The sequence below is a fragment of the Coptis chinensis genome, chromosome 8 (assembly GCF_015680905.1).
Source record: "Coptis chinensis isolate HL-2020 chromosome 8, ASM1568090v1, whole genome shotgun sequence".
Classification (NCBI taxonomy): Eukaryota; Viridiplantae; Streptophyta; class Magnoliopsida; order Ranunculales; family Ranunculaceae; genus Coptis; species Coptis chinensis.
In genome coordinates, this window is record NC_141463.1 from 70,382,827 (window position 1) to 70,454,915 (window position 72,089).

Sequence of the window (72,089 nt, forward strand, 5' to 3'; positions counted from 1 at the left end):
GCCCTTTGAAATCTCCATGGAACGGTCTAAGCATGGAGTTTGAGTGTACACTCAAACGGTACAACCATATCGTTTGAGTGTACACCTAAGCGGCTTGACCACATCGTTTGAGTGTGCATTTAAACGGCTAGGCAATGCCATTTGGTATCACATGCAAGCAGTATAGCTGGGTCATTTGGGGCTTCTATGGGGCGATATGGTGAAGCCATTTGGACTAAAATAATTGAGAAGTTCTAAACCAAGGAAATTCCTTATTAACCAATGATTAGCCCAATTAACCAATAAAAATTGATTATATAAACACCAATTACACTTTTCTTATACATAAACAACAAACACTTTTCTGGTAATACAAATCATTAATCAATCATAATTGTACAATAATTTATTTAAACAATTATCTGCAAAATTGAATTAGTAATGATCAATTATCAACACATCTCAATTGAATTAGAAAAATTGAAATCCGATTTAAAAAATGGGGTTAAGAACAACACAATTAGTTACACCAACACAATTACATGCACTCTGTACTCTTTATCTATTATGACATATTATATATATAACCAAGTTAAAACATGTAATCAAACATGCCAAAATCTAAAATAATGTAATCAAACATGTCAAAATCTAAAATAATAATTTGTTTTATATCTAAACTTGTTATTTTTCATATTTTTTTTCAATTGTGAATCATAAACTAGTTTGGGGTTTGGGGTTCAGGATTCAAGATTTACAAATTTCATACCAACATATTTTACTTAATTATTTAAAATAATAATTTGTTTTATATCTAAACTTGTTATTTTTTATTTTATTTTTCAAATTGTGAATCATAAACTAGTTTGGGGGTTTGGGGTTTAGGGTTTAGGGTTTACAAATTTCGTACCAACATATTTCATTTAATTATTCGAAATAATAATTTGTTTTATATCTAAATTTGTTATTTTTTTTATTTTCTTTTTCAAATTGTGAATCATAAACTAGTTTGGGGGTTTGGGGTTTATGGTTTACAAATTTCGTACCAACATATTTCACTTAATTATTCGAAATAATAATTTGTTTTATATCTAAACCTGTTATTTTTTTATTTCCTTTTTCAAATTGTGAATCATAAACTAGTTTGGGGGTTTGGGGTTTGGGGTTTAGGGTTCAGGGTTTACAAATTTCATACCAACATAAAAAAAAAATTTAATTTCAAATATATTTCACTCAATTATCCAAATCTAAAATAATAATTTGTTTTATATCTAAACTTGTTATTTTCCATTTTTTTTTAATTGTGAATAATAAACTAGTTTGGGGTTTAAGGTTTAGGGTTTACAAATATATTTAAATCAATTATTCAAAATATATCCAAATTTTAAATATCTCTACATAGAATACTCAAGTTTCTCATTTACTCCTCTTTACTCCTTTTTTCATCAAAATTCTTACTCCTTATATAGAATACTCAAGTTTCTCTACATAGAATACCCAATCAAAATTCTAAATGGAACATGAAGATGAAGAAGAAGCATTTGAGGTAATGCTTGAGGTGCATGTAAGACCCCAATTATTTTTCCATTATTTCATAATAATATTTAGCATTTCGGAATTTGATATTTATTTCTTGGTCAACGGGCAAGTAAATGTGGGCTTGACTTTTTGATAAAAAGAGAAAGGAGGGAAAATTAGTATTTTCAATTTTCAATTTTTATGTAGAGATTTTTAATATTTGGAAAGTTTTCAAAAGATATATTAATATAAGGTATATAATAAATATAGTACTTATAATAGAGAAAAATATTATATAGTTAGAAATAGAGATATTTGGTAAAATAGGAAGTTTCTAAAATGTTAAGCATAATATAAATTATTTAGAATGGAAGGATTTATCATAAATTAAGGGTTTTCAGAAAAATAAGTTTTTAGAACTAAACAGCTAAAACAAAGAAGAACGGAGACAGGGCGGATTGTGCGTCTCCTAACTAGCTTGGGATCGGTTTTCTTTCATATGCTAAATACTCTTTTTCACGATACTAGAGGTGAGTGGTTATATTTTTTAAAAATCTATTTCACCGAACCTACGGAAAAAGCTGTACTGTCAAAGTTTTTCCGGCTCAGTTTCTTTTGTGTTGCCTATTCTTCTTTCGATATTTTTCTTATCCTGCTGAATTGTTAAACTTGCCAAATTGCTAAACTAGTTAAAGGTTATATATTGTTTTCCTTAATTATTGAAATTATTGGACTATTGGAACTCTGAAGAAGTTAATGGCGGCGCAAGCCCAGAGAACAGAGAAATCGTCCCTCTGTATATTGTTTGAACTTTTATTATGTTTATTATGTTGTTGTGTTGGTTGGTTTATGATTGGTGGTAGTGGGGGTTGATTGGGTGGGTGCTGTTGAAGGTTGGAGGCGTTAATGGCGTCGAGACAGAGTTTTGTGAGGAGTATGTGAGGATATTGGGTTTTGATTATACCCAAAGGTTTGGTTTTTGATGGGGATCAAAACCGAACCATTTGGTGGTTGGGAGAGGTGATGTTGGGAACTTGAAGGAGGCGTTAATGGCGGTGCGATCAAGTTTTGGAGCAGCGAGGGTTTTGAATTTTGATGGTATCGAAAGATGAGGTTTTTCATGAGGGTTAAAACCGTTGGGATGAGGGTGGCGGACGAGTGGAGGTTTGTGGTGGCTGATCGGTGGAGGGGTGAGCTGTTGAGGAAGAAAAAGGAGGGGTGGCGATCCTGTTCCTATTTTAGTTGGGCCTTGAGCCGCAATATTAGTTTGTTTCTTTGGGCCGAAACAAAATTTGTTTGTTTCTTTGGGCCAGTTTTTATATTTGTTTGGGCTAGGTCCATAAGACTTAAAGTGGGTCAAGATGAGTCTTTAGTTGTTTAGACTTTTGGGCCTTGGTTTTGGGCTGGGTCCATAGGATTTGAAGTGGGTCAGTTGAGTCTTTAAGTTGTTTAGACTTTTGGGCCTTGGTTTTGAGCTTTGTTCTTTTAGTTGGATTAGGACCACGGGCTGAAGTGTTTTACATATGGGTTTGTGTCAAGACCTATTTGGATGAACACCGGTTTGGGACTGGTGACTGTTGGGCTTGACCTGTTGACCAGTCAACCCTTTGACTGTTGACCGTATTGACCGTTGACTATTGACTGTTTATTGTGTTACATTTTTTTTTATATATTAAATTTTATGGACTAATCAAATGGTAGAATGTTGTGGAAGCCTGTATAAACTGGTTTGTCATTATCTAAGAAAGATTTGACGTTGATATTGTGCAATTTTTGACATGTGACGAGATTGAAATTTTAAGAGACATGATATTCCTAAAACACTATAAAAATGTTGTGCGGTACGTTTGGAGCAATTGTGACATTATGTGGTATGTTGAAATTGTTGTTCTGTTAAATGATATGATATGTTAGGATATATATTAAATGTGATATTTTATGTCGAATAGTGGCAGTACCTACCTAATGACGTTCGTGTGGGGGTTACCTGGTATGCGATATCCCGCTTAGGATAACTATGCACAGAGTGGTTCATTATGTGAAGGGAGGCATGTGGATGTACATGTTCGGTGTTGGAAAGCGATTGTGGTAGCCAGGAAAACTAGGTAAAATATAGAGATAATGTGATTCTAGAGACACTTGAAGAAACTCTAAAGAATAATTGTGATGATATATCAAAGTGTACGTTAAATCTATAATAAATGATTTATTGTAATTTAATTAGGTTGCATTCACATTAGTTTTGCAGAAGGGTGGGTTGAATTGATTATTTATGCAGGTGTGACCCACTCTGTGATTAGGCCTACACCAGTGTAAGTATAGAGTAAGTTTTAGTTTTGTTATTTTATTATTAGATGCAGTTGATCTAGTACGGTTTGAAGCTAAGGCGCCTTAGTGGAGGAACTAAATGCTTTATTATTATTGAATGAGAAACTAAGGCGCCTCAGTGGAGGAACTACCTGCCTTAATTATTCATTGGATGTTAAGGTGCCTCGGTGGAGGAACTAACTACCTTATTGATTGTGTATGTATGTGTATAAGTATGATTTGTATTTTAGGGCTACTCATACCAGCATTGTTTATAATGTTGACCCGATTTGCATGTTTGCTTATCGGGTGTGCTCATAAAATAAACACAGTCAATAAGTCTTGACATGATTAGTGTTGAAGAAGGTTGATTGCTGCTTGTGGTTCGTGTTAGTGTCTCACTACATGATATATTTTGTTTTCCCTTGAGGTGCAATAGATTTTTAATTGAGACAATGTTTTTGTATTTTTAGTTGTAATTATAATTAAAGAGTTGTGGAAAGGAAATTTGTAACTTAATCATATTTGTGAATTTTTGTAATGAAGAGAACTTTTGTTTATTTTAAAAAATTTATTGGTTTCCAATTATTGGAATAGTTAAACGGATAATGGGTTTTTGGAAGTTGAGACTGCATCACACCTCAAAAATCGAAAAGTTGGGAACAAATATTGTTTTTCCGATTTTGTTGAAATTCGGGTTGTGATAGTGCAACAACAAATTAGAGAAGGAGAAAATAGAAGAAATGTTGAAAGTGAAGAAGTGGCACAAAATGTTGAAGGTGAAGGTGAAGAAGTTGAAGAAATAGAAGATGCGACTAGTCGAGCAAATAAGATGTCGAGAAATCATCGACGACAAAGACAAGCAAACCTAAATAATGAGGTAAACTTGATTAGAATGAATACAAAACACTTTATTGATTGAATTAATGAATGAATGAATCTACAAGAGAACATTGATTAGAATGGATGCAAATAACTTGATTGATTAAATGCAAAACACTTAAATGAATGCAAAACCTGAGCCCAAACGACATGGCTGGGTCGTTTAAGGTCACTATTACATGGCTAGGTCGTTTGGGGACACTATAGAACTACATGGCTGGGTCGTTTGGGGACACTATGAAACTACATGGCTGGGTCGTTTGGACCCTCTATGGAACTACATAGCTAGGTTGTTTGGACCCTCTGTGGAACTACATAGCTAGGTCGTTTGGACCCTCTGTGGAACTACATGACTAGGTCGTCTGGACTTAATTTAGTGAGAAGTTCATTTTTTTGAGTGACTTTGAAATCCCTCATTGCCTAAATGCAAATTGTTTGAGACTCTTGTTTTATTCTATATGTAGGATTCTTTGCTGCTATCCGGGAACCGATCCTCTGCAAACTCGAATGACGTGGATTGTCAACCAATTTTAAGTGATACAACAGAAATTTTTACTACGGAAGAGGTATGATGGAGTAGGCATTGATTTCATTTTTAAAAAAAAAAATCTAAATGTAATTTTATTAGTGTATTAATAATAGTTGTTGTTTTTTTATGTGTTTAGGTCTTTCATACATGTAGCGAGGCAATCGGTTGGGTAATCGGTAGAGGAAAACACATTAATGTTGTTATGGTCACTGAAAAGTCAGAGTGTGCCAAGGGAAACCGAGTAGCAAGATTGAATTTGGCTTGCGAATGCTCGGGTGTGTATCGGTCACACAAGAAGGAAGGCGAAGGGAAGGCTAATAAGAGAAGGTCGGGAACCAAGAAATCGGGATGTCCATTTAAGTTAAAAGTTGTTTTCCAACACGGCACTGTCGATAGTTGGAAAATAAAAGGTAGAAATGGTATTCACAACCATGTATTGGCGAAGACCCTTGAAAGACATACATTTGCTACTCGTCTGACCGTTCTAAAGTTTGAGTACTTGCTAGAGATGAGTAAGTGTGGAATAAAGCCTAAACAAATTTTGGATTCCATCAAAAATAGGTATCATGAAAACATATCTAGTATATCCCAAGTCTACACTGCAAGGCAGAAGGTGAGGAAATTGGATATGAACGGTCTCACACAATTGCAGAGATTGCGTAAGTTGTTAGCAAAAGAACATTATTTTGAGGAGTTGAGACAGGATAAGAATACCGAGGAGATAACGGGGTTGTTATGGGCCCATCCAGAAGGCGTTATGTTGGCTCAGACTTTTCCAACAATTTTTATGTTAGACGCTACCTACAAAACTAACAGGTATCGGTAGCCTTTCGTACAGTTTGTTGGGGTGAGTTCAACGTGGAAGTCTTTCACCGTGTGTCAAGTGCTGCTTCAGTCTGAAATAACAGTCGACTATGAGTGGGCCCTGCTTCAGTTTAGTGGCTTGCTTGGTGACATAAACACATCCGTGATCGTGTCTGACAGGGACTTGGCCCTGATGAGTGTCACTGACAAAGTTTTCCCTAACGCACACAAGCATCTATGTAGATGGCATATAGCTACGTGCGTCCTTTCAAAATGTTAGGATATTTTTCCAACTACAGAACTTGTAGAGAAGGCCCAGTTCTCGTGGAACACTGTAGTCAAATTGAAGACATAAGTTATTTTCCAGCGTAGATGGGATGCTTTGGAAAAATATACAAGGTTGAGTACTCCAATTTTGTTAGTTATTTGCGAGAGACTTGGTTTCCTCATAGGGATTGATTCGTATGTTGTTGGACTGACCAACACATTCACTTTGGGAGCACAATGACCAATAGAGTTGAAGGGTCTCATGCTCAGGTGAAGCGTGTACTAGGAAATGCAAACTGTCATGATTTTTTGAGTATGTTTAGCTTAAACCACCCGATTTTAGAGATCTAGATGTCCAATATTAGAGCTACCTTCGAGAGGAGTATGATTGTAACTTAGCACCACCACCAGATTCCTTTGTTTCGTGAACTCAGAGGCCTTGTCTCACGCAACTGTTTGGACTTGCTATTTGAAGAAATAGATACCCGCGTAAAGCGTGTTAAAGATGGAGAGATTAGGTGTTGGTGTTATTTGCGCACGAGCCATGGACTACCATGTGCTCGTGAATTAATTGAGTTTGAAGAGCAAGAGCGGTCCATCCCTTTGACTGCTATCGACCCCTTTTGGAAAACATTGTCTGCTTCTCCCAATGTGTCAGTGGGTGTTGGTCCCAATATGATGTTACACCTTCGATCAACTTGTTCATGAAAAAGTTTGCAATGGTTTCTGAAGAAGAGCAGAGGGTTATGATTAGGAAGCTTATGGAGATTGCAATACCAGAAAGTACATGGCTAGTACCACCTTGTGAGGAAGCAAAAACCAAAGGTCGGCCGAAAGGTAGCTACAGGAGAAAGCTTCTAACTGGAGATGAGAACTCTTCAAAGCGAGATCCATCTCATTTTGAACATTCTCAACGTGACCATGGGGAGTAGGTCTCGTCACAACCAAACACTACGCCCACCCAAAACACCCACACCACACCAAGAAAGAAGCATTCTCCAAAAATACCAACCTAAAACACCCACACCACACCAAGAAATAAGGCTTCTCCAAAAACACAAAAAACAACCACACCAAGAAAGAAGCCTTCACCAAAAACACTAAAAACAACCATACTAAGAAATAAGGCTTCTCCAAAAATAGCCACACCACGAAATATGAATGATGGGTTAGACTTTGGAAAGACGAGGGGTCCTAAGGATTACTGGTTGGATATTCCTGAAGAAATACATAAATACATTGTTAGAGTCGATGACCCTGTTGGCGATGGCAACTGCGGTTATAGAGCTTTCTGCATTGCATTAGGAAGAAGTCAAGAAGATTGGCCGCAGATGAGAAAGAACTTATACCAAGAGCTTATTGACAACCTCCCCCTTTATTATACTTTGTACTCTCAAAATAAGGTTGTTTATGCGATGAAGGATATCCTACATGAAAAAGGTTATGCACCCTTAAATAAGTGGATAAGCATGCCCTTTGCTGGATACCTATTTGCTTCAAGATTTAATGTTGTCCTCCTGCATTTAGGAGCTCATCAGTGCTTCCTTATCATGCCGCTGAGAACCCAAGCAAATCCTGAGAGAGTGAAAAAAGTGTTGGGTAGCGTACATGTTGGTGGAAATCATTTTGTCAATGTTGAACTTGTTGAAGATTGTCCGGTTCCTCTAGTAATGCGCTAATGGCTTAGAGCTCGATATGATATTGCTGAAAGTTGGAATTTGGCATTCACAGCAAGGCAATTGCAATTTATGGCATTGAACATTCCCAATCTAATATGGGAAAATGAGCCCGTTGAAGACCCAACAGTATATGTTATTGACTTAGTTGTTCGTATGTTGTCAATATGATATTTTGATGGAATTTGTAAATTCATTTTGACATGTTATTTTGGTGTAATTTGGAACAAGTGTAATTTGATTTGATTTTTATGTTATTTGAAAATAATGTTAGGGCTTTTATTTGATTTGATTTGGAAATCGAGTGATCGACTAAGTTGATTCGGACGGCAATCGAGTGATTTGAAAATAATGTTGTCAATATGATATTTTGATGTAATTTGGAATAAGTGTAATTTGATTTGATTTGATTTTACTTGAATTTACCCCAAACGGCATGATCAAGTCGTTTTACCTTTGAACCAAACGATGTGGTCTGGTCGTTTGACCTTTAAACCAAACGGACTGAGCTGGTCGTTTCAGACAGAGCTCTCTGCTTTTTCATGAAACGATCTGAGCTGGTCGTTTGGGCTTTATACCAAACGATCTGAACGTATTGGTCGTTTGACCTTTGAGACAAACGATCTGTGCTGGTCGTTTGAGACAGAGCTCTCTGTTTTTTCATGAAATGGTCTGAGCTGGTCGTTTGGCCTTTATACCAAACGATGTGGCTGGGTCGTTTGGCCTTTATACTAAACGACATGGCTGGGTCGTTTGGACAAAAAAAATTTAGAATTTTATTTTGTTTTTACAACACTTTCATATCCAAAAAACAAACAAATTCCACTTTCAAAACATCAAATTCATATACACTTTCAAATTCTACTTCAAAACATCAAATTCATATACATCAAATTCAATTCGAATACATCAAATTACACTTCAAACTATCAAATTGGATTCCAACACACCAAATTCATTTCCACATCAAATTCAAATCGAATACATCAATTTCCACTTCAAAATACATCAAATTCAAAAATACATAAATTACATCAAAATCGAAAGCCGCACTCAAAAATCAATTATGATAATTGTACCGCCCACCACTATACTTTCACCTAGTCAAGTTGTATGCCTCCTCGAACGAGGACCTTGCTTCTTCGGGAATATTATTTTCACCCAATTGCAGACCTCTCTCTAGCAATTGAATTGACTCGTTTCATTGATGACGTTGTTCTGTCGAAATAAGAATGCAAAACAATTATTAATTACCATTTTAAAAGACCGTAACCAAAACACAATTAGAAAATCACAATACTCACAATTGGTGCATAAGATGGAAGTGTCTGCAGGGAGGAATAGATAGGAAGCAGCTCGGGATTTACCAATCGAATGTGAGAATGCTTCACATATCACTTCATGTAGTTTGAATGACAATCCCATGGAAAAGTACAGATGGGTCCTTGATTGTTGGGTTGGATCACGTGATTCTGCCACGACTCCCAATATACAGGCCCAATAGTTGTCAATGTCTATTTCACTTCATACCCGCGTCCGGCTACAGTCCTAGTCGTGTAATTTGGTGTTGGAGGAGTTGCAGGTATAAACTGCACATGACCCAATTGACGCATGACCCTTGCGACGCAGTAAATCTGCACAATGTCAAAAAAGCAGATCACTCCCTCAAAAAAGGCAATGTTATCGACTGGACGTATAGCTCTGACATTATCGTATGGATGCCAATCAACCTTAAACAAAATAAAATGTGTCATTAATCATATACTCAAATAATCAATTACTAAAAAAAAATTTGAAACAAACTGAAATACTTACATTGAACACTATCATATCATCAATTATCGATTGGTAATACTGCAATACATGACATGGGTTCTCATAGTGCACAGCGCTAACTGCGTGTCTAAGAACAGGCGACCCAGGCAACTTATACTCTAAGTTTGGGATTGGCTTGAATAACGGGAAGTACTCATAGATCCACGCCTAAATATATACACACACAGCTAACATACTAATAGAATAATATAATTAACATTAAAAAGAATCTGCAAAATATTTAAGTTTTACCTGTAGAAGAGTCAAGAAGCCTGAAACACCTTTCACCTTCGCACACATGGCAGTCCCAAGTCCTCTATACAGAAAGGCCAAAATTGTTGCACCCCACGCATACTTGCCGATCTCACTGAATTTCAGCAATAGCCTCAAATAATAAACAGGCACTCCAGTCCCAGACTTATCGGTGAAGATGATACATCCAAAGAAAAACAGTAGATAAGCTCTTACAGCCCTCTGTACCTCCACCAAAGTCAACACCTTCCCCTTTACATTCCTATCTCTATCCTTATCGCGGACCTTCCCAGCAAATTGGCTCTGCAGGAATTCCAGCCTTACCTTTGAAATGAACCGGCTCGCGTCCATCTCCGCTTTAATCACAGACCGCGAGACACCCAGATGACGGTGTAAGAGACTCTCCGATTGTTCACGGGTCAACTCCGTGTTCCCTCTCACTGCTCTGCCTCTAATTGATACGCCTAGGATTTGGGAGACATCATCCAAAGTCACAATAATCTCCCCAAATGGCATATGGAAGGTGTTGGTCTCTGGATGCCACCTCTCCACAAACGTAGAGACTAACACCGGATCTTGATGTTTGTAACACCCAAATACCAAATCATAAAATCCAGTCCTCTTAAGCTCATTTTCAAATCTGGGAGATCTTCTGAACTCATTCTTGAGATCCCATTGGCTTAACATGGATAGATGCAGAACACACTTCAACACTCTGCGCTCCGCTTGAAACAACAAAGACTCAATGAGGAGAAGCAAAAGGTTTTGTAAAGACAAAGGAAAATCAAGATACTAAGTCTATGATAATACCTTATTTTCCCAAAAATCACAAGCCACATGCACCGAATAGTCATACAGAAGCTCTGACTCAGTAGGGCCACCACCATATACACCTCGTGTGTACTCCAAATCATCCTTGGATTTTCTCACATAGTCTACCATTGGAGGTGCTTCGACTTCGACTGGTGCTTCAACTTCCATCAATTCTTCCAAATCATCATCCTCCTCTTCATCACCCTCTTCATCACCAGACTCTTCCCCATCATCTCCATCCTCATCTAAGTCATCCCAATCATCATCCCCATCATCATCAACTATACTCTTCCCACAATCCATTGCTACATTTACATCTATATCTAAATCTTTATCTACATCATCTAAATCTTTATCTACATTAATATCACCCTCACTCTCAGTTTCACTCTCACTCTCAGTATCTATATTACTCAGAACAACCTCATTGTGGTCCCCTCTACACATTGAGGCTGAGGTGCCCGCACTCCTTTTTCTCTTCTTCTTTCCTTCTACATCACCTACATTTGTAGGATCATCATTTGCTTTTATATCGCCTCTACGGATTGAAGCCGTTGTTTTCGACCCCCTATCTATCTTTTTCTCAGACTCAGGCGCATCACCGCAACCCGAAGAGGAACCGCCGCCACCAAACAACTTCTTTACACCCTTGAATGTAGTTTTCGCTACATTATTCACATTTTTTGATCGAGGACCCATTGCTACAAAGAAAAATAAAACAAGTATTAGTAACTATAATAAGTTTAATCAAATCTAAATCATATTCAGATTTTTAACACTACTATTACAGTTCCAAAACCTCCAAAGTTTTCCATGTATGCTATGCCTCATGCAGGCGGGAAAAATAGGTGAAATAGGGAATACTACATTTAGTCCCTCAGTGCGATACAATCATTTTGCAAACTAGTGGTATCATTCCACTTCTTTTCCCCAGTCAGTAAAATAAGATTTCATTAATACAAGAACTAGTAGCACGATAAAATTATAGTTATCGACAACCAAGAACTAACAGCAAGATATAATGATATACTATCGAAGATACCTTAACACCAAGCTCTTTTATTACTACTCTATAACATCTAAGGAAGATCACCAAGCCTAGCCTTAAATGATGCTAGCGACGTTCCACTCATTAGCTAGACCTTTATTCAACCTACGAGATTTAAACTATGACAATCGTAAGTTTTTAAATCAAAGGAAACCAACCGAATTCCTTTTTGCAATAACACATTTGTTTTAGACAATATTTTCATACTCAAAATGGTAATGAACATATACAATTATATTCGCCGTCAAACTATTTCTCCTCTCTTGATATTGGTCCACCTAAGAATTTTGCAAGTCCAAAGTACTACTAAGTGAAACTACACATTGAACAAGCAAGCATGCTAAAATATCTGACTCACTGAATATGAACGCAAAGCCATTCATACACTCGTTACGAAGCAAGGTCTTAATTTTCTTCTTCGATAACCATAGTCAACCACCAAAACCAGTATAAAATTCACTTTTTCACCACTCCACTCTTTCTAAGATAATTTCCAGAAAGACTAAAATACAGTGTCCGAAAAATAAAACTACACTGCAGCTTCAAGCAAACCCTACTCAAGCATATACCACACCGAACTTAGCCATACACTCTTACCTAACTAGTTTCTAAAAACAGTCCCAATGTCCAATAACCAAATATATAATATCTTCCTTCTAGTTATTGCAATCACAAACAAACAATAATACATAACCATATAAAAAATGGGCAAGACAAACAAGTAATTTTCTATCAGGCATTTTATCAAACGAATTCTAATTTTGTGTTTTCAAGCCAACAAACAAACAAACAAAACAAGCCAACATTAAAAAATATTTAAAGAAAAATCAACAGCACACACCACACCACACCAGCATGGACACAAAATATATACCACCCCACAAACCATTCAAAACTCGACCAATTGATGCAGAGGCAGTAAAAGAAAAAATATATATACAAATCCAAAAATGGAAAAAAAAAAATAGTAAAACAAGATAGATCGATACCTTATGGTGTGGAAAAACTATATAAGATAGATCGATATAAGAAAACAAAGGTTTGGTTTTGAGTTTTTTTTTGTTACAAAGCTCGAGGGGTTTTTTGGGCTTGTGCGAGAGAGATGATACCGGTGGAAAAGGTTTTCCCGGTTTCGCGATTTAGGTAGGGGGTGTACTGGGCTTTCTTTTGGGCTTTGCTGTATGGGCTTGGGCTGGAGGCTGCCCAATCCAATTTGTGTGGCGCCCAATATAGAACTCCCTCAATATTGACCCCATATGTTGTTTTTGTGACAACATTTCAAAGGATCTTTACCATCTCTTCTTTCTATGTATATGGTCTAGAGGAGTATGGTTCCAATCTAGTTTCTGTCTTAGGACAGATGAGGCCAATTTTGATGGGGCCAACTGGTTATCTTTCTGGATGAGTATTAAGAAACCCCAAGATATAAATGATATGTGTTCTCCAGCTCACTTTTGTGCCATCATGGATGCCATGGCAAGCAAGGAATGGCAAAAGATTCTAAGAATCCAAACCCAGTCAGTTGTCAACACTACAACATGTTTACAACATTCTGCAGGACTGGAATAGAGCATTCCCAGATGATACTGATGTAACTGAGGAAATGATGGAAACTGAGAACGCACCCTCTCCACCTGAAACTAGCTGGATTACACCACCACCAGGATGGCGAAAATTAATTTTGATGCAAGCTTTCATAAGGACTGTTCTTATGCTTGTATAGCTGTGATTGGCAGGGATAGTCAAGGAGAATTCTTGAGAGAAAAGGTCAGCAGAGTTAGAGCCACTTCACCAGGAGAAGCAGAGGCCCTAGCAGCTGAACTGGCAATGGATTTTGCAATTCATCGGCATTGGAAAGAGGTAATTTTGGATGGAGATGCAAAATCAATGATTCTAGCATGTGAAAACATGAATTCTGCATTTTCATGGACCTGGCACCAATCTCTTATTAAAATTTCTAGTGGTTTGGGTTGTTTTAACTCTTTGTTATTCAGATTCCCTCCTCATATATGTAATATGTCAACCCATAATCTGGCACAGTGGGCATGGACGAGGGAGTCTTTGTCTGTTTTAGAGGCCTGTAATAACTTTCTACAACAGTTTTTAAGTAAGTAATTAATGAATTAGGAGCCCATGATTATCACAGGTCTCCACTATTAAAAAAAAACTATATATCCTCACCAACAATGGCCCGAAAATAGTACGTGGACATCGTTTAGATTGATATCTTAGCCTTTGACCAAGGGATGGTATCATGTTGCCTCCCCATTTTAATTCTATTTTCTTGGAACCATTCTTTGTGACATATATATATATATATATATATATATATATGGATGAAACAAATAAATAAAAAGCAATACAATGTCAATATATTGGTGATGCATACACACTTTCGTGCTTACAATAAATCTCTATCTATACATATCATAAATTTTGGTACCAGATATATCAGAAATTTTGGTACCAGATATATCATAAATATTGGTGCAAGACTTAGAATTTTGAATACATCACTGACATTTTCCAATATATATGTAGAGATATATTCAGCCCTAGTGTCACGGACACGTCCCGAAGCATGGGTTGAGAAGGGTTCGTGTGGCGTATATGATCGTGCAGTTCGACCATGCATGCACAACCCTAATAAGCATTCGGTGCTCGAGTAACTCACGAATAGTCAAGGTTGAGGGTTACCCTGTTTGCCCATAGTCGAATCCTTGGATATGTCTGAGAGGAGACTATGCACACCTATCCCATGTCTTGAGACTAGATAGCTAAATACACCGATGGGACGAGTATCTAGATGTTCCCATAACCAAGCAGCACAGCGTAGTGCAAACCGCTAGGATGTGGTATTTGGCAACCTCTTTTCCCAATGGTACCACGTATGCATGCTCCAATGCAATATGTCTCTAGACCCGTCCTAGAGTCGTCAAGAATCCATGACGCACCCTTCAGTGTCATCATGAACTGGCCCTGGTATTGCACCAAGAAAGTTCCCAACTGATAGTCTGGAGACTATGAGGAGTGATGGGAACTCATCACTCCCTAATATAATGAATAAGGATTTTCCACTAGAACCAAAAGGGAACATAAATCTAGGTGTGAACTTCTCCCAGGCATAACTCCTAGCTCGGTGCTCTGAATTAGACGTTCGACCACTCTATTTGGTGTGTCTCAAAACGTACTAAAAGATTGAAAGGTAATGGAGAGCACCCGACTCATGGTTTGTCCATGAGTTGACTTTTCTTGACCCGTGATGTTTGGGTAGGTTTGGACCTTCCATTAGGCACATATAAGTTCACTTTTGTGACCCCGTCACATTATACCCCACTTAGTTCTCGACGTCCTCGTCGAGAGAACAATTATTCTGTTGTACAATAAAGGCATTGTCACCAAGTACGGAACGGGTTTTAAACGGTGTACTTGAAAAAAACTTAGTTCGTGTTTTAAACAAAACGTCTCGGAAAAAAAATGGAAAAAAACGGGGGCATAAAAAACGGGTTTAAAACGGTAAAACGTATAATACGTATAATATGTAAAAGAAATGGTAAAAACCGATGATAAATAATATAATAGATAAGGAGTTTGATTTTTTATAAAAGTGGAAAAAAGAATAGGCACATAAAATAAAAATAATAATAATACAAATAAAAGAAATTTAAATAGATGAAAATATCAAATTATCATTACTCATCCAAATACTATAAGTTTTAGATTCAGTACCACAACACGACTCTAAATAAGATACTACTAATTACCAACCATAATGGCATAATCAAGTACTACAAATAAGTTAATAACTTTAAAATTTCCAATTATTAATAGTCCAAAGCAAAATAGAACTGTCTCAATAAGTCAATATAACGCCTACTCTTCAAAAATGTAAACTCCAAAACCCCTTTTTCTTCTCGCGTTTTCTTTTAGATTATTATTAAAAAAAAAATGTTTTAATAAAGTTTTAAACGGGAGATTTTCAAAATCTCGGGTTTTAAACGCATTTTTTTCAAAAAAAATGCCGAATTGGGTGACAATGCATACAGGTGCTCCATCTTGATTGGTCCACCCATTTCTACCACCTATTGGCTCAATATTTGACTCAAACACTTCAGGCAATCAACTTTGTCATATTTGAAGAACGAGCTTGTATTCATCCGAGCTGCCATTTTGGCCCTTGTATTATGGTGCTGTAATTACTTGTGGGAAGAAAGTACTAACATCATGGTTAAGGAGAAATTGCTTTCCCATATAAACAACTTCAACTATCCCATTCTATATGATTGTCCCTGGTTCAATTGGTCATCGTCCTAAATTGTCTGAAGCAATGTCCCGAAGGACTACATAGCTCCACGCCAAAACAACTCTAGCATTGTGCCAGGAAATGTGCTCCTACTTTAGCAATATGTCTCCATGCACAAATCCCTTTCCATACTATTACTCTTCTCCCTTGCATTGTGGGTTGTACCACTAAACTCTAGTTACTCAGACTTGTTGGAGGTAGCAACATACTGATGCATAACAATCCTTTTTGAACTGACATGAACAACTTTTTTAGCCATAACGAAGGAATCTATATTGAGGACTACTCTGGAACACCATTTTGATCTTGAACTATTAACTTGTCCTCTCTTCAAACACAACTTTGAATCAATGTGAACAAGGCGAACCAAACTGTATGACCATTGTTGTGGAAACAAAAGGAACTTGTGATAATGTGGAAAAGAATCCTTGTTTACCTTGAGACAAAATTATACTGTCCATAGAATGTACCATTATGTACTGGGAAATTGTGGTACTCTACCACTTGCACTCTACCCCACTTAATTACTAGACGTCATCATCGAGAGATGAAGATCAAATCTCTGATGTACTTTGGATTGAGCAAATGTGTGCATCTTCTTGTACTAACAATACCAGACCCTAAGGCCTTTTGTTCTTGGACACAGCTGGCTTCTTTTACAAATTCGGAAAAATGGGGATACCTGTGAGGAGATTCATCATATGTATAGAAGTCTATCACCAAGACTTAAAATCCACCTGCTAGACATTTTTCGTCCATGTACACAGGTGTGTGATGATTTTTTCTAATCTAGAAACACAAGTATTTTGTTGATGATCAAAGAACGAGTAGAAGTATTGAATCAATAAGAAGAAGATATCTAGAAGATGATGAGTTGAACCACGTTCTTTAATGGCTGCCTACGTATCTTGTGAAGAGGAATCAAACTCAAAGTGTAGTTCAACTATTCTATTTATAAGAATAGATGAGGTTTCCCAATTAGTGTTTAGCTAGGAGACCGTCTCTTGTTAAGTCTCATCTTGACTCTTCTAGAAGCCCCATGTTTCCCAAGTCAAATAGGTATCATTTATTGACTTAAACAATAGAAAAACATGTTTAGGTTCGAACTAGTAGTTAGAGCTCCGAGCCTAGTAGTTGAGTTCCGAGCCTAGTAGTTGAGTTCCGAATTTGGAGTTCATAGTTAGGAGTTGGTTATACGAACCTACTGCTCCAACTAGTTCCAAAGCCCACGAACCTGCTCCGAACCTAGTAGTTGAGTTTTGGATTTGGAGTTCATAGTTAGGAGTTGGTTATACGAACCTACTACTCCAACTAGTTCCAAAGCCCATGAACCTCCTCTTCTTGTCTCACTTCAGAACCTAGGAAGTGAGAGGATTTGGACTTGAAGTGTGTTCTGGTACTTTCTACCCACACCAAGACCATATCCTAGCCTTAAAAAGATGTTGTCACGTGTTACATAACTATTTGCTAAAATATGCACACATAGATGCCCCCCTTTTTTATTCATAGGTTATGAATCAAACCCTTAAGGAAAAAGGCCGGGTAAAAATGTACGCAACGCCTTATGCCTCGATTTTCTCTATGGAATGTATCGGCAAAATTTCGCATTACTTCAGTGCAAGGAACTGTAAATTCAGGCTTGCCATAACCATGCCCTGAACCTTGTATATTAGGCCGAACCTGGTGAAAACTGGTCCTGCCATGCCTTGTGATGATCCGGACTTGGACATTAGGAACTTGGTGAAATCCGGACATGTAATGCATTGTGTTGACCCGGACCTGGACAAATCAATCCGACCCATGTTTCACAAAGATCCAGACTTGGGATTACATTCTGGAACTAAACTTCATGAAAGCCGGACCTGTCATGCCTCGCGTTTACCCGGACCTGGAATACTAGCTCATCTAAGGGACCGAACATGGTCACATGGACCGGACTTAGATTTTACTAAGTCACCTTGACTCGGAAGTGTAACCCGAAACTGGGCCTTGTGAAACTGGAACTTGACCCAGAGTTGAGAAATCACCCAAAGCCCAGCACATGTCTTGTTAATCCATCCGGACTTGGTCTTATTTCCTTTTCCTTATACCCTTCGGCTTCTTTTATATTTACACCCAATATTATTCATCCGGAGTTGAATTCACTCAATCAGGAACTAAACTTTTTGAAACCCGGACTTCACAAGTCTTGCCATGAATCGGACTTGGAGTCTTAGACAAATCAGCCCATGTCAAGCCCCGAATCACTCATCTGGAGTTGAGTTATACTTGTTCAGGAAGTCCTTTTGCTTCCTGCTTGCTGAACTCTTTTTCTCTTTCTATTTGTATAGCATTGTTCATCTCTTGTTACTACTATAAGTGGTTGAAGCTTTTGGTTTCCATTCAACATACCCAATATAAGAGGATTTCTTGAATAGGTACGTACCTCTCTATCTTTGAGTGCTATAGAGACGGAAATCATAGTCTGGTAGATGAACCAAGATTGTTTGACTAGAGCGTGATTGATTTGCCACAAGAGTGTATGTTGTCTGGCTCTCTGGCAGTAGAGAGGGTCATTCTTAGCTACTTTGGTGGCTTGTTGGTGATCATGCGGTTGTCTGACAAATAATCAACGCTTTTCTCCTTGCATTAGATCGTCTTTCTTCAAGTTTGTACAAGAGGAAATTGAAGCATTGAGTAGCAATAGCCACGACATCCTCTTCAAGAACTTGAATGGTCAGTTCTAGTTTTGACAGTTGACTACACACTACCAATTTTGATGACCTCGCCAATCCGTTTTGACTTTTTTCAATTGTCGAGCCAGTTCCGGATATGTCAAGTTACAATAGAATTCGGATAGGCCGAATACTGTAGTTGACAATGTAGTTTCGGATTCTTCTGTCCACAAAACAGTTTCGGGTTTGTTACTCAAGAGAGAGCATCACCAAACTTGGACTTCCTGTGTTCCTTATTAGCTAGGAAGTTGAAATTCCAAACATGGAGTTCCATACTAGCTAGGAAGTGGAGTTCCGAACTTAGACAAGTTTCGAAAGTGGAGTTCCAAGCAAGCTAGGAAGTGGTGTTCTTTTCTCCTTATTTGCATAAATATGTATAAACAGATGCCCCACTTTTCTCTCTGACGACGGTCGCACATTCGACTATTGATGGAAAATGATAAAAGTGTCGAATTATATTTTATACAAATTCGTATTACGAAGGTTAGAAAAACAAGGTTTTGTAGGAAAATAGGGTTTGCCCCTATGTCAATTCTTGTAAATACCTTTAGTTTTGTTAAGAAATAAGGCTTTGTAGGAACGTAGGGTGTGTCCCTGTATTATTTCCTATAAAGTCCTTAAATGATATGGTATCTAATGCATAAACCGACACTTATAAGCATAAGACATTAGAACTGCTCTTAGGAGGATAAAATCCAAACTAAGTTAAACTTTCTCCATCACACAGGGAACAACACATGAGATCTTTCACTCATCATCCCGAGAAAGCTTTCTAAAAGTTCTGATACAACTTTGGCCAACATATGGGATCTTTCACCCCACATCCAAAAAGTATCCCAACAGAAAATTATAAAAGAAACAATGCTTTGAAAAGAGAAATATAACTTTTATTGAAAATTGATTGGCATAGATCATGCCCCCAGTATAGTGGAAGCAAATCCAAATCTATGAAAATTTCGTTTCTTAGAAGCTAAGAGTAGTGCAACAATACTTGGAAACAGTACATGTTAGCATCGAGATTCACCGCTAGAAGATCTTTCATCAACATCTTGTTCCTGGTTAACTTCAAAGATGTCCTCATAAAGATGAGTTAAAGTGGTAAAGTCCCTATCCGGCAGTGGTAATTTACTATTTCCGAATGTGTCACCAATCTTCTGTTTCTTGGACTTATCATTATAAGAATTCTTATTGAATGACTTTTGCTCCAACTGTGGTCCCTCAAACTTCTTATCATTATAATGATTAGTAGAGCTCATACCAGTTGGAGCGGAGGTGACACTGGTTACCACTCTTTTGTGAGAAGATTCCCTATCCAATTGGTCCTCTTCTAGTTCGGCATACTTGTCAATTCTAGCTTGCAACTCTGTCAAGTTCGTAGGCTTCTTTTTCTTCAAGGACGTGTATAGACCAGAAGCAAGACTTAATCCCTTCCTAAAGGCCACTATAGAGAGGGTTTCATCGACGTTGTCAACATGCAATTGAACCTCGTTGAATCTTTTGGTGAAATCCCTGATACGCTCGTCTTTCCGAATCTTCATGTCAAACAGTGTATCAGTAGTCTTAGTGTAAAGCCAGTTGCAACTGAATTTCGCAATGAAATTGATGGATAGCTCATTAAACTCGTGAATGCTGCCCCTGGGCAGCTTCGTGTACTAGATAAGTGCCAAGTCTGTCAAACTTGAAGCAAAATACTGACACAAATAATGATCTTCCTTAGAAAGACCCACCATTGCGTGACGATAACCGAGCACATGAGAGATCGGATCTCCTTTGCCATTAAATTTAGAGAACTCCGGTGGTTTATAATCATGGAGGATGTATCCGCTCATAACATGCCATGAAAAAGGAGTTATAATGTCTCCCTCGATTGCTGACTGAACAACTGACTCATCCATCTTGGTTGGTTTCGAACCTCACAGTTCCTCCAGTATTTATACCTTGAGCTGTGCAAGAGTAATCGGTTCATGAGTTGGAGTTCTCTCCTTGTTGTACCTCAGACCTGGACGCTCGTAGTTCTCATCTCGATGATAACGTGGTTCCGGTTCCCAAGATCGAGTGGAGGGGTTTCCAAAACTGAATCAGGGAACTGAGGGATGTCGAGGCAATGAAGGTTCTCTTGGAAATGGAGGTCTTCTTCGTACCGAGGGTGACCTTGAGAGTTGTAGATTCCAAGCAAACACATTCGGACGTCCACCCCCAGCACCTCGAGAGCTTAAATACCAAGAGAAGTCAGTTCCGTGTGAACTTGAGTGTTGGGTTGGATCCAATTCTAGATTATAATCTGAATCTGGTTGGTCGATATGGTACCCAACGAAGTAAGGAATATATGGTACAGGGACGTAACCCTCACCATGGTCGAGACTTGGTGGGCGGAACTGCCCCTTCCAGTTTCCATCAGCAGGCACCACTCTTGGAAGTGAACAACTCTCCTTTGTGCAGTAGTAGTTTTGGAAAAAACGCAAACGAGTCTCTTGTCGACCATGCTCGGCCATCACAGCATCCATGATGGCTTGGTTGGTTATGGCAGATTGGGGGTGTATCATTGTTAGACTCATCTTCTTCACGCCCCTATCCAAAACGACGATCTCCTCTACGTCCAAATTGCCTTTGATCAGTGACATGTGTTATTGATCTCATTATTCCCTTCAGTACCTTGATTTGCGTTCGCTCTTGTATTAACCATGATTTTGAATCAAAGTGAAGAAAAGAAGAATTTTTTTAAGAACAAAAAACCGAAGAAAAATTGGTGGGTAGGAGAACCTAGAACCGAAAAAAAAAATTGACCAAGAAATCAAATCAATTATGTATGGTTCCCCACAGACGGCGCCAATTGTGTGATGGTTTTTCCTAATCTAGAAACACAAGTATTTTGTTGATGATCAAAGAACGAGTAAAAGTATTGAATCAATAAGAAGAAGAGATCTAGAAGATGATAAGTTGAACCACATTCTTTAATGGCTGCCTACGTATCCTGTGAAGAGGAATCAAACTCAAAGCGTAGTTCAACTATTCTATTTATAAAAATAGATGAGGTTTCCCAATTAGTGTTTAACTAGGACACTGTCTCTTGTTAAGTCTCATCTTGACTCTTCTAGAAGCCCCATGTTTCCCAAGTCAAATTGGTATCATTTATTGACTTAAACAACATAAAAACATGTTTAGGTTCGGAGTAGTAGTTAGAGCTCCGAACCTAGTAGTTGAGTTCCGGATTTGGAGTTCATAGTTAGGAGTTGGTTATACGAACCTACTACTCCAACTAGTTCCAAAGCCCATGAACCTGCTCCGAACCTAGTAGTTGAGTTTCGGATTTAGAGTTCATAGTTAGGAGTTGGTTATACGAACCTACTACTCCAACTAGTTCCAAAGCCCACGAACCTCCTCTTCTTGTGTCACTTCCGAACCTAGGAAGTGAGAGGATTTGGACTTGAAGTGTGTTATGGTACTTTCTACCCACACCAAGACCATATCTGAGCCTTAAGAAGATGCTGTCACGTGATACATATCTATTTGCTAAAATATGCACACACAGTAGGGTTTGCCAATGCACTTCAAAATGCAGGCTCCAATATGTCTTGAGCCACTCCACTATCATAACTGTGGCAACACTCCTTCCTTCGAAGCGCTGAGGAGTGAATTGAGAAATCAGTCATGCATCCGAGGCTAATAATCTTCACCCCATGGATGCAAGTGATCACTCCCTCAGTAAACCAATGCATTGGTCTTAATTGATCTGGTTGATCCTGGACCTATGGGTAATGGGTTCCATTCACAACTACACATGGGACACAAATCTATCTAATGTTGCTCGCAAGCATACTAGAATGGAGCTCTAGTACTTTTCGCTTTCCTGGGCCATAATGAGATAACGGTCATGTTGCAATCACACCACTACAAATAAGGGAGTGCCGCTTCGCGGTCACCTCCAGGGAAACTATTGTTCCCAAACAAGGATGAGCTAGGTCTGTAGACCGCCCAAAGAGACATTTCGTTTGTGCGACCAAATACTACAACCTTCTGGACAGCTTCAACTGATGGTTCGAGAGGTCCACACATTTATAGTGGGGATACCGTTCGTTTGTTCCACTCTTTCGATCCCATTTCGCATCCACGCCAGTACCTGAATTCTGATGAGCATCACTCAACTGACAAACTAGGCTAATGACTCCCACAATGTCAAGTCTCATCCACTAGTTATGTTTTGTTGTTTGTGAAATTTTGACTCCCAGTTGTCCCATCAAGAGATGACTCGCATATCCTCGCCATTAGGCGATTCCAACGAACACCCTGTAGGTGTAAATGTGCCCGAAGGTAATCAATCCACTAAGAGCAACTATACGGTCAATCAACTAACTTTGGTCGAAGAAGTCCCATACCACCCACTTCCAACAATTAGCTAACTGACTTACTCAAGCACTAGAGATCTTGCATGTAACCCGTTGCTTGCGGAAAACATGAGAAATTTCTGTCAAACAATCGCTCTTTCTGTGATGCGAAGCTGAATATCTAATGGTGTGGCCAACATTCCATTCTTTTGCTAGAAACCATAATATTGCTTATTAAGGTCTCTGTGCTACCACACTGAATGTGAAATCGTACCGAACAGGTAAGCATCAATGAACACCAAATATTGGAACTCGATCCACTCGATCGATCCCTGGGTCTTGTACCCACATTAAGATTGTGCAATGACGCGTCCCATTGAGAGGCTTACTTAGGTTCACTCATATGCAACCACCAGGCAATAAGATTATGCTATGATACCAACTGTCACGGACACATCCTGAAGCATGTGTTGAGAGGGGTCTATGTGGCGCACATGATTGTGCAGCTCAACCATGCACAAGCCTGATAAGCATTCGATGCTAGAGTAACTCACAGATAGTCAAGACTGAGGGTTACCCCTTTTGCACACAGTTGAATCCTCGAATATGTCTAAGATGAGACTAAGCACACATGTCCCATGTCTTGAGACTGGATAGCTAAATACACCAATGGGACGAGTAATCAGATGTTCCCACGACCAAGCATCACAGTGTAGTGCTAGGACGTGGTATTTGGCAACCTCTTTTCTCAACGGTACCACGTATGCATGCTCCTAATGCAATACGTCTCTAGACCCATCCTAAAGTTGTTGAGAATCTACGATGCACCCTTAAGTGTCGTCATGAACTGGCCCTGGTATTGCACCAAGGAAGTTCCTAGCTGATAGTCTGGAGACTATGAGGAGTGATGGGAACTCATCCCTCCCTAATATAATGAATAAATATTTTCCACTAGAACCAAAAGAGAACATAGATCTAGGTGTGAACTTCTCCTAGGCATAACTTCTAGCTCGGTGCCCCGAATTAGACGTTCAACCACTCTATTTGATGTGTCTCGAAATGTACTAAAAGATCGAAAGGCAATTAGGAGGACCCGACTCATGATTGGACCATGCGTTGACTTTTCTTGGCCCGTGATGTTTGGATAGATTTGGACCTTTCACTTGGCATATATAAGTTCACTTTTGGGACCCCGTCACACCTAGCTAGGTGACCATTATTATTATTATTATTTTTTTTTGATAAAGAGGTGGCCATTATTGTTAATTTGCGCACAGTTAAAAACACTAGCTTAAGCATGCATATATTCAAGATGTGATTCTGCGTCAAAATTTGGTTTTCTCTTTTGGTGAAGCCTTATTTTCCAATTTTGCAGATCTTTTTTTCTTTGGAGACCTTAAATAAGTTAAATCTAGGTTTGTGGTTGTATTTTTCAGGTGGTTGTTGCTTCAAGCTGATTCCTTTTGATCTAGTAGCTCACTATCAGTGGCAAATTAAGCCATGGGTTCATCCCTTTCTATCTGTTTCTCTGGTTTGGCTCTATATCTTACTTGATTGAGACCAAGGCTCTCTCCCTTTATCTATTCCCTCTTTGGATTGCGGGTTTGGGTAGTAACATGGTCAGGCCACCGCCCCTTTGTAGGGCTATGGGTGGGGCATTCTTTTATGGAATTGCTAATCTGCCATTTGTGTCGTGGAGTGTAATACTGCGCGATTTGAAGGCTCTTGAGTCTTTGCTTTGGGAGATCCAACATGGCATTTGGTTGAGTAAGATTGTAGTTGAATCGGAGAAAGTGGTGGTGGGGTTTCCAATGTAAATTTGATGCTGGTGTTGGGTGTTTGGTTCAGGTGGAGTTGGGTTCAAGATTTTCTGGATGTTCAGTACTTGTACGTTGTGGTTCCAAACCGAAAATACTGATAAGTAAATCCATCACTCTCTTGATCAAATATAGTATAAAACATTGATATAATTTGGGACCTAGGATCAACTCAAAATATCATGATCAAATATAGGATAAAACATTGATATAATTTGGGACCGTGCTTGGGATCAACTAACAATATCATAAACATACAAATCATACAAAAGGGAATATGTTTGTATTTTTGGTATTACTGTCAAAATCTAACGGAAAAGTAGTAATTCAGCATTGACCCTTATTTGTGTTTACCAAAGGTTTTAGAGACATATTTTATAAAAACACGTAAACAAACTCAAAATCGTTAAGACATTTATAAGTTTTAGATTAGGCTAATTTTTTGTAGATGTGATATTCTAATTTTTCTAAACATTGTCACAAATAATAATAAAAACCAAAAATTTATAAACTTGTGTAATATAGTATCAAAGTAGTGAAAATGAACGGTTCACAATTAGCCAAATTTTGTAATTTGTTGACTACATTTGGCAACTTTAGAATTTTTTTATTTTTTTTTATTATTTGTGTCAATGTTAAAATAGTCATATCTACAAAAAATTAACCTAATCTAAAACTTATAAATATCCTAACTATTTTGAGTTTGTTTATATGTTTTTATAAGATTTATCCCTAAAACCCTCCTATTTGTGATAGCGAACTACATACAACAGTGACTCACAACAGTGGCTCGAAAAGACCCAACCCACAATAAACTTTCACTAAATTTCAAAATTGATATATTTGGGCATTTGGCCAACTATAACGAACAACTACCGTGCATAGAAAGCTCGTGCTCTACGATTTCATATGGCTTAATTTTTTGTATGCTGATGGTTAAATCAAAGTATCCAACCATACTATTGTATTGTAAATTTGATTATGTGAAAAGGACCTGGTTTTTGTGTTATCTATGAAAGTTCCAAGTTTCAATCTCACTCAGACAACCAACTTACTGCTTTATTTAACACTAGACATGTCATTTAAGCTCTCTGGCTGCTCTACCAAAAACAAGTCGGAGCGGTGCGGAACTCGAATGGCTCAACTATTTTGAGGAAGTTGTGTGCTTTGAACTGTTTGAACTTTGAAGTGATATTCAATAACCTTCAATTATAGACCTATCTCTTAACTCTTAACATTCATTTTTCTATCCACTTATTTATCTTTTTTATTCGTTTTTGGAATCTATAAAATGTCAACTTACTATAGTGACAACATGAAGGTTCTACTCATCAATGTCTAATGTTGTACCAGAATCTTAGTATTGGCTCGGAATGAAAATTGAGTGAAAGATCTTTACATGTACCCACGGATTAAATCAATAATTCAAAAATTAAATTACAAGTATCACTTAATCCGAGAGGTATATGAAACACAAACTTAAGTTTTATATGGTTCAGAAGAGTTACTGGCATGGACCAAAGTTTGGTTCTTCAGAAATCTGTACCACATGTACCAGAATTCGTACACCATCTCATTGAACAAATTTTTATAAGTCGGAGCAGAGAAGAAAATTTTGGAAAGATGCGCTTTCGTAGCTGTCTCGGTATTTCATTTCAAACATTCAATACAAGACATACAGTACTACAGACTACACCCATTAGCCGAAAAAAATAAAACAGTACTACAGATTACACCGCTGATATTCCCGTAATCCCGTTTGTCAAAACAATATTTCAGACACTTCCATCGTTTTAAATCTTCAAGCTAATAATATTTAAGAGTTGTAACTGACAATTTCCGACTCCTAAATTTCGGGAGTTCAACCCCAACACAGCCCCAGTCAATCTCAAATGGATGAAAATTGAACTACATTGACATAATAAATAAGAAGTGTTTCTTGTATTAGTCACCACTGTCGTTTCAATCTTATTGAATTTCATTAACATACTGAATTAAGGGTAGATCTCTAAAAACTGTATAGAAAGAGATATATTCATTGCCAGTTCAGTTTATTATAACAGTGGCCTCATTCTGAGATCAGTTTATCTCGCTTGTCTATGTTTACCATCACTTCAATTGTAGGCATCCTGCTTGACACAGACGCATCATGAGACTGTTAATCTGTTATGCGGTTGGTCCTAAAAATTCTCACATGATTTGAGAATATATTTTAAGTCATACATGCACTTCAACAAAAGAAGTAAAATACAAATTGAAGAAACAAGGATACCTGTGATTCTTTATATGCTTGAAACAAGCTACCCGCCAACCAACTCATTGTTCAGCCTGGATTTGGAAGAAAGAATATAGGAGCTCTCTTTATCTCTTTCAAAACTTTGATGGCATTACCTTGCAGCTGACTGGAAAATGGAACTACAGAAGAAACATCAAAATAGTCTTGTCAACGTCAAGGCCACACAATCTTGAGTATTCTTGCTGTAACTTGTCACGAGTCAGCGTCCTTGAAATAATACTGTTGCCATCTTCCAGTAACCCACTAGAAAAGACCGGCAAATTTTCTTTGTGATGATAATGTGGATACAGAACTTTTATAGTTAAAGCAACTGGAATCCTTGACGAGAAAATGCAGCTATCAAAAAGGCATCAGGGGCTCTTGTGTATAGGATGGATTCTAGATGAGCTAGTATCTGAATCATGGCAGTCCGTGTCTCTTCTGAATTGGTTACTTTTTGAGGAGTACTCTCCAGCTTCTGCTGCATCAAGCTCACATGCAAACTGATCCTCCTGAATAGGTTCCATTCTTGAATTGTTGAAAGCTCTCGAGGTATGCCCATGGTCTCTATACAAACAGTCATATGAATGTGAATCAAGAGAATCCATGCCATAGGATTGGATGGCCGAACTGAACATGGGCTGCATTACGTAATTCCTCTCCGGGGAATCGCGCAATGAAATCCTACATACGGGACATGTAGAATGCTGCTGCAGCCATGTATCTATGCAGGCCACATGAAAGAAATGCTTACAGTAGGGCAGAATGCGTAGTATGTCTTTCTTTTGGTACTCAGCTAGACAAATTGTGCACCTGGTCAAACCAGCATGCAACATTCAGGAAGGAATTCAAAACTATACATTAAGCATATAGAAAACAAACAGATGCAAAGATGCGTATTTAACATGACTATTGATATTTTTATATCATTTTGTCAGGGTTGGTTATAATTATGCCTTAGCCCGCATTTTACGGAACTGTTGAATGCACATTGCCAAAAAGTGGGGAGGGATGAAAACAAAAGACAATATTGAATTATTCGCCGACCCTCGAACAGGAAGCCACCCTTTTCTTTCTTCTTCCAACGACAAATCAAGCTGAAACACAGGAATTTAAGACCTGAAGGGAACACTTCCAATGATAAGTGTCTCAAACCAATCCATGAAGGACTTATAGAGATATTGGTTCGGAGTTATTGTGTCTAGTACACAAATGTCAACAGTGATGGATTGAGGAACAAACTAAATGACTGGTATACTTATTATTCTATTTGTAGTGACATTATAGTCCTCATATGGTGCCATGATGTAGAACATAGAGTCTATAGTTATTGTCTAGAGAATTGCTAGCATCCTACCCATTTAAAGGGGTAGGACCATCCTAACCCAATAAAAGACAATACTTGTAAAACTTAATACAATTCTAAAACCAGTAAAACTCAAAGTCTTTTCAGTCTTCACAGCCATCCTCTCCCTCTTGCACCACCACCACCGCTGCCACTCTCTTGTTTTTTAATTTCACTTCTTTATTCATATTTCTTATTTATTCATTTTTTATTTTTATTCTCTTATTTCTCTCTCAACCCCTCTTCTCCCTCTCCACACCACCACCACCACCACTTGCCAATATAAATGTCTCATACATCTCATACATTGTTAATTCCGAAATTGAAAGGTGGGACTCTAATTAGTTTAATTGCTCTAAATTTAATGAATGGTTTTCTTTAGTTGTGCTCTTACTATGTTTTGTTTTTAGGTTTTCAACTCACTTGAAATTGTTCAAAATATAGAGGGTTATTACTTTCAAATATATTGGTTCTTGTTTGGGTAATTCACATTTCAAATTGGTAGATACCTTAGTTTTATGCTATGCTTCTATGTTCTCCTTGTAATTTCAAATGAAAAATGTTGTATGGATTAAAAAAAAAAATTGCTGGATCGGAATCCGGCGGCCGGAGAAATGGGTAGCTGGCGTTGGTTGGGTGCTTGTTTGAAAAAGAGAGGAAAGTGAGTCAACTCAGATTTGATTGTCTTTTTTTCTAATAAATGAAGTAGAACCTTTACATTAGGTGAACAAGTAATATTGTTTTGCCTGTAAAGGGTTAGGATGCTCCTACCCCTTTAAAGGGTAGGACGCTAGCAATTCTCTATTGTCTAATTGTTTTTAGTAAATCCAAGTTTACTAAAAACAAGTTATTTTCGTTTTTACTATTTTAGCATAGTTTAGAAGTGTCTAGAAGTCTAGTTTATGAGTTCTAGTAGTCTCATATTATGATATAGATAGGTTAGGAAAGTCTGTTTTAGTGTTTTAGAAGGATTTTAAGATGATTTCACGAAGTTCTCTATATAAAGAATTTCCTGGACGAAAATTGTAATCAACTCTTTAATATTATTAATAAACTTATATTTCAATTATCTTTTTTATTGTTCCATTGAACTTTTATTATCGCTTCCGCTACGTCATGCCACCACTTACTCACTTTAGCAAGAGTACCCAATAAAACAAGAGTGTCAGTTATCGGTCTTCTTCTTCACCTGTACAATCTTTAAAATGTGTTCACAATGGGATTTGTACAATCCTTTGCACCATGATCCCATTATAAAACCTTGGGATATGTTTAATTCATGTATTCATTCAGGAGTACCTCTTACTCTTTAGGCTCAAGCGCGCCTTAAGCGGCCAACGATTAAGGGTGGATGCCTTCAGCAATGAGAAAGATAGCTTTTCCAATATATATATATAAAGAAAGACTTCTAAGTGTCTAATGAGAAAGATAGCTTTTCCAATACATATATATAAAGAAAGATTTCTAAGTGTCTAACATTAAAATGGCAGGTGCATATATAAATATCCCATATTAAAAAAATCTGAAATCCCTCTTCTAAGGTATTCGATATAGCTCCTATAAAACCTCTGATTTGAAAATATAATTCCCAGGTACTCAGAGTAATCAAGCATGCTCAAATTTGAATTATTTGTCATTTCCCTTATACTTCTGTATAGAATGGATTGGATCTTGGATCTAGCAGAAGAATATTGCAATCAGGATGTCTTACTACTTAAGTGCTTAAATAGTTAAGACTCTTCATGTGTGTTTTAATAGCGTTAAATTGAGGCTTAAATTTACAGGTTAGTAAGATAGTTTGGACCGTTACAGATAGAGTCATACTATTAACTGATAATGCTTCCATTTAGGAATTACCGAGGAAAAAACCGAAACAATATGCTAAAATAAAATTTCCAGTAAATATATACACACAAAATATTCAGGGACGGAGTCAGGAATTATATTAACAGTATCCAACCTATTATCAGAATGTCAGTCTAGAAACGGACTTAAACAAGACAATACTAGCATTTCATATTGTAAAAAAGTATAATACATCAAAATTTAGAACAAACTGTCATAACCCGGAATTTTGTCAATGTTTAAAGATATAATACACCAAAGTAAGACAATGACTTAAAAGGTAATTCACTTCATGTAAGCAAACTGAATGAAAAAAACACTACGACATATTTTTTTTCCAGAAACACTCGTACACCTATATCATCCCTTCTTGAGACTGCCCCTATATATTTGAGGAAAGCTAAGAAGAAACCATTTAAGAAGCACAAAGTGAACCCTCTAATAGCCAACATTTTGTGGATACTCATGCCTTGGGAATCTAAGGGGCCATTTGTTTTTGCCTCTTATAAGACATCAAGGTCTTATTTGATGTCTTATAACCTCTTATAAAAGGTGGACCACTGATTTTGGACATTTTTTTGGTTTGTTTTTTCCCTCTTATAATAAGAGGCATCCTACTAAAAATTTCTTATAAGAGGCTCCAATTCTATAAGTACCAAAATTGACTCTACTTCAATTCTATAAGTCTGATAACTTAAAAAATGACTCAAACGCCCCCACCCATACACCCTTCACCCCCATTTATCTCTTCTTCCCTTTTCACTATCTTTTGCTTCAAATAACTCCACTGCCCTAGCCGCCACTCACCCATCTAAATAACTCCACTGCTGCTCCACCACCATGCTATTAATGCAATTTTCTAAAACCAATATTCTAATTATCAAAATAGATTTGAAACCGAAAATCAAATGATATGCTTATTTAAAATTAATCTATTCAAGTTAAATGTAATGTAAAGCCATATTATATTTGTCAAATAACCATATATATGATGTTGTATGTTTGTTTTTTTCTGTTTTTTTACAAGTGCTTATAAGACGAACTTAAAATGAAAAACAAACCAGTTTATAAGACCACCTTATAAGACATGGTCTTATAAGACCCTCTTATAACTTAACCCCAAAAAACAAATAGCTCATAAATGGTTAAACAATTTGATATAAGTTGTTGGCGGAAGCTTCAACAACGGTAAACATCAATTAATCAATTATAATTAGTAAAACAAATACCTAAATCTAGGCTTAAACCTTCAACAATAAAAACACTTCTTTTAGAACAAATATTTAATAAAAACCACCTAAGTTAGCCTAAGTTAGGAGACCATATCTACAAAAACAATTTAATTTCATAGGCCAATTTAATTTATAATTTTTGAAAATTTATAGAATTTCTGAGTAAATCTATTATGATCTTTATTAGTAATGTTGCACAAATCTCCATATGAATTTTTTTTATTTGATCAATGGTACAAGTACAATCAATTAATAAGGGTGATTTGTATATCTTGCTACAGTCCCAATGAGGAGATTTAGTGAACTACTATTTGATACGAGTCGTTCTAATACCAAACTGTCACAACATACAAAAACCAACCCATATACATTGACTACACTTGTAAAAACTAATTAAAAATAAGTAAATAAAATCGTACATTGTCATATGAGTAAAGCAAGGAATTAAGTAGGGCTAGTCATTGAGCCTAGTAGCATGCGAGCAACTCGTACTCGGCTCGTTCTGGGCTAGACTCAAACTCGCTCATTAAATAATATGAGTAGAGTTTGAGCATATTTTAAAACTTGAGCTCGAAGTCTCGAGACGCTTGCTCATAGCTTGCATTTTACAAAGTTTTATTAACACTTAATTAGGATAATTGTTTATGTCAGTGTGTTGGATTATAAGAACTCAACACATATTGTTGTAATTATATAGTGTACAACTTGTAATAGTTGTTAGATAATGGTTTATTGTGTTATTAGTGGACTGTAGTTGCATTTTAGTATTTCGTTAAATGAGTTTAGCAAGTTATTTTGGTCTTGAGATAAAATTATGTGTCTATTTGTGCTCACTTATCTCTAGCTTGTGGTCGAAGTCGAGCCTATACACAAAACAAGTCAAATCAAACTTTGGAACCTATGATCGAATTCGAATTTCTAGTCCAGAAAAATAGATATCTAGACTCGTTGAGCTACTCAAATACTAAACGAGTCGAGCTTGAGCACAAAATAAAGCTCAAACAAAATTTGAGCTTGACTCAAACTCGGCTCGAGACAAACATGAGCCAAGCTTGAGCACCCTAAAACTCGACATGAATAGCTCGATGACCAGCCTTAGAATTAAGACCAAAACAGATTTATCAAAACGGTCTAGAACTGTCCAAAAATCATGCAGTCACATTGGCATATAGAAGTTTCAGAATTTTAGCAGTTCCAACAAGTGTTATAAAAATCACCCAATACAAAAAGTACTTTGAGAAATCACATAAAATACACTCTGTATCCAAACAGTAAAAATCATATCTATATTTTAAGTGTCTCAAAAATATCTATATAATGAACTTCAGATCACTGAATTCTATTAAGTCTAACAACGGGAAACATAAATTTAAAATTATGGTTTTTAAAAAATAGAATATGTTGATTTTATATGTACATGCAACAAACCAAACATAATAAAGTTCAACCTAAGCATATAATCATATTGTTTACATTATAAACTCACATTGTAACTAAACAGAAGTTAATAAAACAGAGAACTGTTTAGTCTACCTACTCACCTTTTTACAGCGAAAATCTCTCTCAAGTTAGTGTTTTTTGTTGGAGAAAGACATTATAATTAAAGAAACTCGGAATTAATTTCCACTTAGAATTTTAAAGCCCTAATATCACACTTTTTGGGTTTCTAATGGGTCTCAAAAACGATTAATGAGTCTCAAAAAAGCCCAAGATCCTATGCTGACTTGTGGGCTAACTTTTAAATACAAAATACTCCTTAATACAACTCTACAAAACTCGTAAATGATTTGATAATTATTTTATAGCCAAAAGATTTACAAACAACTGAAACAAGTTATTAAAAAAAACTTAAAGCTACAATTATAGAATTCTATAGCATATGGCGGTCATTAAATTTAAGGCGGTCATTACATATTCGGTACCCAATTTTCAAATAGAAGGGTGAAGACCAAGAGCCAATTCTCCCAAACACTATTTCAACTTCTTGGCCGTGAAATTGATCTTTGGAGAGTTCCAGAGATTGGGTCGTTGTTGACGGCAAATGCCCCCATGGAAAACTTCCTTTTCAGTGTTTTTTTTCTTTTCCTTTGCTGAATTTGGGTTTCTAAGTATAATTTAGTGAAACTGTCCTTACATATATTAAATGCTCATTATTATTAAGTGTTCACAACAAGCTAACAGGTTCTGTCTTAAGTCAAAGCTGGGATGGAATTGAGTAAACCATGGACCAAATGCCACGGATGTGATCAAGCACACGATTTTGGTGTATGGAGCATGTTAGGACTCGACTAACTGCAAGCTAGTTTCCTCTTTACAGGAGTAGGAGTAACTCTTAAGTATTTCATTAGTAAATACCACAAATTAAAGTTACCAAATTGTATTACATCAATAGTTACATACTCCACACATCTCAAGCAAAAGTATCCGATAAGTCCGTAACCACACCAAGGGGAGGTGAAAAAGAAAATAAAGTACAAAACAAATATCAAAGCGACTAAAACAGAGTTACCATTTTTTTTTTTTATTTATTTATTTATTTTATTATTATTTGGGGGGTGGGGGGGGCGGGGATACAATTAGTGAAGAATACAATCCAAATAAAAGAAATAAGGTGATATACAGTACCATTGTTCACATCTATGCTGTCTTTTTTTCCATTTATTATTTTCCTTGGATTTTGATAATTGCACCATGAAATCTTGAAATTTGCAAGCCGCAACGCTTACTATTTAATCTAATATATAAGTACTAAAATTGGATATTTACAGGGGGAAAATGAAATCCAAGTTAAAATTAAGATAAAATATTCGAAAAAGTATTATTGACTATTTACATTAATATGATAGAATTCCACACCTAAAATGTCATTGAGACCCTCTATCTTATACCCATTAAACACACACATGAAGTCATGAGCACATACACACACAGAACTGCACGAAAGCACACATAAGGGGGCATCCACATCGTGTGTGCACAGACATTAGTATCTATCAATAAGGGTTAACATGTACATCGAAGAATAAGGAACAGAATAAAAAGTTAAGAACTAAAATCATCGAAGTTTTGTAACAGGGAAAACTTTATACTTCTACTCACACCCACCCCTAAGGCCCTAACTTCTAGGATGTAATTATGTGCAAGGAGCAAGTGACAAAAGGCTGGTAAAAAACCAATGAGAATACAGTACAAGCTCATAAGGTGTGATCCTTGTAGAAGAACTAAAGCAAGAAAGGCAAAGAATCCTCGAGCTACCTGTCTGAAAGACAAGTTAACATACTTTACTTCATTAATCTTTAATGTTATGCTGAATGAGAATATAATGAACCAGAGCACACATTAGTTAATTCTGCAAAGAGCTTAGCAGAACAAATACAAAAATACTTAACACTCTATTCAGGAAGTTTGGTCTTCATATTCTAAAGATACCACTCTTTACTTCTATGTCCGAATGTTATTCAATGATTGTTCAATATGTAACTGTGATTAAATGACAAACAATGGTTCTCAATGTCATCCAACCACACAAAAAACACTCTTTAATACATTATTAACTTCTCTATCTATTGCAGTATTGCACTACCTCTAAAACCAAAATTCCAATAGAAAAGCGACAAAATCAAATACATAACTTAAAAAGAAGAAAAAAAAAACTTACTGAGAATCTTCTCCAGTTGAGAAAAACTCGTCACCAAATTTCTTCGTAGGAAAGGCGGCTACAACAACCGGCTCTATCCCATGTATCCGCCGTTCAATCTGTCCCATTTCAAAACCAATATCAATAAGTTTAAAAATTGGGCTACTACATTTCAAAAATAATAATATTAATATGACTAAAGCTAGTGTGCATCAGGAGAGAGAGTGAGGAATTGAATCTGGGCCACTCATATAGGCAAAAGTACTGGTGTATTGCTACAAAAAAATACTGTCCAAGGGCCCTCGTGCCTGCGCACCCTAGACATCCTCTATTAATAATATATTTTTTGTTAAAAAAGTACTTCAATTTCCAACTGACCAATTAGTAAAGACAATATTTTTAACAAATTTAAACTAAAATTAAAATCAAGGATGGAAAAAAAATATATATACCATGGTGAGATCAGATCTTCTAGAAGCAGCAGCAGCAGCAGCCGTAGGAAAAGAACGACGTCTAGAAGCATTCAATTGAATCCGAGCACAAACAAGTCTAGAACAAACGAATACAATAAACATAGTACTCACTGCAAATCCTATTGCTGTCATTACCCAATTTACCCCTGAACTAAACATTATTTCCCTCTTTACTTTCTACCTACTAATTCTTAATAAACCCTATAAAACTTATAACCCTCTCCTCTCTCTCTCTCACTCACTCACTCCATTTGGTTAAGTGGTGAGGAGGCAGAGAAAAGAGTAAAAGTTTAGAAAGTGAAGGTGTGACGTTGGAGGTGTATTAATGAGTGGGGGTTAATGAAAAAGTTTACTAACAGTCATGCGTCGTCAGTTTTGGAAGGATATAATTCTCTCTCTTTTCTTCTCTTTTGACTTTTGTTCTTTTCTATAGGAAAGATACTGTGCAACAGTCGCACCATAAAGATTAAACTCATCCACCCAAAGGTCTAAGACAGTTGAAGCAAGACTATATACTGAAAATCAAAAACCAAAAATTTTAACGTTCGATTAACTTGAGTATACCTAACAAAAGCAGATAACAAAATTTAATCCCCTAATTTTGGAATTTAGGAGCACCCTGCCCAACTGGTGGTCGAATCACGCTTCCTCCTAAAACTAGAGTCTTAACCTTGAAGCGGAATAGCTTCAACGTAGACTGATCATCATCTCCCGATTTAGGAGTTCGAGGTGAACCGAGACTTAAACTTCTTCTCATTGTTTGGGCTCTCGTTTCATTCAACTTTTTCTTGTGTAATCGCGTAGGCAATTTCTTGATGAACTTTGAGAAAGCTTTTGCTCTAGCATCTTTTTCTTCTTTCTTATTGGATTTCTTGGACAGATACTTTTCTTGAAGTTCCGAAACAACTTTCTTGAACAAGTCATGACTTTCAAAATAGAGATCGTCCAAAAACTCTAGAAGAATGCCAATCTCTGAATCTTCATTTTTGGAGTCTCCATTGTAATCACTGTGAAGGTCCTCCCAAGGCCTTGGAGCATATTCACCACCTGAATTAATCTGCGCCGTCTGAAATGACATATAGTTTGAATCCTGCTTCTGCTCTTGTGAGAAGACTTGGTATGGAGTAGCCGTGGTAGTACTACTTGCCTCTTCAAATTGTGATGCTACTTCATAGCCATTCCAATAACCATATCCATATGCATAGCCATATGTAGATTGCTGATCATAAGATCCCATTGGAGGTAAGAATGATACTTGGAGAAATTGAAGAGACTTGAATCAAAATGATTTTATTTATGCTTGGTAGTTGTTGAAGGAGAGACAGAAATGTACGTTGAGATTGTTTTGAGGAATAAGCAATTTTCTTGTGTTTATATAGCACTACGAATTTAGCTATGTCACCTGGCCTTTTGCTTGGCGCCTTGACTAATCAAACTTGCTAGATTTGCGCTGTTTACGTACCGCGTTTCTGTCTTGTATGGAGAAATACTGAAATAGTCAATAGACTTAGTAAGAGGGATACTGTACAAGTGTACAACTAGAAATTGTATAATTACTCACCACAAGTTTTCCTATAAAGCATGGCCCAAAATATCACCGAGATATCCGATATCTTGCCGATATATCTCGGTAAATTGGTACACCGATATCGATATTTCCGACATATATCCACCGAATATTGAACCCTTTTTTTTTTGAGATATATCGGAATTTCCGATATGAAACTTTATATCGCCGATATAATCGATATTTCCGATATAATCAATATATATCAGTTGACTTTTTGACCATTTTTAAATATAAATCCGATATTTCCAATATATTTCCGATATTTCCGATATTATATGTCTGATATATCCGATATTTCCGATATTTTAAATAGTTTGGACTGGTCACCAAAAAAACCGATATATCCGATATATCTCGGTTTTTGGGTACACCGATATATTAACCGATATTGAAATTTTGGGCCTTGCTATAAAGTGCCGCGTCACATATTGAGAAATTAACATGTAGATTAACAAACGTTCATCCTGGATTCACGGATGATTTAAAACTGATGACAAAGTCATATGATTGAAAACTTGTAATTGAACTGGTTGTGTTTGGTTCGCAGAATTTTGTTTCAAGTGGAAATAAAAAACAAGGGTGATTTTGGACACACCCATAAAAACATAAAAACACTTTTGTATCCTAATTTTAAAATAAATAAATAAAATTGGTTAAGACACATTTAGGTTCCTAAATTATCCTTTATTTTATTAAGTATATTTAGCCACAAAACAAAACAAGTGTTTATCCTTCAAGCAAATAAAAACCCTTGGCCACTTATTTTTTATTTTTTTTCGGTCACTTTTTCTATCCCCGCCCCACAACTATACTAAAAGAATTAGAAAGAGTAAAATTGTAGAATTTGGGAAAACAAAGAAGTCTTCCTCCTCTCACTCATCACCCATTAATACATTTTTTCCTCCTTGCAGCTCCTTGTTTCGCTTGAAAAATTTTCAATTGGATATATTTATACTAAACTCTTTTAACCCTTCTGCTGAGTTCTATTACTTTTAACTGACATTGAATTTTTCAACAGTGGGTTGGTGATTTGATAAATAGTGTTTGAGTTTCATTCTAATGTTTTGATCAATTTCTCTTTGGTTCTTAATAAACGTATGAGATTTTCTTTTTTTTCGTTGAAATTGGGTTTGAATGTCTCAAATCTGATGGTGTTTTTATGAACTTTTAATGGAAAATTTTACAAATTGCTTGAAGTACTAATAATTGTTTTCCCCTTGAACTTGAATCTGAATTATTAAAGTTGCTACAATGATGAAGAATAAGTAATTGCAATAAGAAAAAGAGAATCAAATTTAAAGCAATTTCTAGAAGAGGAAAAAGATAATTTGTTATTTGGGCATTCTTTTACCTTTATTAGAAGTTCTCTTATAATGGCAGTGTGCTGCAGTAACATAAAGATTCTTCAAGGGTCGTTTCCAGAGTATTACTTTTAAATTTTTTTTATTTGTTGTTTCCTTTTGGAATGGATCTCTTGTATATTTGTTTTTTTCTCTTTTTTTCCCCTATTGGAAATATCCCAAATTAATTTGGGAGATATTATTTGATTGAAGGCGGTTATTGGGGTATGGCAAAAACTTAGTTAGTTATGGGGTACAGGAATATTTTTATGAGTGTGTCCAAGATCACCCAAAAACAACTGGAATTGAATTCAAAAAACTCATTTAACAAAAATATGTTTGGTTGTTATTTGAAAAGTGGAAAAGTCTGTTTTAATTAAGTTATACTTTGACCATTGGATCAAGGTTTGCAAAACACCAGATCAAACATTTGACAAAAAACCCAATCTCTTCTAAGTATTCTCCTCAAAATTGACCTTTTGAAGAATCCATTTCCCATTTTTCTGTTTTCAGGAGTTAACCAAACAGTCAGGAGAAGGATTGTACTTTCTTAGAAAATATTTTATTTTCACTCATTTTCAGCAAACCAGACGTAGCCTACAAGTTTTACCAAGTGAACTACAAGTTCCATACTTCTAGCTATGAAAATGAAGTATCATTAGATTTGACAACTAGATTGCTTAAAGGGTAATTTCCCAAGTAGTAACCCATAATGCCAATTTGTTCCCAAGTAGTAACCACTTCCAATTTTGACTTTTCAACACGGTTTTTGACATTTTTGCCCTTCAAATAAAAACTAAACAATATTCTCTCTCTTCCTACAGTCTCTCTCCTCTTACACTCAATCATTGATTTTTTAGTTTGTTTTTTTTTTTATTTCTTAAATAATTAAAATGACTAAAAATATAATAGATAAAAATAATTAATAAATAATAAAACAATAAATTTAACACAATCCATCTTCATTCAAATAACAAAATTCATATTCTTTGCAAAATAATAAAAAATACCTCATAATAAAATTAACAAAAGATATATTCCATTAAAATGATAAAATTCATATTCTTTTCAAATTTATTACATCAATCAAACAAAACCGAAATTCTAAATCATGAAGTAGTTTCATCAGTAGATGGGATAATTATTAGTCAATGTATAACAGTAAAGTTGCTGATATACAATGCACATGAGTTTGTCAGTCCCTCACTATGAATTTGGCGGGAAAACTGTTAGGCGGGAATAATTGAGCTGGAAAACTGTTAGCGAGAAAACAATTAACAGTAGTAAAATTGCTGATATACAATGTATGTGAGTTTGTCAGTCTCTCACTTGTAAGGTGACAAAAAACATAATGAATTGGGTGGGAATAATTGGGCGGAAAAATAGTTAGGCGGAAAAACAACAAGATATCTCATTTTCTTCTTACATTTCTTATTACTCAACTCATTTCCACATAATTTCTTTTATTTTTTTTTCAACTTTTTTTCTTAATCCTTCAATTCTCTTATTATTCACTTTTCCCCATTTACCATTTTCATTATACTTACATTTATCTTCTTTATTTGAATAACTATTCCCTCACAACCAATTATATTATCTATTTTAAAGTTTTTGTTCATATATAATTCACATAGAATAAACAAATATCAACTTCATATTTTAGTTTGGTTGCTTGTATCTTCATAATTAATCTACAAAAATTCATTTTTGTTAGAGATATGAAAAAATCAGTTCAACAAGATGTAAAACTCGTCATTTAGTTTAGCTACACTTAAAAGTTGTACAACAAATGAAAAAAGGTTTTACCTTTGTGTGTTTGGATACGCTAAAACCTTATCATAGTTCCAAGATGTAAGAAAGGTAAGTTGTCAAGTAACAACTTTGTCAAAAGGTATTTCCAATCTCTTTTTTTCCATTTAGTAGTTTGAAGACGTTCAAAATTGAAGGGTAAATTATTCAATGGAGAAAAAAGTCCTATGTGATAAGTTGAATTGACAATGAGTGTTGGATATTTGATTGTGGAGAAGGTGTTTTAGAAGAACATGAAAAACGAACTTGGGTTTTTTTTTCAATACATTTTGTGTAAAAAATTTCTTGCCTATAATGTACGAATTTGGTAGTTACTTTCAAACAATATATCATCTACATAATGACGAATCTGTTTGTCACTTATATATATTATTTCTTACATACCAAATATATATATATATATATATATTTTAAAATACTTGTTTTTTTAGCATAAATATCTCTGAGTTTTAATTTATTGATTTGTGATCGAGTTATAAACTGATAAATATATTTGTCATATATAGAAAATACTAGTTGAATATTGAACTCGTGTTATTTAAGTACATTTTGGGCTAAGTATATTTTGGACCTTATGTATACATCTGATAGTTACTTTTGAAACATATCTCAGCAACTTTTATAATTTTGGGTACTGAAATGGTGATTATTATTTTATTTTTCTTTATTAAGTTTCGCTAAATGATTCTGGTTGAATGTTGAACTCGTGTTTTTTTAGTACATTTTAGGCTGGGGCAGGTATTTATCTTTTGGATTTAGTGCACATATTTAGTAATTATTTTCGAAACATCTTTCAGCAACTTTTATGATTTTGGATACTGAAATGGTGGTAATTATTTTATTTTTTATTTTTTTCAATTAAGTTTCTATAAATTTTAATTTATTGATTTGTGATTGATGATATTGGTTGAATGCTGAACTCATATGTTTTTAGCACATTTTGAGATAAGTATCTTTTGGATATAATGCACATATTTAGTAGTTACTTTTGAAACATCTATCAGCAATTTTTATGATTTTGGGTACTCAAATGATGTAGGTTTTTTATCTTTATTTTTTTTTTATATTTTTCAAGTAAGTTTCTCTAAGTTGTAATTTATTGACCTGTGATTGATGATATTAGTTGAAGGCAGAACTCGTGTTTTTTTAGTACATTTTGTACTAAGTATCTCTTGGATCTAATACACATATTTAAGTAGTTACTTTCAAAGCATCTATCAGTAACTTTTAATATTTTAGGTACTGAAATAGTGATATCGATGATTATTTTGTTATTATTCTTTTTATTAAGTTTCTCTAAGTTGTAATTTATTTACTTGTAATCAGTGATATTGGTTGAATGTTGAGCTCGTGGTTCTTAAGTACAATTTGGGTTAAGTATCTCTTGGATCTATTGTATGTATCTGGTAGTTACTTTTAAAACATATGTCAGTAACTTTTGTGGTTTTTGGAACTGAACTCAGTTAATTTTATTATTCTTTTTATTCTTATTTATTTTTTATTTTATTTTTAAGTTTATCTACGTTGTAATTTGTTAAACTGTGAGCGAGCTACATACTAAGGAATATGTTCACAATAGCAAGCAATTGCAAAATGACTACCGGGTGATGGCGTCAAAGTTGAAGACAAAACTGACCAAATCAGCCGAGGATGTGCTCATCTTGTCGAGATATACGAGTAGACCTTTCACAGTGGTAAGGGCAAGTGAGCACGTTTACTATGTGCAATCAGTGGATCGTACTGACACCGTAGACCTTTTGGAGAAGACTTGCACTTACGATTTCTTTTAGTAGGTTGGTCTTCCTTGTAGCCATGCTATGAAGGCAATCAATGACGGTAAGCTATGTGCATATGAATTTTGTATGCATTGGTACACAAAAAAAATGATGATGGATACATATAGGAAGAAGTGGACGCCATTAAAAGGAAAAGAACAGTGGGTTTGGGTTTATGATGGCATCATTGTCCGTCCACCTTACAAGTGAGAGACTGACAAACTCACATGCACTGTATATACGCAACTTTACTACTGTTAATTGTTTTCTCGCTAACAGTTTTCCCGTTCAATTATTCCCGCCTAACAGTTTTTCTGCCAAATTCATTTGTCTATTTTCATCTTATAAGTGAGGGATTGACAAACTCATGTGCATTGCATATCAGCAACTTTACTGTTGTACATTGAATAATAATTATCCCATCTACTGATGAAACTATTTCATGATTTAGAATTTCGGTTTTATTTGATTGATGTAATAAATTTGAAAAGAATATGAATTTTATCATTTTAATGGAATATATTTTTTGTTAATTTTATTATGAGGTATCTTTTATTATTTTGCAAGGAATATAAATTTTATTATATGAATGAAGATGGATTGTGTTAAATTTATTGTTTTATTATTTATTAATTATTTTTATATATTATATTTTTAGTCATTTTAATTATTTAAGAAATAAAAAAAAACAAACTAAAAAATCAATGATTGAGTGTAAGAGGAGAGAAAAAATTGTAAGAGGAGAGAAAAAATTGTAAGAGGAGAAAGAGTATTGTTTTGTTAAAAACAAAACTCAAATACGTCAGCATCATGGAGACAGGGAGAGAGAAAAGTGTAAGAGGTGAGAGATTGTAAGAGGAGAGAGAATATTGTTTAGTTTTTATTTGAAGGACAAAAATGTCAAAAGCCGCGTTGAAAAGTCAAAATTGGAAGTAGGTTACTACTTGAGAACAGATTGACATTATGGGTTACTACTTGGGAAATTACCCTTGCTTGAAACTTGTGGGTCAGTCAAGTGTTCCTTGATTTGGTCTTTTGACCTGGCGCATACTATTTGACGACATACCAGGAAGCAACATATATATAGATTGGCAGACGTGTTGAATATTTTCCATTATATATGATTGATAAAACTAGGATTATGGTGTGAAATGGTTTTAGGAGCACTAGATTACCAATAAAAAAAAAAAGGAGCACTAGATTGATAAAGCTAGCATTAAAAGTATTTTACTTTATTTTATTTTACAAATTTTGCATTTGATATTTTTTTTAAAGCAAACTAGTTTATTACTTAATGTAGAATTCTATAAAGCGGAAATATTATTATGTTTGGGTATCATTATATAGGGACTCACTCTCCTTAAATAAAGAGTGAACTAATTATCGAAAAAAATAATAATAATAAAGAGTGAACACATACTCAATGTGGGTCTAAACCACATACTATAACTTATATATATATATATCAACACTCCCCTCAAGCCGAAATATACAGAGTCAGGCTTGCAATTATAATGTCAACCCCAAAAAAGTACTCCCCCTGAAGCAAATACAAAGATAATAGTTAGATAGATTCTCCATCTCCAATCTCCAGCTAAAAGCAAAATCTATGATCGAACACCTGGTAAAAACAACAACAAAGCTCCGGGTACTTATGCCTTGGTAGCTCCACAAACAAATGCTCCTCAACTAAAGGTAGTCAGGTAGCTTGAGAACCAGGGCAACACACACTTGAAAAGTTTGACCAATAGGACGAAAAATGGTCGAGTTAGATCCATTAATCAATAACAAAGACCAATCATAGCATCAAGGGTGATGTATCCAAGTATATCATGAACAACTTGAGGGGATGCAAACAAACCAACTAGAGATAACTTCATCCAAAAAGCTAATTTTTTAGCACATAACAACCAGTGGCAAAGCCAAGGGTGTGCAAGGGTGGGCAGCTGCACACCCTGAAAAATTCCCCAAAAAAATAATAATAGTAGTTTGGTCGTTGGGTATTTTGTTTTCCTAAGGTGTAAAATTTTGCTATGGTGCTGCTACGGTGCTATGCTACCCCAAATGTCTTACAGTGTGATGGTTTTCAATCACTTGTTTTATTCAAGATTGACTAATTGGGCTGGGTTTTTACTAACTTGAGAGCACCTAATCAAAACTTCTAATTAGAAACCAAAGAAATCTCCCTCTTCTACTTCGATCAATTCTTTTCTTTTTATTATTATCGAAAAAAAAATTATTTTCTTTTTATTTTGCAAAACCCTTACTCAAAAACTCACCTGTCAAAAGTGGCTCGTGTAATTGATCATTGAAAAGCTCTAATCTCTCGTAAGTTCGTCTTCTTCCTGCAATTTCTATTATTTCCACAATCACTAAATTCATAAATTTTAATGAACAATTAATACTCTTCATTCCCAATTTGAAAATCTTCAATTTAAAATGGAGATGAGTGGTTGAATGATTGTTTAGTAACATACATTGAGAATGAGATATGATAACTGTCAAAACTCTTGTTTACTCCTACTTAACTAATTAAACTTAAACAGAAGTAAACGTTATAGTAATTTACTCTAATGTATCAAAGTTATCTGCTCTCATGAATCATGCAATAAATAGAGTAGAGAATTCGTTCCACTCCTAGTCCTTTAAACGTAAGTTTTTGCTAGTTTAATCGATACTAACAAAACGAATGAGAGTAATGAATTGAATTATACTAATATGGCAATTTAACTTAAATAAGATGTATTAACTTATTCTATGATAATAGAATATTGAAATGTGAATATGGAGAAGGGATTAGGGAGATTTGAATCCACTTGATGTACTCCTAATAGGCTAGTGTAGGTTATTTCTATCCTAATCAACTAAGATTAAGTGTTGATCCTTAATTATTCATAGCAATCTCTGCCAACTAATAATTAACATGTGAGGAAGTCCAACCCATTCTCATGGTGAATCAACTATCCTACTAGAGTGAAACTCTTAAACACAATAATCCTACATAACACATCAAGTCTTCATCAAGCTTCATAAAACCCCTATAATGGAGGTTTAGCTAGAAGTCATTAGACTATCATAAACATATAAATAAGAATGAAACATAATGAAGAACAAACTTTCTTTTATTAATCAAATGAACACTGAAGAACAATAACTTAACTTAAATTTAATCTAATAACTAAGTCTAAATCCTAACTATCTAGCTCTAATTAATTATCTCTATCTAAGTCTAAGTATCTCTAAGTATATTGAGAGTTATGCCTTAGTCCTCTTTATATAAGAGAGGCTAGGTCTAGATTTTCGTGCATGAGCTTTGGAGCCATGTTTTGGGCCCTTAAATCAAGCCAAAAACCTAATTTCATAAGTCCAAAAAGGGTTTCTCTACTGAAAATTACTGCAACAGACTTTTCATTTGCTTCTGCTCCTTTGATTGGGTCAAGGCCTAGATTGTTAGAAATCTCTTTCCGAGCCGGTCGTTTTGACATATAATAGGCCCAATTCTGAGGTCTGAGTCCAAAGATACGGCCTTCGAAAGTTCTGTTGACTTTTCTGCTCTATTTTTGCTAGCGTTGACTTTGACTTTTCAGCTTTAACCGGGCTTTAAAAAGGCTTTTTCTCCTTGAATTTTGGCCTTTAATCATAGAACTTTTTAGCAACCAACCTTTGCTCTTTTATCTCGCAAAAGTGACATGTTTATTCACATATTTGACTCCAATGCCTGAAATACATAAATGCACGTAAATAGTACTAACTCATATTTATTATACACATAATTGGTCTAAATAGGGGTGTGCATGGGTACCCAATTATCTGAACCGGAACCGGAACCGAAATCGTTTATAGCGGTTCTGGGTCCTAAAATGTTAGACCCATTTAAAGTGAGTCTTCAAGAACCGAACCAATAAATAACCGAAACCGTTAGAACCAAATAGTAAAAAACCGATGGGTACCCGAACCAAAACCGGAACCGATTAGTATGATTTTGATATATAAAATTTAGTATTATATTACACTAAATAAAGGCAAACCTAAATATTATTATTATATATAGTCTATATTTGTTAGGTGTAAAATTATACTAAATACATATAATATTTTGCATAATAGTGAATGTGTGTTATTAAATGCATCTTTTATAATATTACATTAAATATATATATGTATTATAAATATTAATAATAATGTTTATGTGTCGACGTCTGCACTGTCTATATTAACTAATACATGAATGTGTACGTGCTTGATATATTACATGTATATATATATATATATTGGATAACGAATACCTGCAATGCTAACTAACAATTGTGGTACATGTGATATTTATTCTATATATGACGCATTACGTATAGTATAATATACACATGTTCGATTTAAAATATATACATACGTATAATGTATGAGAATGTATTTAAAGTTTTTAGATAACTTTTAAATACTATTATTGAATTTAGGACCATTACTTCTTATGAGAGGACAAAAATATCGATGACAAGTGTTATAGTCGCCGTAAACCAACTTTTATATCGGTTATATAACTAAAAATAATAATTTTAACACTAAAAATGTATAACCCGAGAAGGAACCGAAGCCCAAATCGGAACTGACTTAATTAATGGGTATGGGTCCGGGTTTTCAAAATATAAGAAAAAAAATAGACCCAGAATCGAAACCGATAAGAACCGACCCAGAACCGACCCATGAACACCCTTAGGTCTAAATGTAATGATATTAAGGGGTTAAAATTATAGTTTTGGGACCTTATCAAACCACCCCCAAACAGCATTTTGCTTGTCCTCAAGCAAATATGAGAAATTAATATAAGTGACCAAAAATGGAGTTCTACCTCAAGCATTTTGCTTGTTTCCTACTTTATTATCAGATATCTATACATTTCACTAGCAATGAATATAAAATAATCAAGTCGAAATCTAAGCTAATACGTACATAATAATCAATCATCTACGAATAAACATATATACAATGAACTATGCTATGAAATGCAATAACAGATCCGTTTTTGAAACTTTGGAATATCGTCCTTAAGTAGGTCTTCACATATATGTCAAGACAAAAACCACTCTGATTTTTCCACTCAAGTTTCGCTCACTCCAGTGCGAAGTGGGCACACTTTACCTTATAATCTCAATGACACACAAGGAAGTCGAAGTCGATCAAACATATCTGCCACTTACTATCACACTAACCTATTCCTAATTAAGCTAGAGGTCTTTATTAGGTGTTGCGGAGATTAGGTGATGGTTTAAGAATGAAGAAAATGGATATTCAAAAAGGACAAGTCTGAGATGATAGAGTCTTCATATTATGTATCTAGAGAAAACCTTATTCTTACTTTGCTTCTACACCTTGTTTCCATCCTTACCTTTTTTTTTTCTTTTTCTTTTGGCTTTTGACTCCTTTGATTTTGTTTTTGGAGTTTTTTTTTTTTTTTTTTTTTCGGATGAAAACTTTCTTTTCTTATTTGAAGCAACTAACAAAGGTTTTTCTTGGTTTCAAAGGTTTTTCTCATCTCTATTCTCAGACTCATTCAAAGATGGGTAGGTTGTTTTTTATTTTTATTTTGTTTTGTAAAAGGGTAAAAGATTTGCGGTTTATGAAAGGCTAAAGAAAGGCTCAAAGGGGCGGCTAGCGGAAATAATTTCATATGTTTGAATTTCTGGCTATATCGATCCAGAAAGGGCCTAAATTCTCGCTTAGGATATGGTATAGTGATCAAGCAAGTGGATGTGTGATTTCTGTATTCGGAATTTACTTCTCCCTTGTGTCATTTCTCAAATATTTCACTCATATAAGGCTTTAGACTATATTCTCATAGGATTTGTTATATAAGTACTATAGCCTAGATTTCAGAAACTTACTGCCAAACAATCATAGATACTCATACAATATATTTATAGAAAGATGCAATGATTATTACCTACATATTAACCTAAATTTCTAAAAGCTATTCTAATATAAGAGCTAACGTGAAATATCTAAACTATTATCATCATAGAGAAAGAAACAATACCAATATTCCTAAGTGTATAGCATAAGTTTTTTATTTATATTTATTAATTTTTTTTACTATAAAACAAGTGCATATTATACATGTATTATCCTAATAGGTGTCTTAATTTACGCGTGTTTCTATGTCACCCCCAAACAAGAACATGTTTTATCCTCAAAGTATTAAAATAAGAAGATTAGAAAATACCATGGAAACGCGTGAAAATTGAAGAACACCTACAAAACAAATTTAAAACATACTAATATAGATAAATAAAAACTGACGCAACTCTATATGAGTTCCACCCGTTATGGGGTTAACAAAAAGTAAATTGCTTGGGACATAAGCAGACACGAACAAAAATAAAAACTTACCTCATATCCCGCATTTACTCGTCATCCTCCTCCTCAATAAAGAATTGAGGTTCCTTGGCATCCTGCCATGCCATGATAATTTGCTAGGCCTCACACCATTTATCATCTACAATCACTAACCAGTCAAGCGCCACTTGGTCGGATGGGGTGTAAGGGGCAACCCAATTAGGTTGTAGTCTCCACCCCGGCCAAGTCATTGCACGGAATGAACGTATAATGCAGTTGGTGGGTCGCACAATGTCAACCCCAACCCAATCCGTGAAACGGGCACAAAAATCCGGAAAGAAACATAGCATTATTCGACAAACTAAGACAGGCATAAGAAGATATTTATGCCTCATACTATGAGCTCGGGCTAAACTAGAAACTAAGGTATGGGGAAAGTCATAGAGCATACGTCCCATGGCTAAAGCAAGGAAGACGTTGCAAGTGGCGTCATTCACAGAAAAAAAACGCCATTCCCCTAATATGTTTAGCATGATAAAAAATATCACCGTGCCCACGTTCAATGACAGACTATAAAGGGCTATGTTATATTGCTCTTGGTCCTCTACACGAAAAATTCCTGCCCCATAAGTCTTGTGAAAGTACTCATAGTTATAAAGGTATACATTATTAGTCAGATAGCCCCATGAGTTTTTAAGAACATGCATAGGCATTTTCACAACAAAGGTAACCAAAAACTTGCTGAACTCCATTGTCATAACATTAACTATGACAGAGAACACTTGTTCTCCATCTAGTCAATAAAAGAACTTAGAATTATTATAGAAATATTCAGTAAGTTTAGGTGAGTACGAGTCATCAAGACTTACTAGTAGATTCTGCCATCTTGACTGCACGATCCTTTCGCGGAACCATCCTCCATAGGTCTCGCTCCCAAGAAAATCTTCGAAAGACTGCTCTAGTATGACATGGGGAGGCTTCATATCACACAACATACTCTAGAACTACTGGAAGCAACCTAGGAAGAACCTATAAAAAAATCAGAACTGGAAGTGGCTGCGGAGGTGAAGTGCGTGGACGCGCTCAACTTTGTCTATGGGAAGGCGCGGGCGCGCTCTTGCCTTGCTCGAAGTCCAGTGAATTTGGGGCGCGCGTGCTCTGAGTATAGGCAAAATAGAGGGCATGCGCACTCCGAGTATGAAGGGTGTTATGAAGTGAAAATTCAAAGGCAAAGTGAGAGGTGTGATGTGAAGTTGAGAGTGCACCAAGGATTTATAGAGAACTAGTTTCTAAGTTCCACAAACTTCCCAACTAGTTAAGACAACATGATGGAAAAAGATATTTCTAAAGCCAAAATAAGACGCATGCTCCAAAACCAAACCAATAGCTTTTTGGCTGGAATTAAAATAGCAATCATCTAATTATGACTCCTTGAGTTTGCAACAAACAACACTTACTAATTCTAACGACACTAATTTAGCAATATTCTCACATAATTCAATCATTATCAAGCAGATGATAATAATTAGACAAAAAATACGTGGATATGATTATAGGCATTTCTAAATAAATAATTCCACCCCCAAACAAGTTGAAAGGGTGAGGATTCACGATATAACACATAGCATATGCCGGAAACTAAAATAACTTCAAATTAAATTAAAATCATTTGACAATTACAGAATTCAAATATTAACTATTTAACTAACAATTCGGAGACAAAATCTACGAAAAACAAGAAAACAAGTCTTAACCCAACAAAAATACAAACAAAAACTAGCCACGCGACGATGAGGGGCCAGAGTCATCAGTCCTGCGCTGACGACGCTCATGCCTCACAAAGGGATCCAACGAATAACCCCCATCAGGCGGCAAGCGTTGTAGAACTTCTACTTGGAATCGGCGTTGTTGGTCCATAAATGCATTCATGGTTCCCCAACACTCATCCTCACACTAGACGAAAGTCTCCATGTTAGCCCGGATATCTCGTTGACTATCGCTGATCTTCTCAAAGTTCTCATGAATTGTAACTTGCCTAGTCCGAAGATCCTCACAGATGGTATTCAGAGAACGCATGCCACGATGCAATAGGGAGGCACGGGCTTCATCCGTAGTAGTCTTTTCCCAAACTCCGACATCAAAACACGACGTCTCATCTTCATCTTCCTCATTCGACTCTGTTTCAACACCCCTATCCTCAGGCAATTTCCACTTCCTCTGAATATAGTCTTTATAAATCTGTGGATTTGCATGCAACTTTAACATAATCCTAGCAGTCTTCAGAACACAGCCCCAATGCATCATAATCCTTGTAATTAAAGTATGGAAGGGTGCATTATTAACACTGACGCATCGAATCTCAGCTAATAAAAAGTTGAGGATACAAAAATCATACCTCTTCTCCTGCATAACCTAGAGAACATGCAGACAATTCGAATTAATGTCACTGACTTTCATAGTGCAAATGACATTCCGACCAATCGACTGAGCTATAGCCAGCTGGTTGGTTCTTAGAGACGATTGTCGAACACAATGCGACTTCGTATTGTACTGCCCTTCCAATACCGTCTCTCTCATCAAAGCCTCGATTCCTCCAAACTGGGATTCTTGCACTGTTAATGTGAGGCGTCTTGCATCAATGCCAAGAATATTAGCCAACACACCTGTACATAATTCCCTTCTCTTCCCATTCACTCTCACAAAAATGTTCCTACCCTCAATCTCTCTCTTCTTATAAAAACTCAACACCAAATCAGTGTGATAAAAATCATTCACCGAATACCACAACCCTTGCCACCTCCTACCAATCATCTCAGTATCATAAAAGGGTGAAATTTTTTTCGAAACAAAAGCTTGTTCCGGAAGAATTTTTCGGTTTTGGGAAGCCATTGGGGTTTGGAATTCAAATTTGGGTGGAATTTAAGGTGGGGAAAAGGTTTAATTGAACTATTTTGAAAAAAATTGGAGTGGGTCGCGGTGGTTTGTTGGATTTTTTATTTATTTTTTTATTTTATTTTTTTTTTAATGTTTTGGTTCGATGCTGTTCTTGGAGGCGGGGAGAAGATGAAGAACACGAAACCCATAACAAATTTCGAAATACCCATTCCGTCCTATGCCGCGTAAAATTAAAACTAAGATTTCCGATTCGTTAACGATCCGATTTTTGCGAATGAGCTATGACAACGATCATCAAAGAGAGTACAATCCATTGATCTATAAAAAAACTCAAATCTAACCATGGTTGATATATAAGAAAATAGAAAACACCTCGAAGTACGTGCATGACATAAGTTATGTGAGCAAAAGGAATCTAAATTCGTAGATAGTGTAACCCGAATCAAAATATGACTAAACGACATAAATAACAAGAATAGGAAGTTGAGCAAACAAGAATGGAAATACCAACACCCCACCCCCAAACAAATTTTGAAAATAGGGTTTAAAAAATTTATTTAAACACGTGGGTCTTTTAAAGTCAGATTCCCGAGACTTGCTAGATTACAATTTTTTTGGTTTTCTTTATTTTTTTACTTTTATGAATACGGATTAATATAAGAGAAAACAATAAAGCAATAAAGACATAATTCATACCATAGAGAAATATGACTAAAAAACTGAGAAAACATGCAAAAGTGGAAAACATGAATTATGTTAAATGTGGACTTAGGATCCAATACTTACAGCCACACACTTCAAAGGGAGGGCTCGGTTACCTGAATAGTGCACTTACCAATATATGGAAATAAAGTGAAGTACACCAACAACAAAGGTCAGTCCTCATAGATAGGGTCCTGTAAAAGGACATCTTCCACATTGGGGGACATTAACTCATGAAAATGTTTTAATCATTGGCCATTAACTAGAAAGGAACTGTTGTCCTTGGGATTTAACAAGGTGATTTCCACGTAAGGGGTGACTTCAGCAACCATAAAAGGACCAGACCAACGGGTTTTTAATTTCCCAGGGAAAATGTGCAAACGGGAGTTGTAAAGCAAGACCTTTTGACCAACCACAAACTCCTTACGCAAAATTTGTTTATCATGAACGCGTTTTATATTAGCTTTATAATCTTTCGCGAGATCATAAAAATCGCTACGGATTTCTTTAAGCTCATTTAATTGCAATTTGCGCCTGATACCTACCTCATCATAATTGAAGGTAAGGCTTTTTATAGCCCACATAGCACGGTGCTCTAATGGCAAATGACAAGGTTTTCCAAACACAAGTCTAAAGGGAGACATACCTATATGAGTTTGAAAAGCAATCCGATATGCCCATAAGGCATCAATAAGACGCTTAGACCAATCTTTCCTATCAGGATTTACTATATTGTTTCTAGTATTTTTTTTAGTTCCCTATTAGAGACTTCTACCTGGCCACTAGTTTGTGGATGATAAGGAGTTGCCACCTTATGGGTAACTCCGTCCTTTTTAACTAAAGAAGCAACAACTCTGTTGTAAAAATGCGTTCCCCCCATCATTGATGATGGCTTTAGGAATGCCAAACCGATAGAAAATGTATTCCTTAACAAAATACACAACTATTTAATGGTCATTGCTACGGTAAGCCATGACCTCTATCCATTTGGAAACATAGTCCACGATAACAAGAATATAAACAAAACTGTGGGAAACAGGAAAAGGACCCATGAAATCAATGTCCCAAACATCAAAAAATTTTACCACCAAAATGGAATTTAATGGCATCATATTATGTTTAGTAATATGCTCAAGTTGTTAGCAACAAACACACGTCTTGCAATGAACTTGGGCATCTTTAAAAAAGGTAGGCCAATAAAAACCGCATTGAAGAACCTTAGCTGTTGTTTTCATACCACTAAAATGGCCACCACACTCTTTGTCATGGTAGAAGGATAAAACCTCATAATATTTCCACTGGGGAATACAACGACAAATATTCTGATCCGCACAATACTTAAAAAGATAGGGCTCATCCCAATGATATAGCTTAACTCTGGCCATAAACTTCTTACGTTCATTTCTGGACCAAATATCAGGAATAATATCATAAGCTAAGTAGTTTACAATGTCGGCATACCATGGTGTAGAAAAAATAGCATAAAGATGCTCATCAGGAAAAGAGTCAGGTATGAACTCTGAATCACTATCACTGTCATTGGTAAGTCTAGATAAGTGATTTGCAGCCACATTTTCTACCCCTCATTTATCCTTAATTTCTAGGGTAAACTCTTGCAGGAGAAGAATCCATCGGATCAATCTTTGTTTAGCATCCTTCTTGGCGAGAAGGTACCTAAGAGTTGCATGGTCGGTGTAGACTAAAGTCTTAGAACCAACCAAATAAGGGCAGAATTTATCTAAACCATAGACCATAGCTAAAAATTCCTTTTTGGTAGTAGTATAATTGCGTTGAGCATCATTTAAAGTTTTACTAGCATAATAAATTACAATCGATTTATCATCTAGTTTTTGTCCTAACACTGCACCAACATCATAGTCGTTAGCATCGCACATAAGCTCGAAAGGTTTAGACCAATCGGAGGCTGTATAATCGGTGCAGATGTTAAAGCGGCTTTTAAAGTTGCAAAAGCCTGCTTGTAGTTAAAATTGAAATCAAAGATGGTATTCTTTAAAAGTAGATTAGTTAAAGGCTTAGTTATTTTCGAAAAATCCTTGATAAAATGCCTATAAAAACCTGCATGGCCTAAGAAGGCTCTAATGTCACAGACAGTCCGTGGTATAGGTAAAGACGTTATCTTATCCAATTTAGCCTTATCTACTTCTATGTCGTCACTAGATACAATATGACCTAGCATTATCCCTTTTTTTTTTTATCATAAAATGACACTTCTCCCAATTTAAAACCAGATTTTTCTTCTTACATCGTGTCAACACCTGGGAAAGGTTAGACATGCACTCACTAAAAGAGTTTCCATAGATAGAAAAATCATCTATGAAAACTTCCATAAAGCGCTCCACCATGTCACTAAAAATATGAAGCATACACCGTTGGAAGGTACCAGGAGCATTACAGAGACCAAAAGGCATCCGTTTATACACATATGTTCTAAAAGGACATGTGAAGGTAGTCTTGTCTTGGTCATCCAGATCGATAATGATCTGAAAATAGCCAGAATAGCCATCTAAAAAACAATAATAAGCATGACCAGCTAGACGTTCGATCATCTGATCTATAAAGGGTAAAGGAAAGTGATCCTTTCGTGTCATGGTGTTTAAGCGTCTGTAATCAATACAGATCCTCCATTTTATAGGAACATGCGTGAAAACATATTCACCTGCAGCATTACGAACAATGGTAACCCCCGATTTCTTAAGGACTACGTCAATAGGACTTACCCATTCACTATCGAAGATGGGATATATGATCCCCACGTCGAGTAATCATAAGACTTCCTCTCTGACCACCTCTTTTATGGCAGGGTTCAAGCGATGCTGAGGTTCGTGTGAAGTCTTCGCATTATCCTCCAAATGGATGCGATGTGTGCATACACCAGGGTCAATCCCTTTAATGTCGTCCAGGGACCAACCGATCGTGGAATGATGTTCCCTAATCACCCTAATCAAACGTGCTTCTTCATCAGCAGATAACTGAGAAGATATGATCATCGGATGACTACCATCCAGATCAAGCTGGATATATTTCAACTTAGTAGGAAGAGGTTTGAGCACAGGGGTAGGAGTAATTGGCAAAATGGATTCTAGAGGATCCTCGTCTTGAGTAGTGAAGAATTGTTTAGGTAAGAGGTCCTCAAACTCAGAAGGTGGAGCGTCAGAAGGATCTAAAACAGGGGTAGACTAGAAAAGGGTGCTGACTTCCTCTAAGTAGGAGTCATCGTCGAAGTCGGAGCTACTGAAGGAAAGGAACTAGAGCTAAGCTCTCGATCATGCTAACTTCCCCATCTATAGATGAATCGGGTAACTGTTTCATCATCTTGAAAACATTTACCTCAACAGAAAGATGACCAAAGGACATGGACATCGAACCATCACGGCAGTTTATGAGCGCATTGGCAATTGCCAAGAAAGGACGCCCTAAAATGATAGGAACAGAGTCGTTAGAGACTTCTGTGTCTAGGATAATGAAGTCTTCTAGGTAGTAAAAATTTTGAACCTTAACCAGCACATTTTCAACAACACCCTTAGGATATTTAATGGACCGATCAGCTAATTGCAACGTCATTTTAGTAGGTTGTATCTCTTGGAGACCTATTTGTTTATATAAATAATAAGGGAGTAAGTTAACACGCCCCCGTGTCTAATAAGCTAGATCGTCATATGGGTATCCCCAAAGCATTGCATTGCGATGATGGGGCGACCATGGTCCTTGTACTTAACGATTCCATTATGTTCAGATAGAGTTGGAAACTATTTAGTTAAAAAGATGTCTTTTGGTATATTGGTCTTCCGCCTAGTAATGCACAACTCTTTTAGAAACTTAGTATGTTGTGGTAACTTTTTAATAGTGTCAAGAAAAGGTAGGTTAATCATTAGATTTTTAAAAACTTCCCTAATCTCATCAAAGTTAGTATCCTTGTGTAACATGGCTAGTCTCTGGGGAAACGGTGGGTTCTCTCTATATTGAGTATATGGATCAATATGAGTTTTAACCTTGGCCGTTTTCCTCTTGGGTTGAGGTTTAACTGGTATCTCTACAGGAGTAGTGATAAGCACCCAAAACTATAATATTAAACCCCGAGAGACATAGCATTTTGGTCGATTATGTGTTTAATAATCATGTAATAATTATATTTTCGTACTTTTGCAGGTTTCCGCAATTAAAATGAATATAGTGATTAAACATGCATCGAAGTACAGGAATACGGGAATATTTGGAGTTTCCCACTTGACCCCGTGAAGCCGAAGTTTCCAAAAGAACAGAACCAGTGCGGAACGGGCCCACATATAAAGAAGCAGGAAATTTCCGAAGCTCAAATCGGATAAATCTAGATGCCGACGTTGGCTAGTGAAGCTGCCAAGAACAGGAATACGGGAATATTTGGAATTCCCACTCAATCCCCGTGAAGCCCAACAAAGCCTGACTAGAGTCGAAGTTTCCAAAAGAACAAAACCAGTGCAGAACGGGCCCACATATAAAGAAGCAGGAAACTCCCGAAGCTCAAATCGGATAAATCTAGGTGCCGACGTTGGCTAGTGAAGCTGCTGCCATAATTCGGCTTAATTTAACTCAAGCAAGGACAAAAGTCGTAAAAACGCCAAAATCGGATACGCTTTAATCGACACACTAAGTGGACACACTCTGCGGGCCCAGAAGGCATGATGAGTCAGCATAGGCAGGTGGCAAAGGCTGGTTTCAATTTGATACCACCTGGCAAGAAAGAAGACACGTACCAATTCAAACCAGGTGGTTTGAATTGAAATAAGCTACGAAACAAAAACTTAAAAAGCAAAAGGACAAAAAGCTAAACATATCAAAACAAAACTTTGATTCTCAAAGTTTTGAACAAATAAATCAGCTACCGAACAAAACTAAATTAAATGATTCACGGATCACTCTTGTATCAGCCTATATATATGAAGGGGTCGCCTTCATTATAAGGTCTTCAAAGATATTAATGCTTTAGCTACGCTTTTAGTTTTTTTTTCTTCTTCAAAGACTTACATTCCGCCATTTCCATTTCAAAGAAATTTTAATATCGTAAGTTATTTTACCCTTAATAATAGTCATTTCTTTTCTAGTTTAATTTTTGTCCCGCATTTATTTACTTAATGTATACAACAAGTTTTATTATTCCTTCTATGATGATGAGCTAATCCCCTCGGGGAGGGTTATCGCTCGTGTAAAAGTCCGGATTGACTCGTTAATATTCTAGAATCACTACTTAGGAATTAGGCATAGAATTAACATCCGGTCCCAAAATGATCGAGACTACAAAGTTGGATCTGGCCGATGCTCCAGACGGTCTGTACGACCAAAATGTCTCGCGACACTTTTGTGTGTCGACAGGACTCTCCAATCGTCCGGTGATGTGAAATCGAGCCGAGCCGGAAATAATATACCGAGATGCGGTATTATTAAAACTCCTTATGCTAGTGAAATGCGACCTAGCGATGTGGGCATGCACTAGGGATCAATACTCGACGCCGTCTCCTAAACGAGGCTAATTAGAGATGTAGTGATTTGGTAATAAAAACTGTTAAAAATGATTCTTGCATGAGCATGATTAACTCTCTCCCTGTTTTCTACATTTTGTTTACCTACATATAATCGCCGTAGTAATTTATTTTATTTGCATTACCGTTATTTTAATTAAAACCAACTAAAAAGAAACCTAAAAATCCTTCTCACTTAAAGTTGTAACTCCAGTTGTGAACCTATCCGAGCCCTAAGGTTTGGACGATCCCTTACTCGACCTATCCTACCAATCCCACGTGAGTAAGGTAACTTGACTAAAACGTACGACTATACGGACGTTGGACTTTGGACTTTGGACTTGGAATGTGGACCTCGGACTTTGGACTGTGGACCTCGGACTTAAGAAAACAAGTAACTGAAAGCCAATAAACGTGTGTAAATTATGTTCTATCAAATGGCGCCGCTGCACGCCAAAGGACTCTGGACTTAACGTAATAACTGGAATACATCCATAAAAACCCCTCCCTTACCTCCTCATCTTTTTAATTTCCATTTCTGTTACAATACTAACAAGTTACGAAATAGTTTACCTTAACTTTTTCTACTAACAAATATATGTGAACCAAGTTTGTTTATTTTCATTAGCACAGTCTAAGTACTTCGTAGGCATTTGAAGTACTGAACAGACAAAAGAGTCTCGGACGAGACTGAATTAGGAGCACGCGAGACTAACCTGGAGTATCAACACCGGTTTTCGTGTCTGAGCCACTTTACTTTTCAGTACTCTTTTGGGCTCTTTGGTCCTGTTTTACTAGTAAGCATAAGCTCGGGAGTAGTCGATCGCTATACGAGGAATCGCGGGACGCCAGGTTTCAAACTCTTAAACTCCTCAAACTTTGTCGAGGATATTATAACCTGTTTTACCTCGTATATTTGTATGTTGGCATGAGAACTCTGTGCATGTAAAGGTGGTTCGTCATCACATATTCACGTAACACAATTAATATGATTCGAATATATTTTGATATATGCGTAGAGCCAAACCACCTGCTTAGAATATTTTTGTATGTGTATGTTACATCAATTCACGTACGTGGTATTCAATTGCATGAGTTCGTTCTCGACATTCCCCTAGCTCACGTATAACTTACACATAGTTGCACGTATAGGTAATATAGATTTGCATGGGTAGACTTTCTGCGTAAACTAGTATATGTTAGTTAGTTTCTATTTTGGCATCTATCGTTTTTAATTGCATATTTCGTAATCACGTCTCCATAATACACTAATTACGTAAATTAAAATAATAAATAAATAAAATAAATAAAAAAAAATCGTAGTAATTAAAAATTTCATCTAAATCATCTTAATAACACCCCGCATAATACACCATCATAAATCATCCTATTCCATCAGTGCCTATGAAACTAAAAAAAAAATTGAGGTTGCCTAATTAAGGAACGTGCTAGCACGAACAACCTCCCTCAATTCTCTCAGGTGATCTGGCTGCTGGAATATTCACACGTTATCCTAGCTTCCCCGCCGAAGTTAGCAATGTTTCAGAAGGCGGCTTCAACTCCCCTCCTTCCTAAATTCTAAAACCTCCAGTCATTATTCATTCCTTATGAACCTTAAATTAAAATTTATATTTGTATGAGACTACGGTCTGGTAAACATAAGGAATTAGAACTTACATATCATCGCCGAAAAATACAAGAAACAACTATTTATGTTATCTCCTAGGCATAGTTCCTCCTCCGTAAATCAACCTCGGCCAAACATCTCCGTTTCCATTATCTCCTTTAATTATGGTGAAGAAAATCTCACGTCGAGAAACCCCTTTCGATTTCTATACTATCTTTACGGGGAAGGACACGCTTCCCGCATTAAACTCGATCGCGATTGTAGGTGATTTTCGTGATTCCGCCATTAAACATTTTCGGTTTGTTACCTGTTTACCATGGGTTAGACCATGAAAACCGTACAATCATCTTCGCCGGATGCAACAAGTAGTCACCACTTTCCGCCATCCGACCGTTACCAACGAACAAGTCTTGCTTAGGTTGTTTCCCTTCACCTTAGCCGATAAAGCTTCGGTTTGGCTCGCCGGACAAGCCGCCAATCCATCCATTGACACATGGGCCAAACTTGTTCAAGCATTCATGATAAAGTTCTATACCGTAAGAAAACTACGTAAATGCTTCAAAAGATTCAATTCTTTCGCCCAAAGACTTCGTGATTCCTTTTCCGGGCGTGGAGCAGATTTACTGATCTACTTCTCGAATGTCCCCATCATCAACTCGGCACCGCGGTATTAGTCCATTCATTCTTTAATGGTCTCTCTGACCATCAAAAGGAAACATTAGATATCATGAACGGCGGTTGTTTCATGGACAAGGGCACTACTGAAGCATACACTTTTATGGAGAAACAGGCCTCACGAAGCACCCATTGGGGAAACACTGATTCTTCTAGATCTTCTAAAGACACTCCGACCAAAGTTACGTCTATGTTTGAGGTCAAACCCGATCCGGAATTAAAAACTCTAATCGAGTCCCTAAACAAAAAGGTTGATGCTCTTTCGGTACAAGTAAATGAACAAAAACCCAAACATGTCATGGCTGCCAACGCTTCCCCATGCCCTCTTTGTTTAAGTCCTGAGCACGCCGATTTTTATTGTCCTTTGGTATACGAGTGTCCTCCCCAACCTTCTGAAAAGGCTTGTGCTTTCAACATCCCTAATGCACCTTGGCGACAACATCCGAATTTAGCTTGGGCACCCCACGGCCCAACAACAAGCTCCTCAGGTGGCAACAACAACGTTCTGCACGCACCACCCGCGAACTACAATTCCTATCGTCAAGGAAATCCTCCACAATTTCAGCAAGGGCAAAGTAATTTTCCCAATAACGCAAATATGGGATACCAAAACAACCGCGAACCTTGTTCCCGCTTAACTAAGGATATGGCTACCAAAATCAACTTCGTGAATAATAACCGTGAACTAGTTCCCTTTGCTCCTTGGTACAATCCACAACCGATAAAACGGCTGAAACTTTCGACATACATGAATCAACAGAATCAAATCCTAGCTTCTATCCAACAGTCTCTTCAGCTGTTAGCTCAGGATAAAAGTCAAAAGGGCGTGTTCCCTCGCCAAGCAGTTCCAAACCCTAAGCCTACAAACACTACCTTTGAACTCAACAATGCACCAGGACCTAGTAATCCAAGCCAGGGTGAGGTAAATGCCATTACCACTCTTCGTTCTGGCCGAACCATCGACAATAATATATTATGCCGACGAGGAATCGACGGAAGCCACGACTAACGCCCTTCCAACTCCTCCTACCGCGCAACCTATAACGGACGAAGTTGTACCTTCAAAATCTATACCCACGCCCCTAGGAAAAGATACCATCGATCCTTATACGCGATTCCATCCAAAAGCTCCGTTCCCCGCCCGCGTTTGGTAAAGAACAAACATGACTTAACATTTTGATGAGATCCGCGGAAACCTTCAAAAGTTTGACCATAAACTTACCTTTCCTAGATCGCTTAAAGCATTTGCCCAAGCATGCCAAGTTTTTGAAGGACATGTGCACCACCAAACGACGTACGAATGTACCTCAACAAGCATTCCTCACTGAGCAGTTTCCCTCGATGACCACTACCAATGGTGGGGTAAAGTACAAGGACCCAGGTCGACTAACTGTACCATGCACGTTGGGCGACAAGTATACCGCTATCGCACTTTTAGACCTAGGTGCCGTGTTAACCTACTTCCCTACTACTTATTTAAGCAGTTAGGTCTTCATGAATTGAAACCTACCAATATGACTCTGCAACTCGCGGATCGCTCCATCAAGTACCCAAAAGGCATAGTAGAGAACGTTATAGTAAAGGTCCAAGATTTTTACTACCCAGTTGATTTTGTCATTCTAGATACTGAAGTAGCCTGTGACTCCATCCCTATCATCTTGGGACGTCCTTTCCTTGCAACTGCCAATGCTCTCATAAATTGTCGGGACGGTTCAATGACATTGTCTTTCGAGAACCTTTCTGTCGAACTCAATGTGTTCAAATTAATGAAACAATTTCCCGATCCTATAATGGAGGGCGAGATTAGCTTGGTTGATAGTCTGGAACATGATTATTTCACAAACTCTTTTCCCCCAGACGAGATATACCAATTTCTTTCTTTTGATAATCCGGAGTTTGATGATGACTCGTACATAAGGGATGTCCATGCATTATTAGAGTCAGTACCACTATTTGACCCTAATGCTTAAGTGCAAACTAATTCAGAAGGACCGGATTCGCTCTTTTCCATTGAAGAGATGATCCTCACGAATCCTTGATCCCCAATCCTCCAACTCGGATTTAAAACCTCTACCCCCTGATTTGAAGTACGTGCATCTCGATCTCGATGGTAGTCACCCTATAATAATTTATGCTCACTTGACTACAAACGAGGAGGCACGTTTGATTCATGTCATTCGTGAACACCGCTCCGCTATCGGATGGTCCTTAGATGATATCAAGGGAATAGACCCTAGCATATGCACGCATCGTATACATCTTGATGACGGCACCAAAACGTCGCGAGAACCACAACGCCGCCTTAATCCCGCAATGAAGGAAGTAGTGCGAGAGGAAGTTCTACGTTTACTTGATGCGGGTATCATATACCCTATCTCAGATAGTGACTGGGTTAGTCCTGTCCACGTTGTTCCCAAAAAGTCCGGCATTCAAGTTGTGCAAAATGAAAAGGGTGAGTGCATCTCCACTCGTGATTCCTTTAAAATGGAGAATTTGCATTGACTATCGCGAAACTTAATGCTAGAACCCGTAAAGATCACTTCCCTCTCCCATTCATTGACCGGATGCTAGAACGCGTTTAGCCGGTCATGCTTACTACTGTTTTTCTTGATGGCTATTTGGATACTTCCAAATTGTCATCGATCCGATCCATCAATCAAGAAAAAGACAACTTTCACATGTCCCTTTGGAACCTTTGCATATAGGCTAATGCCTTTTGGTCTTTGTAATGCTCCGTGCACTTTCCAACGCTGCATGCTTCACATTTTTAGTGATATGGTGGAACGCGTTATATGGAAGTCTTCATGGACGACTTTTCCATTTACGGAAATTCCTTTGACGATTGTTTATCCAACCTTTCTAAAGTATTAACGGCGTTGCGAAAGAAAAATCTGGTACTCAATTGGGAGAAGTGTCATTTCATGGTTACCAAAGGACTTGTTCTAGGTCATATTGTTTCAAAAGGCGGGATAGAGGTTGATAAAGCTAAAATTGTTAAAATTTCTTCGCTACCCTTTCCCACGCATTGCGGATATCCGTGCCTTTTAGGCCACGCTGGGTTTTACAGAGATTCATTCAGGATTTTTCTAAAGTTGCTTTCGACCCTTTAACCAATCTCCCGCTTAAGGATGCAAGATTCGACTTCAATTTCAATTGCAAACAAGCTTTTGATACTCTAAAACCGCCTCGACTACCGCCTCCTATCATTCAACCCCCGATTGGTCTTAACCATTTGAATCGATGTGTGACGCTAGCGACTTTGCTATTGGTGCCGTATAGGCCAACGGCGGACGACAAACCCGTTGTCATTTACTACGCTTAGTAAAACTCTTTAACGACGCCAACGTAATTATACCACAACTGAGAAAGATTTCCTAGCTGTTGTCTATGCCTTGGATAAGTTTCGCCTCCTACCTAGTTGGAACATCGACCATCGTGATATACCGACCATGCCGCAATTCGGTACTTACCGCGAAAAGGACGAAAACAACGATTGTTCCACTGGATCCTTCTCTTACAAGAATTCACCCCGGAAATCAAAGACAAGAAAGGAACCGAAAATGTCGTGAGTCACCATTTATCAAGGTTGGTTGGTGACATCGATAGTGATTCTGAAGCTATCGGTGATTCCTTCCTGCATCTAATACTTGTACTCTATTTTCTCATCTCCATGGTACGCGGATATCGTTAACTACCTAGTTACTGAGGAAGTCCCCTCCTTTTGGTCACGTCCTGATCATAAAAAGTTCTTATCCACTGTAAAATATTATTTTTGGGATGAACCCTACCTCTTTAACTATTGTTCCGACCAACTCATTTGTCGCTGCATTCCCGACTGGGAACACACCGACGTATTATCCTTTTGCCATGAACAATCTTGCAGAGGTCATTTCAGTGGAAAGAAAACTGCGGCCAAGGTGTTACAATGTGGTTTTTATCGCCTACCCTTTTTCGCGATGCACACGAACATTGTATAGCTTGCATTCGTTGTCAGCACCTAGGTCGAATTACCAAACGAAATATGATGCCCCTAAATCCTATCTTGATTGTGGAAATTTTTGATGTTTGGGGCATTGATTTTATGGGACCCTTCCCTATTTCTCAAGGTTTTCTATACATTTTAGTCGCTGTAGACTATGTATCCAAATGGATTGAGGCACTCACATGTCGCCTCAAATGACCATAAGATCTGTGCGTGAGATTTGTAAAAAAGAAAACATTTTTCTCATTTTTTGTGTTCCCAAAGCTATCATCGATGAGGGGGGTACACATTTTTGTAACAAATTTTTTGGGTTTTTAATGAAGAAATATGGAGTTACTCACAAGGTTGCTACTCCATACCACCCACAAACGAGTGGCCAAGTGGAAGTCTCCAACAGAGATAAAGTCTATTCGAGAAAACCGTCAACCCATCAAGAAAGGACTGGTTTCCTCTTTTATCGGATGCCTTGTGGGCATACCAACAAGCATTTAAGACACCTATAGGGATGTCTCCTTACCGCATTGTTTTTGGAAAACCTTGTCATCCGCCGGTTAAACTTGAGCACCATGCCTTTTGGGCCATCAAAAGCCTCAATTACAATATCATCGAGGCAAAGGCAGAAGTTTAAAACCGCAATTAAATGAGTGGAGGAGATTCGAGTGATGCTTATGATCTCTCAAATCCTACAAAGCTAATATGAAAAGAGTGCACGACAAGCACACATTTTGCGTAAGGATTTCAAAATTAGCCAAAAGTTTTATCAGATAACTCCAGATTACACATCTTTCCGGTAAATTGAAAACACGATGGTCCGGTCCTTTCATCAGGTCACCTGTGAAACATTATGGGGCAATCTCTTTGCTTAATCCAAAAGATAACAAATAATTTCAAGTCAATGGACAACGCCTAAAAATATTACCACTAATTACGCCACCAGATGTTGAACGGACTCTTCTTCGGGAATCCAGGTTTAATCGACTAGATGTTTCATTTGGCGTACTCAATCTTGTTTCTATAGAGGGTACGCCATTTTGGTAGCCGGGCCATCTTCTATCTTATGATCTCCAAAGTTCTTTGAAGTGTGTGGTTGCAAGCGCCGGAACCTTAGTCCACGCAAACTCTTTTGCAGAACTGAGTATGAATGTCTTCTGTAACACGAGCAAACGTGCTTTTCGGTAAACGATGGGTACCTAAAATTTCACCTCCTTCCTTCTCTTCCCTTTTCTACTCTCTACCTCGCGAACTTCAGCTAATCATTTGGTGTAAGTCTCACTCATCACGAATAGGAAATGGTCGTAGTTCTTTTGCTTGTAAATGACGTGCGCGAAGGATGGGCTAGTGTATGCATTGCCAAACACCCTTCTGCCTAGGCCCGGACTTCCTATCCGATACTAGCCAGTTTAAGGTATACTTTTGTCTAACACCACCCGCGCGGGGATAATCTTCGCCGCCGCGCGTTTCTCTCCCCACAGGTTGGGATTCGTCTTGAGGATCTGACGTTAAAAGACTCACCTTGTAAATATGTTTATTTTGTTACCTTTTCCCTTTGCATTAAGTTTTGCACAAGGGATTCGTGTAAAACCTCAGATGTTGCATACTTGGAACACAAACGGGCAATGGATTCCACCAGACCAACCCTAGAATTGGTTACTTTGAGTCCCTTGGGGCGGTTTGAGGATAGCCGTATGTAAAAGGGCAATTTTATTAGACCAGTAAGCACAAGACGGTCCGGGATGGTACCGCCCCGCCCCTAACCCCATAATACATAGAGGTGAAGCCACACCTAGCTGGATTGGGTTCGCCTCCAGCCGACATGACAATTGTCTATGATTTAAGATGGTGACTCCCCTGGACATCCAGTGTTTTTCACGTATATCTCCCTTGTATGTAAATAAAACCTTTACACTTTCCTTCTCTTAAAAAAAAATAAAAAAAATTGTGACTTTCAAGAATGACTCACACAATTGGATAGAATTTTTGTGCCGATCATTTTTCGATATCTCATTCGGCCCAATTCGAGTCCAAACGAAAGTCGCGGGTAATGCGATTTAGATTTTTAGGTTTAAATCAGGCTTTAGGCTTGATTTGGGCTTCGAGAAAATTTTAGGCCCAACCAAAATATCGATTTCTCGGTCCATTTAAACCCAAACAACCCGATAACACGCGTCACAAATCCATGATTCGTCTTCCTAAAAAACCGGATCTTGCCCCCTATTGAATCAGTCTCGCACGAGACAGGCCCACACTAAAACCAGGTCTCGCGCGAGACCCTCACAGCTCCGAACAAGAATCCCTTCCGTCAGATCATCCCAATTCTCCCCTCATCAAGAATCAATATCCATCCCTCTATACAACAACCAGAAATGGCCGGAAACAGCGGATTTGTGTTGAAATTGTTTTGGGAATTTGTTCGAAAACGGGATGTTTGCTCCATTCTTTGATCACGAAATTCACTCTAGAGGATGGGAGAGTTTGTTATATGCCAATGGAGGGCTTTATTCTAAGGATTTGGTGATGAAATTCTACGACAATGGAAGCTTTAATGGCGACCATTTTGGGTCACCGTCGAGGGTGTGCGCCACTTAAGTCACACCGGTGTTGCTCTCCGGGATCACGGGCATTCCACTGGTCGACCATGGACTGACTCAGTAGCAGTCCGTGTACCCACGGACTTACGACCTAATGCTCGACACGCTTATCGAGGGAGAATACAACATCGACGAAAATGCGCCAGACGTCATTTCGGCGACAACGGAACCAGCTAGCGGTGACTCAATGGCTGGGACCGAACGTCATTGGCACCTCGAAGCCTTCCGACATCAACAAGACCTTCCTCCACCTTCTCTCGATCCTCCAGATTTAAAGGGTAACTTCTCGTGATCGTTACCTTTCTTTTTGATATTATCACACATGCCACTCTTAGGTCAGCCCCCCTTGCCGCTCTAGTAACGCGCAAGTCATGATTAATCTGGGATTTCGTCGCCACCCCACTACTCCCTATACCACAATATGAGAATATGCCTGGTGTTTAAGAAATGCATACAAGACCCTTGGGAACCCACGGCACCTAGGGCTGCCGAAAGCACGCCAGCGTAGGATCCTCTCACCCACCATACTTTTGATGAGACCGCCATGAGTAAGATCACCCAACCCATAGAGGCCCTACGTGCAGTGAAAGCGATTGATGCGAGAGACATGTACACTTTCGCCGGTATCGATGAGGCGTACCTTTGGGTGAGTTAAGGACAGATATGACCACTCGCCACGAAGTCGATGATGATGCAAAGATGGGTGAATTCCAGCAGGAAATGAGAACCTCCATGATCGCATTTCAGACAAGATGCTTACTCGCCGGTTTCCGGTTGAATGTTCATGGCGAGCCAAAGATCGGGCCAGCTAAGGTGATGGATACTCTTGGTGATATCCAGAGCAGTTAGCCTCCACGGAGCTCAGATCGCACGACGTCGCGGGACTCCCCGGTTCTTCTTCAAGCGGCCCCGAGGATTCTCGCTACAAACACTGAGGAGGATCATCAGTAGCTAGATTTATTTTTTTTCCGGTCTTGTATAATATTTATATCAGATATTTTATTTACGTGTTTGCATTTTCTAGCTTAATAGTAGATGGTTCCTAAATATTTTTATCTTGATATATTAGCTATATCTAATATTATAGTATATAGGTAGGAACATATATTGGTAATAATAAATTATATACATATATATATAAATATATTTCACATGTCATAGTTAAACAACAAATTTTAACGTAACTAACACGTTTAGAAACCGATAAAGAAAACGCATCAAAAAACGGCCAGAAAACGATCATGAATCACATCTAAAAAACGGTCATGAACCACAACTAAAAAACGGTCAGAAAACGGTCATGACCACATCTAGAAAACGGTCAGAAAACGGCAATTTTCTTTATATAAATAAGTTCAACTCTTCCTCCATATTCACTCATTTCATATTCTTCCCTCTACACTTCTTATTCTAAAAACCGTTTTTGGACCACTCCAAGCTCAAGATTAATGGATGCACTAGAAAAGTTTGAGCAGCAGCAGATTGAATATGCTACTCAAGTCTTCATGCTCGGTTGTTTTATTATAGTCATGTTGTTAATGTGGCATATAGTTCTATCTAACATTTAGGTTTGTATTTAAGTCATCGTATCATTGTGTTGTGTTTTCATACCATTGTACGTTCTTACATCTTAGTGTAATCGTATACCTACATTTTCCTTGTCCTTCTACTTACATTTTTATTAAAAAAAAAAAAAAAAAACAACAACAAAGGGGGCACTCCTTGTCTTGTCACATGCCCCATTCTTCTCATCCACACTACATCCACTTTTGCATATCTTAGAAGATACACGCGGGTCTAACTACCCTGTAACACTTCGAAACGTATCTTTTACATTTTGAATGGGTGCCTATTTATAACAAGGATAGGCACCTCAAAAATTTAACTTCCTTTCAAAAATAACTTTCACCACTCCATCTTTAATGGCCCTCACTCGAAGTTTTCGGCCCGAGCAAAATTTTATGGAAAATTTCCAAAATGGTCTTTTTTCATCCTTTTTTGACACACCTGAAATATTACGTCGAGGATGGTACCCTCTTTTACACCATAAGCAAGTATTTTATTCCAGAGAATTGGTCTTGTTATTTTATAAAAGCGGTTATTTCCAAAACGGACAATTCTTTTTCCGTGCTAACGGATGCGAAAACGAATTGACTATGGAAATCATCTCTAAGGTACTTCAAATTCCTATTACAAACCAAGGAGTTCACCTTCAGGATTCACCTTTCGATAATATCCGGCATCTGATATTTGCAACTATCCTTCACGGCGAATACAACCGGAAAAACCGTATTGTTTATCAGAGATCTTTACAAAAGAACCAATTATCTGTGATCCAATGGGTAGCTCATAATGTCCTAGGCACATCTAAGACTTCCGAAATAACCAAACCCCTCCTCCATTTACTCTGGGTCTTGCAGAGTAACTGCAATGATTTTTGCATTATTAAATTTCTCTGGAATGCAATCGCACGTGCCAGGAAAAAGGCAGCCCCTTTACCAACCATTGTGACACTTATCATGATACATTGGGGTCTTCGAACAGCCAACATTCTTACCATTCACTCAGTATGTAGGAACGGATTCTGGAACCCCGACGTCACAAAGAACCATGTCGGTACAGGACCAAACGAAGATTGTTCCACCGACAACATCTTTACTGAAAATGCATTATGTAACGTATTTAATCCCATGGAAGGGCTTCGCTTAATTCAACAAGGACCGATGACATTATTCAAACGTCGGAACATTATTATCACCACCTTCTTGAATTTTCGGGACTGCGGACAATAAACTAAGAGGAACAAAAGCACAATTCGCACGACCACAACCAATTCTTGGCAAATCACACTCTCATAATGGAGAACCACGCCGAGATTTACCGCATTGACGAAAACAAAATGTTGCAACAGTTGTTTTAACGGATTGACGGCATAGAGAATCTTATAAACGGATTCCTCCCACAAAAGGATCCTCGCCCGTTACTTGGGCCAATGAAACCATTTATATTTTGCAATTTTATATTATTTATCGGTTTCTTTTTAGTTTTTAATTTTCGTATGGTAATTTGTTTTACTTAATTATTCTCATCATGCTCTAATATTTGTTTATCCTTGTCTAAACAGTCACAATTTTTTTCACACAATGGAAGCTCCAAAGATGATTCCGAACAATCTTTCCATTCTTTGCTAAATTCTCCGCAGATATGGACATCTTTTCAGAGACTACATCACTCAAGTTGGATGGAACTCTCTCATTCTACACCCGGAGCAGACATACTCCCCAGGTTTGGCAACTTATTTTTATAATAACATGGAAGATCTACCAGCTGTCCAGGGTTTCCCTTTGAATGGGTTTACACTATGTATTGGTAACACCCGACACGCCTTTTATGAGCCAACAGTGGCTATGGCTCTAGACCTTCCTCCTCTTCAGCCAGATGTACATGATAGAGAATGACCTTAATGACTACTCTAGGGAAGATTTTGCTGCCCGCTATGGCGATGGCCTTTCCCACGTCAAAGAACGTGTCGAAGCTGGCCGATGGCCAGAATTCACTATTCCACTAGCCAGTATGACCATGAATGTTGGAACTGCCATGTTATTTATTCTTCTGAACATCATGGGATATTGGCATTTTTCCACGGCATCAAAGGTAGCGTGTAAGACATTTCATGCATTGGCCCAGCAGCGTACCACCTTCGACATTACAAAACTAGTAATTGAGAATCTTAAGAAGGCTCGGTCTTTTCGGTAACACTATATAACCCCCCATTCATAAAGATGCGGGGATAGTGAGGACGCATTTTCCTCGAAGTTTGCACCACCTTCGGGATTGGGTAAAGGTCGAATTCTATGTGTCCAACAAACAAGATAATTCGTTCCTTGCGATTTCGGACATGGACGCCTCGCAAGGTATCTTAAGAAAGTTAGTTCTTTCCCCTAATGATGATAAAATGATAGCTCATCTAGACAATGCAAAGAAGAGGAAGTGGAGTGAAGTCTGGAAAGCTATGATAGATTGGCGGGATGCGAAGGAATGGCATTTCTACAGGGACGAGGCAAGGAAGGACTATCCCCCAGTTCAAGGATGGGGCAATGTGAGTTGATGCATGTACATATTTGTTTTATATTTTGATGTGAAATAAATAAATAACCTAACAGTGTGCTACTCTAACAGTGTGCTTCTACTTTTATGATGTATAATATATAGTGTGTTACAATAACTTTCTATGGAAGATGTCACTTTATTTTTGCTCAAAGCCTCTCGTATATACTCTTTCTTCCTCTTAACACTTTGAGGACAAGATCCGGATTTGTTTGGGGTGGTGAGAACCTTTTGCAAAAATTAGGGCATGCATAGTTATATATAGTTTACTTAATGTCTAAATAAATGTACTTAGTGACAAATTCTCGTTTCTCTTTCTATGATGAAAAATATTTAGAAATCTCACCCTAGCATCAAAATTAGGACTTGTTCTTAGAAACTTAATTTAATCATTATGCAATAGTTTTTACATCTTTTCATAAGCATTCATGCACCGACTATCATTTAATGTACACAAGAAGAAGTTTATGGGACCCACAGTTAGACAACTTAGTTTCCATATCCTGTAAGAATCTAACCAAAAGCCTCAAAATGTGTGATATATGAGTAATGACACAGAGGAGTAGTTCTTCCGAATAGAGAAGTTCACACGTCTACTTACTTGATTACTACCAAATCCTAGACGAGAATTTAGGCCTTCTTTGGATCGATATAGCCAAAAATTCACACCTGTAAAAAAAAAAAAATTACCGCTAGTCGCCCCACTGAATCGTTCATTAATCCTTTCTACTTCACAAAAAAAAAAAAAAAAAAAAAAAAATCATTACCCATCTAGTAACCACAAATAAATAAGCCTACCTAGATGATGAGTATGAGAAATATGATGAAGTGCAGAAAAATGAAAAGAAAACCCTTGTCACAAATAAAAATCAGTTACCTATTTCAGAAGAAAAGAAAAAGAAAATAGAAATATATTTCCGAAAATCAAAAGAAATATCAAGGTTAGAACTTCCCCCAAGGATCAAATCAAAAGGGAATACAAAAGCTTGAAAAATCCAAGTATGGAAACCCATATTAGAAGCAGGAAAGAAAATAAGGATTCTCTAGTATAAATATCTCGAAGACATAATTCTCTCATACTTAGCATTTTTGAATTTTCCATTCCATTTTCTTCTACACTACCACCTAAGCCCCATAACACCTAATAAAGACCTCTAGCTCAATTAGGAATAGGATAGTGTGATAATAAGTAGTAGTTGTGACTTCTCGACCTCGGCTCCTCTGACTGTCATTGAGTATGTGAGGAAATGTGTGCCCATTTGCGACACCGGAGATAGCAAAGCTTGAGTGGAAAAATAAGAGAGAAATTGTGTTCGACACACA

The 72,089-nt window shown here is 37.0% G+C and overlaps 1 protein-coding gene across 3 annotated transcripts; it reads right to left on the minus strand.

Annotated features, from left to right (window-relative positions):
- Positions 1-26,959: 26,959 nt before the first annotated feature.
- Positions 26,960-36,305, minus strand: LOC147482744 (uncharacterized). 3 transcript variants are annotated; one of them, XR_015203690.1, is made up of 4 exons: positions 35,833-36,224; positions 35,402-35,499; positions 27,319-28,134; positions 27,063-27,175 (listed from the first exon to the last, which is right to left on the minus strand). XR_015203690.1 is itself a non-coding variant. In XM_086575780.1 (3 exons), the coding sequence occupies exons 1-3, from the start codon at positions 36,010-36,012 to the stop codon at positions 27,693-27,695; spliced, it is 720 nt and encodes a 239-aa protein (XP_086431906.1). In that variant the 5' UTR covers positions 36,013-36,305; the 3' UTR covers positions 26,960-27,692. The 3 variants fall into 3 exon arrangements, 1 of the variants encoding a protein (XP_086431906.1); XR_015203689.1 differs by having other exon boundaries at positions 27,063-27,226; XM_086575780.1 differs by having other exon boundaries at positions 26,960-28,134; positions 35,833-36,305.
- Between the last annotated feature and the right edge of the window lie 35,784 nt (positions 36,306-72,089).

Bases quoted from the DNA above. Each gene is read 5' to 3' on its own strand.
- LOC147482744 (XM_086575780.1), bottom strand. From the start codon at position 36,012: ATGTTTAGTTCAGGGGTAAATTGGGTAATGACAGCAATAGGATTTGCA. The intron at 35,500-35,832 runs GTATATATATTT...GAAATGGGACAG, and splicing joins GAAGATCTGATCTCACCATG to ATTGAACGGCGGATACATGG. The intron at 28,135-35,401 runs GTAAGTTTTTTT...TGGTTTGACCAG, and splicing joins TCAACTGGAGAAGATTCTCA to GTGCACAATTTGTCTAGCTG.